Here is a 72,089-nt window from a genome sequence, read left to right on the forward strand (position 1 = left end):
AGGCAGTACACACTTTTACAGATTATACTCGTTGCAGGAGGGGTATATGACAAAATTATTTCCAGAATAGTGTAGAAGTAAAACATGAGACGAGAATATACCACTATTTTTTATTAAACATACAAACTGGGAACCCGGAGTTAGCATAAAAAAAAGAAAAACAACAACAGAAAAGGTATCGACGACGACGTCTCGTGTAGACGCGACGCGCCCACCTTCCGTGACGTTTTAAAAGTCGCTCATTTCGTCTAAGTTAAACATGTTTAGTTCCAACTGTGCCAGCCACGGGGCGTCTGGAAGAACACGTATTCGCCCCACAATTTCAAGCTAAGACGGCCTCACGTCTTTGGATCGTCTGGCTGTGATTCATCTTTTCTCGATACCCAATTTTCTTCTTCTTCTTTATCTCTCGCTCAATCTTTTCAGAGCTACGGATGACGCAACGGCAACGTGAATCCTCACTTTCACTTTCGTCACTTGCTGGGACGTTATCTTCTTCATTTCCAAATTACATCTTTTCTGTCTGTCTCATCCTTTTTCTCGACCCTGCGAAGAACGACGATTACCGCCTACGTAACAAACGCGCGGACTTACCGACCCCTTACCGAGAAACCATCTGCAAAATTCCCCGTTGGCGGAAACCGAAAGGTAAATAAACCGGCGCCATGATCATTCTTCTGACAAGTCAGAGCGCACGAGTAGTACAGCGAAAGTATCGTCATTCGCTGCGCCGTACATTCGAAAATCGGAATGTCTTATTGCAAAGGGGAATAAGTATCAATTGCTTCGTGCGACGCAGAATTGCAAAGTAAGGGGGTTGCGAAAAAGCTATCGAAGCGGAAACGAGGCTCTTGGTCGGTGACCACGGAGCCGACCAGCCCTGCTGTCCGTCGTGGCGTGGCAAGAATTCCAATTCCGCGACCATCGTGGAGAAATTCCGTCATACGATTACCGAGTGCCGTTACCGAAGAGATTGCCGGATCCAGCTGGTCGCAATCCGAAAATTTTCGCCGGGCGCTGCCGTAGTTAGGTCGCCCCTTTCACTGAGAGAGGGGTATTTTGGTCCATTTTGATCATGTGGAGAGCTATTTGGTCGAGTTTGGTCCAGTTTGGTACTGTTGAGTCCAGTTTGGTACTGTTGAGTCCCGTCCGATTTTGTTAGTCCTACCGTACCGTTTACCGTTACCGACAGGAACATAGTACCGCTAATCTCGATCGGAAGATATCTTTAGGTCGCCTCTTTCAAGCAGAAAGGTAATTATACCGGATCGTTCACATTTTCATTACTAACGTCATTCGTTAGAGGTGTTTCTTTCGTCTTGGTCTGGTCCTTCGCCCGCTTTTTTGTGCCTCCGTCGTGGCGTCGAGGCGTAGAGCCGTAGATATTGATGCCTACATCGAGACTGTACTACATATTACTTTATTCCCGTGTGACGTACAAAATTTTTTCGCCTCTTACTTTTCCAAGAAAAATTTTATTTGAACCAAAGGACACTAAATTATGTCAGGTATCAACATGCACATGTTTCCAACACAATTTATATTTAATCGGAGTTCTTATTTATCACAGGATTGTAAAGAATCATAAATCATAATAGTCGCTGGGTCATAGATATAAGGGAATAGTACCTAGTTTAATTAACGAGTTGTGTGTAAATTGTTTTTTTATATAATTGATTCAAAAAATTGAAATTCACGCATAGTTATCCGTGCTTGAAGTGGGTCATTTTTTTAAGTGTATTTTTTTTTTTGCATTGTTAGTAAGATCGAAACCATAGAAACCATACAAAACAGTGTGTGAAATGCGATTTCACGCACACGACTATTTCTGTGTTTCACTTCACGCACTGTTTTTTTATTAGTTACCTAGCAACATGGTCACTGCATTGAAACTTCAGAGTTCCTTCAAAAATTTGAATTTTTAATTTCAATTTTTTGAATCAATTATAGAAAAAATATTGTTTACATATATTTCGTGCGTGAAGATGTTTTTGTGCATTCAAAGGCTTATACTGCCTCGACCTTCGTCTCGGCGTAAAAGACCTTTTCATGCACAAAAAACACTCTCTTCACGCACTTAATATAAAAATAACTATTTTCTATAATTGATTAAAATTGATATTCACGCATAGTTATTTGTGAGTGAAGTGGATCATTTTCTTACGTGTATTTTTTTTACATTGTTAGTAAGATCGAAACCATAGAAACCATACATAACAGTGTGTGAAATGCGATTTCACGGACTTAAGGCTGGATTATAGTGAAACATAACAGAACCGGAGCCGGATCCGCTTTCCGTACCGTAAAGTTAAACTCTGTGCCAGGCAATGAAAGCTATTATAGTGGCCACAGACCGTGCCGCACCGTATTGTTACGGTAGGAAATTTCGCCAACATTTTGAACGCAACAGAACCGTAGCCGCATCCGCTTTCCGTACCGTAAAGCTAAACTCTGTGCCAGGCAATGAAAGCTATTATAGTGGCCGCAGATCCTGCCGCATCGTATTGTTACCGTACGAAAGTTCGCCAAAATTTATCTGTGAATACGAAAATGGCCTTGAGCTGTAACCAATAGCCAATCAGAATGCAGAATGTGAGAGTGGGGTGGCAGTGCCTATGGTACCGACAGCACAGCTCGACAGCACAGATTACTCATATAAGCAGATAGTGCACTTGACCAGCAATGCATTGATTGTAGCGGTTCAAGATACTAACCGCAGTAGCTTTCGTTTGGTTCGCGCGAATTTAAAATGTGAACCGATCGACGCGGAATACTAAAATTATAAATAAAGCAAATAAAACCAATATATGAGTTCTAATCAATTCTATTGATGTTATGTCCATAAAAATTATACAGAAAATAAAACCAGAATAAAATATTAACGTAATATATTTTTCAGAAAGAAAAAATAATGAAAAAAAGGAATACAATTCAAACAAATCAATTATTCTAAATAAAACAGTCAAAATGGAAACGGGCTAACCCATACAGACTTAATTGTGGCAAGAAATAAGTTTAAATTTTTTTGTAGTGAATTTAAACTACAGTTTTATTTATACCAATTAATTGTAAGTTATTATTAGGCTTTGGTTCTAAAGATATTATGTTATAGTCAATTATAATTATTATATTAAGTATATATTTCTATATTTTCTGGGTTAGGCTGTTTTATCTTTTACACTACCTCAAATAAATGCTTCACAAAGTCACAAATGCGATACATTCAATAACTTTCTGTTTTTAAGTGTTGGGCAATTTATGTTGCGGTTATAGGTAATATTTTAATGCATAATAAATTCTCATGTGGAGATACAGTTTTAGAGAATAATCTAAGGGAAAATTCTTTCGCATCATTATTTTTCATGGGTAAGAATGTGGTATTGTAGAAGCCCAATCGGTTCCGTTTCCTATTTATTAGGCGCGTTTTACATTGATGGGCTCTTCTTCTTTTTTGAAAAAGAAACGCTGCAGATGTTGCAGTCAGCAACCACAACATTGCCAGAACCATGTCTTGTTCATCATCCATAAAACTTCCCAACATTTTTATTTGCTTTGCTAAATCTGTCAATTATTTACTGGTATTAAATAGGTATTACATAAATTATATACAAAATTTCATTACCCGATTTATTACGGGTAGTATTTAACTGTTTACCAAATTTATTCATACAAAAAAATACTTTCGTTTCCCAAAAATACTAAATGCTCACCAAAATTAAGACCATACATAATCCTAGAGCGATAACCAGATATTGACATCCTGCTAGTTTCTTATATTATTTGCTACTAAAAATAACTTTTGTTGCCTAAAAATGCTATATGTTCACCAAATTGTATTCCATATTTAATTCTGAAATGATAACCAGATAATTTTAATTTTTGTTAGTGTCTTATATTTATGCAGTAAAAAAAAACTATTTGTCTCACAAAAATACTAAATGTTTACTATATTTTATACAATATTCAATTTCAAATGGATAGCCAGATGTAGACTTCTTTTTAGCCTCTCATACAGAGTGTCTCATAATTAAAGCATTCCGACTCCAAAGCGTTGCAGAGAGTATGCCGTGAAGCAAGCAAGAACTTGTTGAAAAAAGTTTTGAAAAATTCTTAAGATGATATAACCCTTCTAACTTTGTTCATTACAGCAACCGCATTCCTTACCTTATTATTTTCAGATCACAGCGTTGCTAAGATATGTACAAAAATATGCCTAGGTTGATACCAGTTTGAATTATCCGTATTCAAGGTTACAAAACATTAATCTAGCCCAATTGCCGTCTCTTTTTAAACAAAAATTGCAAAAATTAAAAAAATTTTTACTCCGCGATAACGCTACTTTTCTAAGACAATTTTTTGCATCATTATTTTCTCACGATAAATAAAAATAAACGGCAAACATTCCTAATTTCTATTTGAAGAAAATTTGATGCAAACTCTACAAAATTGTTGAAGATGATCTGCCTTTGGATGTATTAGAAACGGCACGAAGTGCAGTTTCTAGTCTTATCCCGGAAAAGCCTTCTAGACAATATGAATCTGCTTAGAAGAATTTCATGAATTGGTGTGGCTCTAAGAAATTAAAGAACGTGTCTGAAAGTGTGATACTGGCCTATTTGGAATATAATGCTAAGAAATTGCGAAATTGTGACCTCTTCTTTAACCAAAAATTGCTGAACATAAAAGTCTTTTTTGTTCTAGATTGTATAGTCCGGACAAAATAAATGTGAGTCCTGACTTTATTAAGTCAAATTATTTAACATGTTTAAATCAAAATGTAAAGAAAACAATATCAAAGATTTATGATGGGAAACAGATGGTTATCCACCACCAAACTTGCAGGTAGAATTTCGAAAACTCGCTGTATTTATATACAGGTGCCCCAAAACAAAGACCAGTCCATAGCTCCCTTATTTATCGGAGGATTTTAATTATCTATACACCAAATTAAATGGTTGTTAATAGGCTACAAAACGGCTTCATAAATTCATGTATAGCTCTAAGGGCTTCAAGACTAAACTGTCAACATATATTTTTTTTCAAATGGGATTACATATTTTTTTTAAGTAATTCTGATAGATATTTTAATTCTGAAAACAACAATGTATCACAAGTATAACTTCACATAAAAAAATAACACTAACTTTTGAAACAAATGACGAGCACCAAGCGAAAAGCTATCAAAATGCATTGCGTTACAATGTAATACTAATAACCAAATTAAGGTAGCTGGAAAAACAAATGACAAATAATAACATGTGGAATTGCGCAGATATGCCGCCAATGTTTAGCGCAAAATTCAACATAGACGTTTTTTTGTGTGAATTTTTGGTAGATATTTAAGTGTATACTTGTGATACGCTGTTGTTTTAAAAATAAAAATCTCTATCAGAATTACTAAAAAAAATATGTAATCCCATTTGAAAAAAAATATTTTGACAGTTTACCCTTGAAGCCCATGGGGCTATACTTGAATTTATTAGGCCATTTTGTAGCTTATTAACAACCATTTAATCTTGTATACAGATAATTAAAATCTTCTGATAAATAACGGAGTTATGGACTCGTCTTCTATTTTGGGGACACCTTGTATCTGCCCCTTTTCGAGAACGACCTATCATAAATCTGTATTATCGTTATCATGTTATTAAATAATTTTACTTAATAAAGTCAGGATTCACATTTATTTTGTCCGGACTATAAATCCAGTGAACAAAAAACAGTCACTTTGACAACCGATTTAGGTCATAAAATGTCAACATTTTTTATCAGTTTTCAAAAAAGTAGTTTTTTTGAGCAAGTGCTTAATATAAATGGATAGCGTGAATATTTATATTTGCAGTAAAGGCGCGTAACGTGAGCGTTCCACATTTGGTGAACATTTAGTAAAATCGGTAAACATATAGCATTTAGAATGCAAGCAACAGTAAAACAATACGAAACATTGCGATTTTGGTGACTCTGTTCTCATTTTCCAAAGTATCATTATTTGGTGTCCACTAAGAATTTTTAATGTTAATTTAATTTTTTGGACGACAGCGCTAGGGGTGTATAATTTAATTTGGTGAACATTATATTAATACTCATTTATGGGTATTAATCTCTCTGGCTTCTCAACAAAATACAAATTGGAATAACATAACCTACAATATTTAACATGAGATCTGTCAATACGTTAGGGGTACGGCAACGTTACGGGTCACTGTAATTAGCAACGCATTTTTGCGGCAACGTTGCGATTGCGGGGAAGGGCACGGTTCGGGATACGGAAGCGTTCCGGTCACTATAATCTAACCTTTTCTGTTTTTCACTTCACGCACTGTTTTTTATTAGTTACCTAGCAACATGGTCACTGCATTGAAACTTCAAACTCCCCTCAAAAATTTGAATTTTAAAATTTAGTTTTGTGAGATTCAAAATCAAAGAAATTCCTTTTCGAGAGGATTTTCCTTGCCATTCAATATGGAAACGCTGCTAGCATTCGGGGCACTTTTCCAGATTCCGCAATATTATCGGAAATTTTTGTATTATTATTATTATTATTATTTTAAATTGTTGCTGAGGCAAACCTATTTAGCAACTTAATGGGTGTGTAATTCTTTATATTGGACAATTATGTACTGATTTATTCCTACGTTTTGTCATATTGCTTCTTAAAAGCACAGACATTAGCGCTGTTAACGACTGTGTTTTCTAATTTGTTCCAGGTTTCAAATGCGCGGTTTGTTAGGAAATATTGTCCAGAAGATGTCTTAAATTTCTCTTTCTTAAGCTTGTATTGGTGTATTGGTGTATTATAAAACAAAAATGTTATGTAATTATGTTATTAAGATTAAACTGGTACCAAAAAAGACCCAATTTACACAAGAACTCGTCAAATAAACTACTATTATATTTCGTGCGTGAAGATGTTTTTTGTGGATTCAAAGGCTTATTACTAGACTTAGGCGAAAAATATTGAGCGCGTCAAGAATACCTCCCACCATCACGATCCAGTGTAGCGCGCTCGTATTATAAAACGATCCACGATTCACGTTCGCAAGGAAAAGATAGCGGTGCGGCGCTGTAGCGGACTGGTGGGTGGAGGGGCAAACTATTTTCCGCCTAACCCAGTAACCCTACTTATTACTTAAAAATGAACAATGAGTTACGCATTTCGATATTGTTTAGTGTTATCGTTGTTTATAATTTATTTTCTTTATTAAAATATACAATTTTTTTGTGAATATGCTATTTAAAAGTGATTGATGAATAATTACAATGTTTCCCTGTAATACAAAAGTTTCACTTCTAACGTGCGTCTTTACGACACATTCTGTTTTTTAATAGTCGTGGAGAAAAGTCCTTTTTTTCCCTACCGGTTAGAAATGTAGGCTGTCGATACCTCATTTGAGGTGAGAAAATTACTTTCTCGCTAAGGTAAGAAAGTTAATCATGAAATGTTTATGGTAAAACTGTACCAAAATACAAATGTCAAAAGTGTCAAAAGTGAAATAAGTTATTGATAAATGAAAGCCAATTCAATAAAGCAAGTTGGTAGATCAATCATATAATCTGGAAAATAAACAGATAAGCTAGGTAGGTAGATTACTTTACCCTGTTTATATCAAATTTTCGAACAAACGTCAAATCTTCAAATGCGATGACAAGTTAATTAAACAAAAATAACCCAGCCTACTATTCAATTCTCAAAATTTTCGTTTTAATCAGGAATATAACCATCTTTTTTGACTTTTTTCAACGAAGTTGTGCCGGTAGGGAAAAAAATAGTATTCAAACCTTGTTAAGAAAGTGCCCTTGCAGACCTTAGGCACTTACAAACCTCGCCTACGGCTCGGTTTATAATCTTTGCCTGCGATCTCCAAGAAAGCACTTTCTTACCTTGGTTTGAAATATACTATTTTCTAATTCAGTTACGAAAAGCAACCATTGTGATATGTCATTTTAGTTGTCAAACGTGCTTCATTTAATAACTAGTCAAAAAAGTGACATTATATTATCACTAGTGTTAAATAGTGACATTATATTATCACTAGTGTTAAAAAGTGACATTAGTACGTAGAGGGATATGGAGGGAGCACTGCCTATGCTGGCAATGTAAAGAAAGCGGCACGTCGCGAGACCTGTGCGGAGACCTTTTATGACGCCTTTTAAAATGACCGCCAGTATTTCGTGAAATTTCGTGGCGAGGGTCGTTGGGCATCAGATACTTCATAGGCGTCGGTGTCTCGAGTTGTCTCGAGAGTGTATAAACATGATCGTAAATAATATGGTAAAAGATGGTAAATAACGAAATATTTATGATATGATAATGTTATGGAATCAACATTTTAATTACTTCAGTTGCATTGCGATATAATGAAAATTCCTACAAAAATTGTCCCCAGAAAAAAAGTCGAAGGGACGCCACTGGAAAGATGAGTTATCTACGTTTACTTCGGATTCGCTCGGCTCATCCTGGAGACCTTTTATTAGGTCTACAGAAAAGCGCGGTCGTATCCACTTTTTTGAAGAGTGCTCCCTCCATATCCCTCTACGCATTAGTATTATTATCCCGGAAAATTATTGAAATAGCAGATTTAAACAGGATTTTAATTAGAATGTGTGGTTTTCGTAACTAAATTAGAAAAAATCTTGTATGAAACACGTAGCAAAATGGCTATTTTTTTGCACACGACATGTTGAACCACTCGTTAACACTCGTGGTGCAATGGTCATGTCTAGTGCAAAAAAGACGCTCATTTTGCAACTCCTTGCATAAATAGCTATTTCGTTGCTTCTGTCAGTTGTATTTTCTATCGAACTGAAATCTACTGAGTGCAAAGAATAAAGTCAATCTATTCTTCTATGAACTAATTTCGTACAAGCTTAGATTTTTGGCTTGGTTAATTATTTTCATGAAATTGAATAACTAGAGTATAATCTATTCACTTTGATTGTGACCACTCCCTAGTAACTTTTCAGTTGCTAGGTTATTGATAGGGAATTTTAGATAACACTAAATCCAGTCGCAGTTGGCAACTCTCGGAGGCGCCATTTTGACAGAAACGTCACGCTCACAGAAGACAGACACAGAACGGAGAACGACTTGCGCAAACGTTTTTCGACGTACACTGTGCGCATATTTATAAAATTGAGTTTTGGTACAAAATGTTAGAATTCAAAAAGAAAATGCCACGTCGTCTTCTCAAAGTTGGGACCAAACGGTTAATATCACAAAGACGAACATCACCAATAAAGTTAACTCTATTTGTGCTTTTTTGTTGTACATTTTGGCTAGTAAGTGTTGCAGTTTGATACCTTCTGCCTTTTCATCCCCTGTAGATCATTTTTTTGAACTTTCTGTCTGATTAGTTTTTATCTGAAAATATTTGTATTAATCAATGCTAATTGAAAGTTCTGATTATTACGTTTAGTAATCCCCAGGCATTTTTCGCGTTTGTCTTACTGCCAAATGATAATTTCCTTCGTTCTTCATTAATATCGAGAATTGCATGAGGTGATTTCGAAGTTTTTACGTTAAATAATCTGTACCTGGATATAACTCCACTTTTCAACAGACGTGATCACAGAATCAGACAGACGTTTTTAGTTTCTCCTACTGCAAATATTGATTTCCGTTATTAATATTGATAAATACATTAAAATCATTGCTTTACTACCACGTTCAAGTTTTGGCAATTCTGACATTTTCACATCATGTTCACACCACACAAATATTTAGTGTAAAACGTATGCAGCACAGCACACAGCTAAACAGCGCCTACTATGTTTTTCGTTGTGGTCACAATCAAAATGAATAGATATTACATAACTTGTTAAAAATGTAAAATATGTGAAGGATATTTTTGTGTCGTTTTTGGAATTCAAATTGAAGGTAAAGGAGCCAAATAAATAGTAGTTTATTTAACGAGTTTGTGTGTAAATTGGGCCTTTTTTGGCATGAGTGGACCAGTTTTAAACGCTAGTGAAACTAGCGTTTTAAAGGCCCACGAGTTGAATACAACGTTTTTTTGTTCGACGAGCTCCTTAAAGGATCCAAATCGCTTAAAGTCTTTAAAATTAGCTTGACGTTTCGTTCTAAAAAGTTGTGACATTTATCAAAATCCGTTCACATAGGAGAAAATTCTCAAATTCTGACAGTGTCGAACAAAAAATGTTTAATTTCTTACAAGGTTATGAGTGAAGTCGCAAACTATTTGTATTATCAGAAGATAACAAATACTCAACGTTAAGCAGTAGTTTAACCAAACTAATATCCTGGGGGGCTTTATTTGAAGTCATTCGCAAAGTTGCGTGTGCGCAAATCAGCAACATGCGAATGGTATTGTGAACGGTCGCTATACCATTCGCAAGTTGCTGATTTGCGCACACGCAACTTTGCTAATGACTTCAAATAAAGCCCCCCTGTTCTATTTAAGCACTGTATAATTAACATGACCCTATAAAATGTCCAAATTATTTTCAATAACACTTACATGCTACTTCAAGACGTTGAATCAATGCAGTTTTCGGAAGAAATTATTCTAAGCCGTTTGAATTCTAAGTGATTGTACTCTACGTTTGTGTAATCTATAACATTTATAAGATATGATATCTTGTGATATGAACGACACAGTTGTTATACTTTTGTGATACGATTATTACAAAATGGTTAAAGAATAAATATCTATTAGAGGTCGCCCAGCGGTCGAAATTCGACCGTTTTCATTAAATTTTTAAGTTTGAACGTTTCGAGTTATTTGAAAAATACGAACGATAGGAAAAATGAGATATAGTTTGGCTATACCATATTTAAAAAACAAAAACGCGTTTTTTGACATTTCCTTAGGTTCTTTTATTGCTATACTGGCCAGGTTTCGCCTAGGCTACACAGTTGATTGGCCTATCTTTTTCAAATTATATAAAATTGAAATAAAAATTTAATTCAAAAAATGGAAAATGTAAAACATGTTTCGTATTTTTTATAAACCTATATTTTTTATTGAAACAAAAAAACCGGGCGGTTAAAAAAATAAAATGTCCATTGAACTTAAAATAAAATTTCATCGTTTGCTAAATGCCCTTGGCAGTTAAAATCCATTCATTTTGTATTGAACTTTTCAAGGTCAAATAATTTAAATTTTGGCTCTGTAATTATGTTTTGTAAATAGTGACATGCATCTAACCAACGTAATGTGATTTAGCAATACTCAATTCAACGTTTACGGTGTTTACCTGCATGTCATTGTTTACAAAACATAATTACAGAGCCAAAAAATAAAATTATTTGACCATTAAAAGTTCAATACAAAATGAATGGACTTTATACTCGGAAGTATAAAATTTCAAACCATGCAATTTTTTCGAATGTTTGTTTTTGAGACGTATTTAATTATCATCGCAAATGCAGCTATATGTAATTGGAAATTGACTTCCTTGAAAATTAAATGGTAAAATAGTACCTGAATACGTTAAATTTTTACGTGGAATCAAAATTCTCTTATTGCGTTCGGTTCCAGTTAAATCTTTGAAATCAATAGCATTGCGATGCATAAACTTGATGTGTATTCTTGTTCCATAGACTAATGCTTCCTTTGCATTTAAGTTTCTGATCAGTAAAACGTGCAATTAACTTTCAATACTAACTTATGTGGTGGCAAACCACTGATAGTCAAAGAATTTTGTATTTCACTCCTAAGTGTTTTTTTATGAATAATCTAAATAAACTCCCTCTTGGAGTGGATTTCACTGCGGGGGTATTAAATCAATTACAAATCATCCACTCCGCATTCGCTCCAAATTCACTCCGCATTTACTCCGCTAATTTTTTACAGTGAATGAACGTAAACAATGAATGTTTTAATATATTTTGTAACACACAGGTGTCCCCGAAAAAGAAGATGAGTCCATAACTCCTTTATTTATCGGAGGATTTTAATTATTTATACACTACATTAAATCGCTCTAAATAGGCTACAAAAAGCCCTAATAAATTCACATATAGGTCCAAGGGCTTTAGGGCTAAACTGTCAAAATATTTTTTTTCAAATGCAAACACGTAATTTTTTTAACACTTCCGATAGAGATTTTTATTCTAAAAAGAACAGTGTATCACAAGTGTACACTTACCTACCCAAAATACAAAAAAAAAGTTAAAAAATGCTACTATCGTCGATGCTTAAACTACGCTCTGTACGTGCAATCTCAAATGTTATTACATATTTGTCATTTGTTTTTCCAATTAACTTAATTTCGGTAATTTATTACATTGTAACGCAATGAATTTTGATAGCTTCTCGCTTGGTGCTCGTCATTTGTTTCAAAATGTAGTGTTATTTAAAAAAAAAATTGTTACATGAGGTTACACATGTCATGTCTACATTGTTGTTTTCAGAATAAAAATCTCTATCAGAATTGCTAAAAAAAAAGTATGTGTCCGCATTTGAAAAAAATATTTTGACAGTTTAACCTTGAAGCACTTTGGGTTTTACGTGAATTTAGTACGCCATTTTGTAGCTTATTCACAACCATTTAATTTGGTGTATAGATAATTAAAATCCTCCGATAAATAAGGGAGCTGATTTGTCTCTTTTTTGGGGATGCCCTGTATGTTATACATACATTTTATCTTTCTGCACTCCTTCTCCACATAAACTTTAACTATGCCAAATCTCACACTCCTCCGTCCACGCAATTTGCTTAAAAAGGGGTACAAAGATTTTCCTTCACGTATTATACAGGGTCTCTATAAATGATTGTCGGGTGCAGCCAGCCATGGAAACTTGTCAAATTTTGAATGTGCCGCTTTGTTCGGCAAATAATAAATGTCACATTTTCAGGTTAGGTTGTTGGCTTTTAACCAGAGACAAGTTTCAACTGTGCTTTACTCCTGCTAACATTAATGTAATTATTATTTAATATCAACACCAACAGGGGAACAATTATTGCCCCCATCGTACCGCCACACAGTGTACAGGAATTGCAATTGGTATGAGAACAAATCCAAACAGATAAATATTGAGAACACCTTGTCCCCGTATGCCAGAATACAATACTGCCTTTTTGTCTGCTTTAGTGCTTTCACATTTCTTGTTTTATGCTAGTGATGAATACGACCTGACCTAGACTGAATTGCCGAATACGGTATTGACTCCCATTTTTTCTTCCAATATAAATAACAGTGTTTTTCATGACAAATAAGTCTTACTAGTTTTTCAATAAAATCAAATGTATTCAACAAAGTAATTTACAACACTAAATAACCATAACAAATAGGTATTTTTTTATAAAATAGATGGAAACTGTCCCCCATTAACTTCTAAACACTTGACAATTCTTCATTTATTTTCAAAAATATTTTGCAGCATTTCTTGGTTAAGGGTACAGCAACACTGCTATCCACAGTTGCACACACCAATTTTCAAAACATGTAAAGGAGTCTCTACAAATTGGTGTGGATTCTCAGCACTCCAAATTCTGAAATTGAGGTGATTTTGAATGTGAACACAATATTAAACACAACTTTGATAATCTGCAGGTTGGAGTTCTTGTACAACACTTATTTTATAAGGATGCAGTTGTACCCTATTTTTAATGATTTTGTGACAAGTGCTTCGTGGTACACCAGATTGTTGAGATAAATCTGTAGTCTTTTCCACCATTTGTTTCAAATCCTCGACTATTTCATCAGATACTGGTGGTCGTTCTGATGATTTACCCTTGCTATTTGTTCCGGTTGTTAAAAATTTGTTCACAATTCGCCCAATATGAGTTACCAAACAATAATCTTGAATGTTGTCCGGATATTTTGTTGGAATTCATTTTTACAAACAGATAATTCCCCATTAATAAAGTTTCCATTTCAAAAGTAAAAAACAACAACGAACGTGTTCTGTTCAACAGAATAAACCATTGTAAAGAAAGTAAAGCTAAAATAAAATATAAAACATAACCTCACAAATTTTGCCAGTCTGTTTACCTCTAAAAGCGGATGTAGGTACTTGCAATTTTTATTGAAAAATACAGATTTTTGGTGTTTATTAACTGTGATTAACTGCAATAAAACGAATATAAGGAACGAAAACTGGACTGACAAGCGCAAACAAAACGTCATTAATGTCAGAAGTGACCGTGAAAACGAACTAGAATTTGGCATCGGTTTCAAAAAAGCGGAACAGTAAAATTTTTTTCCAAAGCTGGCTTGACCAGACAATCATTTATAGAGACCCTGTAGATATTACGACTAAGGGCCGACCTCTTGTATTCGTAGATAGGGAATCTTCTAAACGGCACAAGCAAATTCAATACAGTTTTTTGCAAATGAAAGACAATACATACATAAATGTGGTACCTAACCTGCTTGTTTAAAAAAAATCCCATTGTATATGTATATGGTACTTTTGATTTTTATAATGTAAAAGAATTTAAAAAATTTGTTTCTTTTTAGGTAAACCACTACGTCACTTTATTATCGACAGCATGCTGCCAATAGTTATTTGGATCACAAGTACAGAAAATGATATTTTGCGAGTGTGAGTGATATTGTGTAGCCGAGGCGGTTTAGCCGAGGCGGTTTAGCCGAGGCGAAGCAACACGAGCACTCGCAAAACATTTTCTGGACGTGGAATCCACAAAAATTGTCATGCCGACAAATTTAAATCATTTTGTTTGTGTGTAAATTGGGCCTTTTTTGGCATGAGTGGGCCAGTTTTAAACGCAAGTGAAACGAGCGTTTTAAAGGCCCACGAGTGCCAAAAAAGGCCCAATTTACACACAAACGAGTTGAATACAACGTTTTTTTGTTCGACGAGCTCCTTAAAGGATCCAAATCGCTTAAAATCTTTAAAATTAGCTTGACGTTTCCTTCTAAATATTTGTGACATTTATCAAAATCCGTTCACACAGGAGAAAATTCTCAAATTCTGACAGTGTCGAACAAAAAATGTTTAATTTCTTACAAGGTTATGAGTGAAGTCGCAAACTATTTGTATTATCACAAGATAACAAATACTCAACGTTAGCAATAGTTTAACCAAACTAATATCCTGTTCTATTTAAGCACTGTATAATTAACATGACCCTATAAAATGTCCAAATTATGTTCAATAACACTTACATGCTACTTCAAGACGTTGAATCAATGCACTTTTCGGTAGAAATTATTCTAAGCCGTTTGAATTCTAAGTGATTGTACTCTAGGTTTGTGTAATCTATAACATATAAGATATGATATCTTTTCATATGAACGACACAGTTGTTATACTTTTGTGATACGATTATTACGATTATTACGATACGAGTGGGGTACCGCAGGGTTCAGTTCTTGGGCCGCTGTATTTCTAATGTTTATAAATGATCTTGTGAGCTGTCCTACTTTAAACTCTCTTTTGTACGCGGATGACTTAAAAAAATGTAATATTATTAATGCTTACACAGATTGTGACACTTTACAACTTAATATTGAAAGTATTGAAAATCGGTGCAAGAATAACAAGTTAGCTTTGAATATTAACAAATGTAAAGTCATGACATTCTCTCGTAAAGCTAACCCTGTCTTGTACAATTATAGCATAGATGGTCAGTTGTTAGAACGTTGTGAAAAAATTAAAGATCTTGGTGTGTATTTTGACTGTAAGTTGACATTTAATGCCCACATTGAATATCAAATCACAAATCATTGTTACAACCTTTTAGGATTTCTTACACGGAACACTGTTTCTTTTGATTCCAATGTTTTAAAAACTTTTTACAATGCTTTTATTCGTAGCAAGTTAGAGTATTGTTTCATTTTATGAAGTCCAACCTACCAACAATACATTCATATGCTTAAAGCTGTTCAGAGAAAATTTCTTAAAACATTGTATTATCGTCGTCATCATGAGTATTTGGCCCATGGATATTGTTATAATAATTTATTAAATGAGTTTGATTATACAGGGTGCGTCTACTAAAACTTTATATCCGAATATCTTTTTTAATTATAAATTAAGCTAAACAATATTTAGCAATATTATATATGCCAATGACCTCTTGACATGTGCTTAACAAAAGTTAACGAAACCTGCAAGGATACAGAGCTATTTGAAAAATAACCGCAGTAAATTTTTCTTTTTTTGGCTTTTTCTCAGATTACGGAGTATAACATATTCAGCTGTGGCCTCTGTATTTCCCTGTATTGTTTTTATTACACTTTTACTGATGACTACGCAATAAATTAGTGTTAAAAAGAACTAATTTTCCAGCTGTGTTCAAAACAGAGTTTATGCGTAAAAAGTTGTTACGAATTTGTTTCACAGATTACTAATTTTTCAGCAAATAATTTAGATACGTCAATTTGACGGGGCATTGTTATCTTATTTAAAATTCTTTTATTTCTGAACTATTCGGTAAAATACAATAAAAATTCAAATAGGTATGTATGTACAAACTCCGGTGTAGGTACGTCTGCATCCTAGGGATCAGTCTTCTCTGGAAAAATTTACTTAAGCTATTTTAAAGTAAGTTTTCAATAAAACGAATTTAAATGTTATTAATTTTATTTTTTAAACAATGAATCATGGAGTACCCGGTACCCTCCTAATTTTTTTGTTTTTATTTATAAAAGTGGCTATTATGGAAGTGGGTGCGTCAAGCTTAAAGAGGGGGTGAAGGTGAATAAATAATTTAAGCACATCCTAAATAATAACAATTAAAAGATCTGCAATAAATTCAACAATGTAACACAATTAGCAACAAAGAAAATTTAAAAAATATACTCAAAATAATTATAACTAAATGAGATGCTCAAAATTTATTTCGACCATTAACTTCCACACACCTTTCAGTTCTGGAATAAAAACTCCGTGAAGTTGCAGTTGCAGGATCGTTTCATATGGATGAAATTTCAAAGACTTTAAAGTTCTAATAATCGTGCTTTGTGAGACATTCAGTGTAGCCGCTACTGCTCTTGTGCTTGTGTGTGAATTTTCAGTTACCTAATCAACAACGGCATTTTGAAAGTTAATATTTTTGGGGAATGCATCCCTTACTCGTGGCAATTCTTTAACACTGCCAGTATCTTCAAACAGCTTTACAATTCATCTGATATTCATTTCGGAAAATTTATCATTTTCTTGACGGGCCTGAAGAATTCTTGCTGCGGCTCGATAGCACCTGTGACACTCTCCATACGTAAAAATAATATTAATTTTCTCTTGCTGTGAGAACAACATCTTGTATAAAAGATTATTTCAAAGATTTCACAAACTTTTTTACTTTGACGTTGTCAAATAATAAATTAATTGTTTTTTTTTTTGTAAATCAGTAAGCCGTGAAGTACTTTTTTACGTAAATACACACTGGTGAATGAAGTCTGAAAATTGTCTTTATTTAACATTAATTTATTGGTCAATAATAAGCACTAGGATGATTATTAGGCAGAAAATCTACACAGAAACATTTGATATGCATGTTAAAAGTTATAATGTTAGAAAATGCTGAAAATAAATTTTTTTCATTAATTTTTTTCTTGAATATTCCTCTTCTCTCCAGATCCTTGTTAATTTTTGTAGTGCCTATGAAAAGAGGGCAATGCAGCCTTTATTAAGACTAAATATCATTGAGCAGTCATTTAAAATAACGAAGATATTCAAATATAAAGTTTAAGCAGACGCACCTGTATATCGATAAATAATCGCCGTACACTAGGTCAAATTATTTTTGTTTGTAAAATTATAAACAATACTATATCTGATGAAAACTTACTTTCATCTTTGAACTTTAATGTTCCTAGACTAAACAGCAGGAGTACGCTAACATTTTACTTGGCATATGTCAATACTCGTCACTGTGCTAATGGACCCCTAGTTGAAATGTGCCGCAAAGTGAATACTTATTGCAGTAATGTTGACATTTTTTGTTCCACATTAAAACAAATAAAAGATAAGGTATTAGAAAATTTGGTCAGTTTTGGGCGTGAATGAGTAATTCCTTTCTTTAGTATTAGATTTTTGTTTTTTCTCTCTTATTTTTTTTTTGTTAATTTGTTATTATTGTATTCGACTGAGTTAATTATATTTTAGTTAAATAATGTTATCCTGTAATTAGTAGTGTGTACCTACTGTTGGATAATAAATTATTATTATTATTATTACAAAATGGTTAAAGAATAAATATCTATATTACGACTAAGAGCCAACCTCTTGTATTTGAAGATAGGGAATCTTCTAAACGGCACAAGCAAATTCATCATGCCATGACAATGAAGTGACACTTTAGCGTTATCAATGCAGCAGTGCAATGTCATATTTTACTTTACGGATGATTGAAGAAGAACAATATTTCAGGGCATCAAACATCACGTATGGGGCCTATACCGATCAAATAAGCTATTTTAACTTAATTTAGTATGTGTGGTTAACAGCTTACAGGGAGTCTATGAAATTGGTGGTGAAATACTGCTCTCAACGCCAGACTTGTTCTTGCTCCTCGAACACCCTAAGTATGCTCCTTTGGAACGGGTCCATGGAGCAGGTGACAAGTGGTCTTGATTTTTTTCGCTCAAGAATTATTTTCCTCTCATGCATCCGCGCCCCACCTACGATTACGATACAATGTTCATATCACATTTTGAAGCCAGTGAGAGAAGGAAAGGTCAATTTCAAAAAATTTGCTCTTTACTTTTGATCAACCACTGTTCCTTAAAGCCAGAGATATTGTTGAGGGTGGCCAACATTCCAAGTTAAGCTGCGTGGTTGTGAGGCTTGGAGGGTTCCATCTCCTCATGTCATTCATGGGTTGTATCGGTGCAATAATGGCAGGAAGTGCCTTGAAGGCGCTACGTACCTATGACTATTTATACAGATCATAGGCATGGACAAAATGCTGAATGGTCATGCTTATTCACGGGCTGTACGAGCACACATCTTGACTAATCTGATATTGGCTGGCATAATTTTGGATGAGGTGGACTTGACTGGGAAGGAAAGAGCCGAAACTGAGAATAAGCTACGTGAGAGTGAAAGGTCTCTCATCTTGTTTGTAAAGGAAAATAACTCTTACCAAAGCCTAAGAGCCACATTCAAAACTACATTGCATAATTTGGAAGGTAATGGTCCCACATCAAATCTGTAGGTCCAATATTTTCACACGTGTACTCCTGTAAAACTATTCATCCAGGCAAAGCGTCAGGGTATATACCTGTATACTATCAATAAAACGCTAACTTTTTTCATTCAGCTGGTCACTATTTCTACACAAAGAGTGCCCACTTATATTTGCAAGATATGGTGGCTCCATAACAGCGGATTGATCCAACTGAGTTTAAGAAATTTTACAATTCTGCCGATTCGATAAGTTTTGGTCCGACCTGTGGTCAGATTTGATTGCTGATGTGGTCTATGAAAAGCTACGGTGGATTGACACATGTGCGTGGAATCTTCAGCAGTGTACTAGCACGGTGGGCCGTAGGAATGGTGTTCATAGTAAACATACTCGTATATGCCAGTACATGTACCCGCTGGAGCTCAAATTAAAGCTCGCGGACGAATGCGAGAAAAATAATTCTTGAGCGATAAAAATTAAGAGTACTTGTCACCTGCTCTATGAACCCGTTCCAAAGGAGCATACTTGGAGTGTTCGATGATTTTCCATACAACCAAAACAAGTCTGGTGCTGACGGCAGTATTTTTCCACCAACTTCGCAGACTCCCTTTAAGTTGTTAACCACACATACTAAATTACGTTAATAGTTATTTAATAAACTAGTTTGTTAATGAAGGCGGTTAATAATCGAAACTGTTTAAAGCACGAACGAGTGTAGCGAGTGAGTGCCTTTAATAGTTGAGATTATTAATCGTCCATTAACAAACGAGTTGCTTTCGTTGCTAGGTGACGGCTGTTCATTGTTCACCTAGGTTAATAATGAAAATTATTATTAACCTTGGGAGAGAAATTCTACTTCTGGGGTCGGTTCGAGAGTCAATAATGAAGCCTTCTGAGTAGTGGAAAAGTAGTTTATTTGACGAGTTCTTGAGTAAAATGTGTTTTTTTGAGTGCCAAAAAAGCCCAATTGACACACGAACGACTTGAATACAACGTTTCGTTTTGACAAGTGGTGACATTTATCAAAATCACACATATTATTCACATATTATAGGAGAAAATTCTGACAGTGTCGAACAAAAAAGTTATTGTGCAGTATCTGCAGAAACAATTGCACCTGTCCCAAAAGATTGAAACAACAGAAAATTTGTTTATTATAAAAAATTTAACTTTCTTATTGAATATTTGAACAGCTAGAACTGTAACTTACAACAATAATAATAAAAATAATAAATAAACTTGATTTTGTCATTTTACTTTTGTTTACGTTTAGATATGAGAATTGCCTGATTTGGTTTTTGACAACTTGATCAGAAACCAACTCGCTAATTGAGAAAAAGCTTTAAACGTCTAAAATTTCTTAGTATTAAGTATCCAAATATTCTATTTATAAACAATCTCATTTATCGCTGTCACAAGTAATTATTAAGTCGCATCGATGTATTAAACAATTTTTTGAACATTTTGTTGATTATGATATTTTTTGATATAAATATCACAAAAATGATTGAAGGTGATGAAAAGATTAACAAACAACAAACAATAATTAATAACTTTTAGATTTCGCGGATTAACTGATTTTACACTTTGGCAGTAAGATACAAACAGGTGTGTCCTGAAATCTAGTGATATTTTATCTTAAAGTACCTACTTTAAATTTTGTTTACAACAATACCATAATTGCCGATATCGAAAAAATCATCTTGTGGTAAAATACCAATCCCGAATTATAAATTTAAATGATCGCTTGGTATAATAAATACATTTTAACAGTAATTAATTAATTAATTAATTAATTAATTAATTAATTAATATTCTTAATTCTTATTAGTGTAAGGGGGAAGTTTACGAGGTTATAGCAGTGAAGCTTCGTAATTTTACCACTATACTCCATTCTTTATCTTGGTGAGTGGTCGATGCGATCAAGCAAGGCATGGCTAGCTTTGTAAATTTACTTTTTCCACCAAATTTGTGTGTCGTGTAAATCAAATATTAACTGTCATCGCTGTCATTCAGATTCAGAATCTTCGTCAAGCATTCATGTCCAAATCTCACAATTTTATGTCGCGAAATGTAAATATATTAAGCCGTACACATCGATTCATATATTTAACCTTTCCCGATATGAAAATTTTCGGCGTCCGTCGTCGGTCAATCCGACCGAACATTATTCCCGTCCCGTCCCGTGCCGGGCAATATTGCAAAGAAGTTTGGGTGTGAGAAATTAACCGGATTCTTAAACCATAAACCGGACCAAATTTGACGGGAAAGTGTGTGGCCGGTCTAGAACATTTTGAAATTTCCAAGCAAGTTATTAAAATTTTAGAAAACGATGCGATATGAAGATGACACGTTTGAGGTTATGTCTCGGTGCATGTGAATCATGAGCAATTTAACTTGGAAAATAATAAATAGAAAGACTTTGCGGCGTCTCTGTAAGTACAATATTGTAATAAATATTTGTGATATTTGAATATTTTTCAACAACTACCAACGCACTTTTCCATTGGAACTTTCAAAAATCCCTAAATTCAACTTAACGGCTGAAAATTTCCCAAAGACCACTCACCAAGATAAAGAATGGAGTATATTTATTAACTTTAAAAAAACAACAATAATGTAGATAGATGTGTATGGGCCGATAGAACTTTTGCAGCACTTCACTTGAACCGGGAAAGACCGTTCTCAGTGCTTTCACAGTATCAGGGGAAGTTTGCTCGCTGTCGTCTTAGTTCTGATGTTTTCCTCCTGGGGAAGCATCTTTTATAAGGGCTGGAACTGCGCTTGAGCTATCCTGGGTGGATGGGGGTGGTACCATCAATCAGGCACGAGGTGGTACTCCGTGAGAGTGAGCATTGCATCGTGACACTAGCTCCAACGCAAAGAGTGCGGGGAGTTTTGGTACTACATCGTTACATTTAGTAGTTAATTTTTTTTTGGCCCGGTTGCATAAAGCGATGTGAAGTCGTTGTTAAAGTTAACATAATGTCAAGCGATCTGATTGGGGGATATTTAACATTTTATTTGAATCAGCCAACCAAATGGGCGGATTTCCGACTTGACGCGTTGTTAGCTGACACGATGTTAACTAAGCTTTATACAACCGGGCCTTGAACTATTTGATGTAAAGGGGGTTCCCGCTAATAAAGGTTATTATTAAAAAATTTAAAAAAAAAAAATTTGTTACACAGTCTAGGACTGGTTTACAAATCTATGAGGGGCATGATGACCAACTCAATAGACCGGGACCAATGGCTTAACGTGACTTCCGAATCACGAGACAGAATATAGCCTTTTTTTAATTATTTTTTTTTTTTTTTAATTTCGCTCTGGGTCGGAATCGAACCCGCGACCCTCGCGTCCCTGAGCCGAAACGGACTCCCTTAGGCTATATTCTGCCTATTATTAAATAGTAATAACTACAAGTTTAGAAACTAGTTTATTAACAAATTGTAATGTGTTTTGTTATGTATTAAACAATATGCATACAGCTCGGGCATCGTATACGCGCACGCCAGAAATCACGACTTCTAATTAAATAAAATTGTCGAAATTTTATATACAGGGTGGTCCCGATATAACCTGCCAAAAGAAATCCAGTAATAGGTGACGATGAGTAGAACTCATACACAAAAAAAGTTTCTAATAAAAGTCTTTTCGTTTTCGAGATAAAAATAATTGAAAATTTGGTCAAAATTTGCTGTACGCTAATGAGTTAATCGGTTTTAAAAAGGTAATTCTGGTTACTTGGCTGCAATTTCTTTAGCAACGGTACCTGCAACACCTATGACATTTGTCAAGTTTAATTTTAAATTTTCGAATCCTTCAAAAGGTTATGAAATTCACAAAACAAGAATACGCCGATTTGCATTTACTCTATGGCGAAACACGTGATAATTCAAGACCGGCAAGGCGACCATACGGCGAGCGTTTTCTTGAAGGAGTCCTTCCGTCCCGTTGTACTTTTGTGGAGCTACATCCGCATTTATGTGAGGTTGGTTCTGACTGATTCCAATACGATGGCGTCCCCGATCCTCCATTTAACCCCTCTGGATTTTAATTTTTGGGACCACACGAAAGATTTAGTATACGAAGTTGAAATAAATACAGGAGGCCAACTCCAGAAACGCGTAACAGACGCCGCGAACCAGATTTGTAAAAACCCAGAAATGCTGAATTCTGTTTATGAAAATTGGTACCAGCGTACTCAAATGTGCTTAAATGCCAACGGAAGGCACACAGAACATTTATTATAAAATAATTGTTCTAGTCTAGTTTACCTTTCATTAGTTAGTAGATATTCTCAGTTAGAGTTGAAAGTACGAATATGTAAAGTGTAATAGTTATTTACACAATTAGTGGGATAAAAGCAATATTACAGGATTCGAGTGTGAAGATTGCAGATGACGAGGGCGTTAGCCCGAGTTCATCTGTAATCACACGAGTTTCCTGTAATATGCTTTAGCCCACGTGTTATGTACAAAATTTTATCTAAGACCGCCCCGAATTAAAAAAAAAAAGGTAAATCTTATTTATTTCCGCCAGTCACATTACACCACTCAGTGGAATAATGACTTACTTATCCCACTGAGTGGGGTAATGAAGCTCACTTATCCCACTGAGTGGAGTAATGAAATGCGTCCGGTAATGAAGTTCCTTATTCCACTCAAATGAGTGGGATAAGTGTCATTTATCCCACGGGATTAGATAAATAAATTTATTCAATACATTATTTTGGCTATTTAACCACAATTAAGACGATACTCTTGTTACACAGTTCTTCCACAATTTTGCACACACTACCTCTACATTTATTTACACATTGAGGAACACCACTTTATTTATTACTCATTCATCTCAGTCTACAAAATCAGCTTTTGTACCTAAATAAGCTGGTGAATTAACGCACACAGTGTAGGTACAGCGTTTTAAATAAATGTCATTAATTTGATTTAGTTTGTCAGATTTGAGATTTGTCATAAACGATTCAGGTACCTATGTTGCTTAGATACTGTCATACTTACAAACACCAACAATTAATTCCTGAGTAGGTACGTATTTTTGTGGTCAGCAGCGTCGAATGGGTGTGGATAGGGGTTAATTTATCCCCATTATTTTGGACCTAACAAAATGGGGTTTTTTGGACTTGTTAGATCCTTCTAATGACCCAGAATTTTTTTGGCAGTTTATATCGGGACCACCCTGTATGTATGTACAAATTTTGACTTGGTTAGCTAAATAATTCGTTTTTTTTATTTAAACGCAGACCAGACGCGTGATTTACGGCCCAAATGCTATAATTTGCCAACAAAAGGACCATTCGCCAGTAGCCGGCCGTTTTGAGCCTTTTGCTTACAGCTTTGGCATAAAAATGACAGTTTCCATTGTCACCTAAATTTACGACAGCACAAGTAGCAGGTCATAAATAAAAATGATTTTCAAAGTTGAAATGTAAAATTGCGTTTAATTCAAAATCTAATTGGTGTTTTTTTCCGCTGATTTCGTAAATAATTATAGGAAGTGAATCTGGGTAGGTCAGTATAAAAATCCGAATTTGACTTTTTGGTAAAATTTACAATTTTTTTTTGAGCTTTGTAACTGAAAAATTATCATATATAATATACCAAGGGACAGATATATTGCCGGAAATTTTTTCGAGCAGTCCTGACAGACGAGTGTTTGCCGCAAGAAAATTACACGAGGGCTTCAGCCCGAGGGTAATTTTGAGCGACAAACACGAGTGTTGGACTGCAAGAAAAAATTTCTGGCGATATATATCTGTCCCGAGGTATATTCGGAAGAGAATCGCCCGAAAAAATTTTTCCCTAGGGCAATTATATCGGAAATTTTCCCTAGGGAAAATTTCCGCTTAATTAAATTGTGATTGGTTGCTATTCAAACAATTCGGAGTTGTGATTTGTCAATATAAATCATGTGACATTTGAGGGCGATTCTCAAAAAAATTATGAAATGTACCTAACCAATACCCAGGTAAGTGTGACAAATTTCGACAATTTTATTTAATTAGTAGTCGTGATTTCTCGCGATACCCGACCCTGTATAAAAATCAAATTAACACTAAAGCCATAATAATCTGTTTTCGAATTAAAGAAACACCACCTGTTGTATTATGTTGGCAAAAAATAAAATTGTATAAAATTTGGCATTAGTGAATTTAATTTTGTCCTGACTGACTAGGCTGCGTTTGCCATCTGTCATTTTCAAATGTCATTCGAGTACGCAAACTCGAGTTAACCCATAAATTTGAAATTTTAATTTAATAATATTTCTTAAAAGCGTCACGAAATCATACAGTTATTCGCTTTTGTATTTATTGGTTAGGTAGGTGATGATATTTCTCATTTCTACATAACCTCAATTTCATTTCACCCTAACATCAAATTTAGGGAATGTTGCCGGTCGAATCTTGGGTGTAAAGTGGTGGTGGTTCTTTGATTAAAAAACATATTACAGGTAAAATATATTTTTCTACTAGAGTTTGAAAAACATAACATAAAACGTAATATACTTGAATACTAATTTGAGTTAGGAAAAGTGAAATATTTCCTAATAAGGGCGGAAATAATATTTCAACACTAAAAGTTCAATTTTGATCGTTTCCTGAGATACGTAACTTGAAATCTGTCAAAAATAATCTCAAAATTTACAACTAATTAATGTTTTTTTAAAAGACTGCTTAAATTAACACGAAAAACGTTGGTCAATATTCGTGCACAGTTACTTTTCTGGTATTGGGCCTGTTTTGCATATTTTTCAATATGAAACTTTGTTTTTTTATAAACAAAATTGTTTCTCTATTCCTAGTAACGAAAACAGAACAATTTTGATTGTGCTTTTTAATTTAGAAATAATTAATAGAATACTCATATTAAAAATATCCAAATTTAACTTATTGTCCAAACTCCAGTAGAAAAAATCATGTGTGCAATACGCAGGAAATCAATTTTTTCCGTACACAGGGCTATCGCCTCGATAAAAAATCCCATACCTAATACGAAAAAAAAATACATTTTCTAGCTTATTGCACAAAGAGCTATTTTTTTATTCTGTATTTTTATCACATCTATTAACGTCAACATTTCCCATGTTAGCTTAAATAATGTCTAAATCTTGTATGAATTTCAAGAAAAAAATAAACTAATTTTCTAATAAAAAATTTCTGCCTTACTATAGGTACAAGATTATTACGAAGTAGTAGTTTAGAAGTTTTTCTAAATGCTAGGAGACGTATTTTCTAAGGTTTACTTATAAAATCTTCATTTATATGACCATAGTTCTATCTTCTGGTGAATATTAACTCTAGTCTCTTTTCTTCTTAAAGAAAGAGAAAATGTAAACTTTTTTACTAATTATTTCCTTCATGTGTTTAGCAACCAATTGCGTGACAAATATTGACCAATCAAAACGAGAAACAAAAAATAACCCGATAAAATTTCTCTAAAATGCACATGTGCAATAATCTGATAAAAAATGTCGGTACCTGATTTTTTTTTTTAATAAATTATTTTGAATAAAAAGGATTGGAAATAATGCGTTTGGTTTCATTCTATTCAGGAAATATTCAGCCGTATCCCCCTCGTGCAAAATTTTAATATTGGCAATTTTTTTGCTAATGTACTCAAACATCCATAAATTATTCGGTCAGAAGACCAATTATTATCAAATAAAAGCCCTCGACTTCAGTTCGTGCTCTTATTTGCTAATAGTTGGTCTTCTGACCTCATTTATGGATGTTTCCGTTCATTAGCAAAAAAATTTCCGATAAAAAATTTTGCACTTGGAATATAATGGCTCATATGCATAAACCATTAGGAAATGCTTTTACTTGTATTAGTAAGAGCTAGAAATACATGGACTCTATTAGATAGAAAAAGACCAATATATAGTATAAGCAAATGCTTATTCTTATTCATACTACCCAATATGTGAAAAAAATAAAAAGTAGATCTCGTGTTCAAAAATTAATATATTTTAAGACTTATCAACTTATTATGTCAGGACTATGGAACTGGTGTTCGTTAAAAAAGCACTAGACACGTTGAAAGTTACAATATTCTTGACATAGATATCTCATCACGATGTCGTCATAATCTTGAGGAAAAGAATAAAAAATAGCTGAAGGTATGTACAGTTGGCTTCAAAAAAAAACGGGAAATGAAATTTGACCTAATGTGAACTGAAAATTTAATTTGTCAATTTATGTCAATTTGTGTCCGTTTGACAGTAGTATTTCTGACACATAAGTGCAGTTTTTTAACCTAAATTCTAAAAGGCCGTTTCAAACTATAAAAATTTAATAAAATCTGACAGAACTTTTTCTGACAGTTCCCGTTTTTTTTGAAGCCAACCGTACTATCAACGAAATTTTGAATAAATCAGCTGTTCTACCAGAGCGACCTTCTTTAGCAGAATAATACCATTTTATGATACTTATTCGCTGCTCAGTATTGAAATTCATAATTTTAAATTGGCAGTGACATTGACAATAATTGTTAAACATAGTGACAATTGCACGAAATATTGAATTCGATGTTGCCATTTAATTAAATACATTTTCTTGATCCTCAATTTTTTTGTAAAAACAGCGACATCTCTTGGCAATATGGAGAAAAGTGACTTCAATTTTCGTAGCCACTTTGTATAAAGTCATCGCCACACAGACATCGCTCTCTATTTAGCAAGTGCAGTTGGTTGCAAAAAAAACCGGAAACTGTCAGAATAAAATTTACACATTTTCACATAGTTTTTTCTTACGAGAGATAGGTTAGAATTAACGTTAAAATTCAATGACATTTTTTAAAATTATTTGATAGGTATTGTCAAGTAGACAATTAATTGACAAATGGACAACACCAAACTTACATTAGGAAATTTTTCTTTTCCCGTTTTTTTTTGCAACCAACTGTACTGTGACTTCTTAAAAATTAACACAAACATAAATTATAAATTGATAAAAAAACTTACAGAATCGGACCCACGACCATTTGAGAAATGTTTCTCTAAAAGTACAACAATTCGTTTTCTTCCGTATATTGCTTTCTTCCTACATTCTCGAATAAACTTGGTCATTTTCAATAATAAATCGCTGCGAAGGTGTTGATTTTCGATTGCAAAATTCAAAGGGTATGCGCGATTGTTGACATCGATCTTATTCAGATCTAATCCACTTTCTAGGAATAATTTTACAGCAAAACAATTGCCATTGTAAACAGCGTAGTGAAGAAACGTTACATACTTAGCAGACATCAACTGATCCTCCGCTGTAGCATCGAACAGTATCTTCACCAAGTCATCTGATTCAGAACGTGTTACAGCATAATCTAGAGCAGTTTTTTGTATCTTATCTCGCTTGTTGGTGTCAACACCGTGACTTAACAACAACTTAATCACCTCAACATCAGGGGAGTGTCCTTTTTCGAAGACTGCATGTAACACAGTCTTTCCGAGATAACAAACAGCATTAATATCAGCACCGTGATCAAGTAGCACCTTTATACAATCGTAATTTCCCATGAAAACGACCTCGTGAAATACACTTATGTTTTGTTTATCTTTAGCGTTTACCTCCGCATTATTTTTTAGTAAAATTACCAAAGCATCGTAATGGCATTTGCTGCAACTAAGATGTAACGGAGTTTGTCCATTCTTAAGTCTGGCGTTCACATTTATCCCTTTATCTATCAAGACTTTTACTATTCTCATATTCACATTAGAATTTTGAAGAGCAAAATGTAGTGCGTTCTGTGCATCCTTATCAGTCGCATTAATATTTGCTCCTTTTTCCAGTAAGAATTTAACGATCACGTCGTCATCAAGTTCAGAAGCGAAATGCAAAGCGGTTCTCTTGCATATACATTGTTCATTTACATCTAAACCGCATTCTATTAACGTTGTCATCACTTTTATGCTTTCCTCTATTAAATTTTCTCCAAATTTGTTACTATTTTTATTGCTTTCAATGGCCACGTGCAACAGTGTCAAATCCCACATTCCAATTTTCGTCGATAGAGCTTTTGAGTCATTTCTGATGGTAGCACGCAATACATTTGGATAACCCATCTCTGACGAATAATATGCAAGTTTGGCAGTGTCATAGCGTTCGAATAATTTTTCAAGGCTTATCGAGTCTCCAAATCTTTCTAAAATTTTTTCTACAGCGAACAAGTTGCGGAGTCGAATAGCGTAGTCAAGACAGTCCCATCGCAAGACTTTGTCCTTTTGAAATACATCATATTGTGACAACATTTTGAATATTTCTCTGTACTGTCTAGAGACTCCTTTGATCTTATTTTCAGTATATTTCTTTTTGTAAGAGCAAGACAACCTGTCTCCTGTCTTCCTCACACAAGGATATTCAAAGCCATAAGCGCACAACAAGTGAAGTGGACTCCGACCACCTTCATCTTTCATTTCACACTTATCCAAATGCTTTAAAATTAAATCAGCATTTCTATAGATTACAGCCAAATGAAGTACACTATTTTCTGCCAACATAATATCGAATATAAACTTCAGATTTTGATTTTTTTTGGTAAACAAGTCATCTTGCAGCAGCGAAACTTTGTCCAGATTGTTCCTCAGCCACGCACACGCAAAATACTCTGCGTAAGATTGATGGTTGAAGATGACTTGATTGTCGTCGGTCACTCCACTAACTATTCCAAACGGATCGCCGGTTTTTAATTTTTCCAAAAAGTTTTGACCCTTTCCCAAATTGATCTTTAACTTGTCGAAAGTTGTGGTGTCCAGACAAGACTTCAGTGCTGGCAATTCGTATTGTTCCAAATACAGATCAAAGTCAAATCCGATCTGGTCCTCGTGTTCGTGCACTCCCACTTTTCGAAGTTGATGCACCTTCTTTCCTTGAAAAAATATTTTATACATTTTGGTCAACATAAAAATTTCTTGATCGGGTTTTCTCAATAAATTTTTATTGTCGCGAAAATTTTCTGTAACCATGAACAGTTGTAAAGGAATTCCTAACAAATATCGACTGTTAACGATATGCACACTTGCGTATATTTTATTGGAAATTTCAACAACTTCTTCCTTTTGGTACAAATCCTGAAGACGCTTTTGTATGTATTCCTTCTGCTGCTCTTCTGTCAGCTCTTCAATTTTTATGGGAAATATGTTTAGGCTTCGCGACACTGTTTGCTCCAAATTTTCACGTGAAGTAATCCACACGTGATGACCCAACGAAGAGATGTGCTTAATGAAATCCAAAGCGATCTGAAGACAGTCACTATCTATTTCGTCCAATCCGTCGAGAAAAAAATATATTCTTTTATTTTGTAAAAGCATCGAACGAATCTTAACCACCAATGGATCGTTCTCATCTTGAAGAAAATGGTGCAATATTTCATCGTGGACACATTTCTTCTTAAAGACTCTTTGGTGATTGATCAATCCAGTAACTAGAGGGACAGATGCTTCTCAAGCGAGACACTAGGATGCTCTTACCCATTCCGGGTGGTGAACAAATGACATTCAGAGGATGGTCGAGATATGTGAAAATTTCCATTTCATCGATACGTCCCCCTTCAGATTTCATCGTTTCCAATGAAAATATGTTTTTCTTACTTAAAACCGAAGTACAACTTTTGTCGTCGAAAACTTGGAATAAATGCACGTTCCTCTCGGTCTTTTCACAAATGTCAACGAATTGAACCTGCGGCCATTTATTACTCGTCAACAAAACATCACATTTCTTTCTCTCTTCCAAGTACTCGTCAAGCTCCATCACGTGCAAATCCAACTGTCGAATTGCTTTATTCCAAAGTTGAGAAACGTTACAAATGATTAGGAGCGAATGTGTTTTCTTACAAAACCTTGACATTTTCTTTATGTCTAAACTAATCGTAGAAACACTTCTGGGAATGTAAGTTTTATCAAACACCTCCTCCTGCTTTCTACCGATTTGAATCACTTCTTGTGTCATTTTAATTAGTTCTGTAGTTTCAATAGTTCTACCATTTTCTTGATCAAAGTTGAGTAATTGGTCCAAAAAAATTGGTGGTCGACCTTGAAGAGACACCTCAAAATGTTTAATGATATCTGTGTAGACACCTTCATTTGGTAAATCGGAAAGATCTTGGAAAATATTCCACCCCGGAAATTCTCCTTTTGTTGCGTTTCCCAATAATACCACTTTTTTCTTTTCAACTTTCTCGAGGAGTCTGATCGCGTTGTTAACTTGTTCTTGATGACATTCTTCCACTTTCACAATCAAGGGAACTTTGTTTAGATGCCACAATACTTTACTTCTATCCTTTGAAGGTAAATCCTCAATCCCCTTAGGACGCAATTCATATTTCAGCGATGTCAAACTGATTTCATGGTCACTTGCTGTCTCGTTCCAGATGTTAGCGACAACCTCTTCATTTGTATCGCTAACAATCGTCATGTCAAATTTCATTATTGCTTCTCGAAGAAAGTTTGATTTTTCGTTGCACTTTCTGTCCGATATCGTCTGTATAAAAGGCGTAAGTGCTAACTCAGCCAATTTTGCTACCACGTCATATTTAGTCAGGATAAAGTTACCAGACCACCACGTTTCCATGAACTGGATAAAACTTGAAGAGTAAGTAGCATCGTTAATTCCATACTCTTCTCCCAACATAGGGTTGATTAACGACTCTGCTCCTGTCGTGTTAGTTTGATGGGCAAAAAAATAAAAACGTTTCAAATAATCATCAAGACCTTCATCTAGCCTACTACTCTGATTTAATTCAAACTGAAAAACTCTTGCTCCCTCCTTCTTAGAGCTGATTATTTTTCTACTCATTAGCAGAAGTTTTTTAGTATCTAAGTCTTGCAGTTCCCTCACAACAACCTCTTCCTCTTTTTTGTCTTTATTTTTTTTGTTTTCAATTTGCAGAAAAAAATTTGAATTACTCTCGATGCTTGTCGGTAAATTCGTGTATAAAATAAGACTGACATTTTCAGTGTTTTCAAATTTTTGAATAGATTTTACATACTTCAGTAAGCTGAAGTCGCCATTTTTCGCCGCAAGCTTTTCGCTGGTAACATATTTCGTTTTCTTAGAATGTTTCAGTTGCAAGAGAAACGTGTGCGATTGTCCATCCACAAAAGTCACTTTTAGGGCCACATCGTCAAAGTCTCCACAATCGTCACTGTTGGTTTTCATCTCGAAATCTGCCACAATATCACTTGTGATGAATTTCAAAGCGAACAGAGCGCACATCAGTTTTTCATAGTCTTTGCCGAGATCTGTGCTTCCAGCTCTTTTTTTGTAAGTATCAAATCGGAGCTGACTTGAAGAATCAAAGGACTTCTTCTTAGTTGCAAACTGAAGATTAAATGAAAATGTCACAATTTTTAAATAAGTTGCATAATTATATCGAGCAATCCATTGAATTTGTTATTAAAATTGGCGCTCGAACTGAAGCCGCAGGTCTTTTAGAATCGATACACTTATTTGTGTATAGATTAATGTTACAAAATGCTATCAGTGGAGTCAAACGAAAGGCCCGTTTGTGCTTAGAACAAAATGGTGAACACTTTCAGCATCTGTTGTAACATTGTTTGATAAAATATACATTACCATTGTAATTTTTCTCTTAATCCCTCGAATCCTTAATTCGCCATTTTCTGTTTTACAGTTGTCATTAAATGTGACGTTTGCCGCGATAGTTCAAAATTAGACATGCGTTGACAGTTCCAGCGCCAACTCTAATAACAAATTCAATGGATCGCACGATATTTACAAAATTGAGGTGAACTGAATTCCTTTTTTTGATCTATTTATATTGTGCAGTTGCATGACTCTATAATTTCTGTAATTGCCTGTTGTTAATACCTAAGTAGAGCACTTAAGACTTCTTGTTACCTCTTCTCAGCTATACAGGGTGTTTTCGAAGTTGAGGCGTTCCTTTTAACATGTGATAATATGCGTTGTTCTAAAGAGTTTTAGCCAAAATCACCTTAGTAAAATGTGTACGACAATGAAGATACAATAAGTTAATTTTTTTGAAATTTTTGAAGCCGGTCCTGCTCAAATTTGCGCTGATTTGTTAGAAATTGGAATTGACAAAAAAAAAATCAAATAAGCATGGACGTTAATTAAAAATACTGTCAGAGTTTTATTTAATTAGTCGAAATGGCTTTATTATTAGGAAAATAATGAGCTCACAGATATGTTGCAAACGTATGGGCAATGTTATCACGTTATCAGAATGCAGCTGCGGCGCGGCGTCCAGAGAGTACTGCAGAGCGGTTTCCGAAAAGACACCATCCTGGGCCAGGTTAGTTATTAATCTAGTACAGCGGAGACATGGACAGGACTGGACTCAAAATATTTAGAAAACAATAAAAATATACAATCAATTATCTCCGTTAATACAAACATTTTACTAAGAAGATTTAGGCTAAAATTCTTAAGAGTAATGTGTAGTACCTCGTGTTATAAGGAACACCTCAACTTCGAAAACACCCTGTATAGTAAAATAACTTTTTTATTCGAAGGAACAATTACTTTATATTAGTTAATCCCATGGTGTTAAGTTCTTTGATTTTTGAAAAAGGGTCTATTCCTTAAGGAATTAATTAAAAATTGCACTCACATCCTTTAAAATACTCGCTCGTACCTCGCTCGTATTTTAAACTCATTCGTGCAATAAAAGATAACTTTTTACACTTATATCTTAAATAACTATTAAAAGAATAGTAATTTTTCTTTAAAATTAATTCTGCTAGTAAGGAAACGACATGACATTGCTGTCATCTCTTCATGATCATTTTGCTACCAAGGACTTTTAAGAACCACTTCAGAAAATAATACAAGTCATTTTATAAGACAAAAGGAATTCTTTAAATGTTAACGTTACAGGCACAATTCATTTAACTTAACTTATTTATCCAACTTCAACTTGTTTTCGCTATAACATAAAATTAAATATATCTTACTCCTTTCTGCTTTTCATGGTTAGCACTCTTCCTCCAAAAGTTTGGAGCCTTCTCAGTACGCTCGTAATTTGTACTGCTGCAGGGAGACCCTTGTTCCTTCATTTGTTTAGTACCTCTTTTCTGCAACTTATTTGATTTGTGCAACTTCCACTTCTTTTTCGCTCTCATCCAAATTTTAAAATAACATAATTTGAAACACATCTTACCGTAGACGTTTCTTTTTGTTTTTTATGAGTAGCACTGTTCCTCGAAAGGTTTGGCGCTTCCTCAGTATGCTTATAAGTTCTACTACTGCAAGGAGAATATTGTTCCTTCACTTGTCTGGCGCATCCTCTCTACAACGTAATTGATTGATACAACTTCAACTTCTTTTTCGCTCTCACCCAAATTTTAAGATAACATAAATTTAAACACATCTTACCGTGGAAGCTGCTTTTTGTTTTTCATTAGTAGCTCTCATCCTCCAAAAGTTTGGAGCTTCCTCAGTATGTTCATAATTTGTACTGCTGCAAGGAGAATCTTGTTCCTTCACTTGTTTGGTGTATCTTCTCTGCAACGTAATTTATTTGTGCACCTTCAACTTTGTTTCCGCTTTCACCCAAATTTTAAGATAACATAAACTTAAACATAATTATATTACCGTAGAAACTCCTTTCTGCTTCTTACGGGTAGGACTCTTCCCCCGAAAGTTTGGAGTTTCCTCAGTATGCTCATAATTTGTACTTGTGCAGGGAGAATCTTGTCCCTTGACTTGTTTAGTACACTTACTCTGCAACTTAATTTATTTGTGCACCTCCAACTTTGTTTTCGCTGTCACCCAAATTTAGAAGAGAATCGCCCTCAAATGTCACATGATTTATATTGACAAATCACAACTCCGAATTGTTTGAATAGCAACCAATCACAATTTAATTAAGGGCAATTATATCGGAAATTTTCCCTAGGGAAAAATTTTTTCGGGCGATTCTCTTCCGAATATACCTCGGGACAGATATATATCGCCGGAAATTTTTTCTTGCAGTCCAACACTCGTGTTTGTCGCTCAAAATTACCCTCGGGCTGAAGCCCTCGTGTAATTTTCTTGCGGCAAACACTCGTCTGTCAGGACTGCTCGAAAAAATTTCCGGCAATATATCTGTCCCTTGGTATATTATATATGAGAATCGCCCTCAAATGTCACATGATTTATATTGACAAATCACAACTCCGAATTATTTGAATAGCAAACAATCACAATTTAATTAAGCGGAAATTTTCCCTAGGGAAAATTTCCGATATAATTTACCTAGGGAAAAGTTTTTTCGGGCGATTCTCTTCCGAATATACCTCGGGACAGATACAGGGTGTCCCAAAAATGGCGTACTAACGGTGCACTACGGTGTAGAAGAGACTACCGCAAACGTCAGAAAAATGTTTAAAAAATTCTATTGGACTTATTTACTGATTTGGCGGTCCTTGAAAGTGGCACTTAACAGGAAAATTATTTTGAAATATATGTATTAAATTGTCATGACAGCTACCTCTAATCGTACATATTATCACAAAGTACAGGATTACTCACTATCAATAGCTAATCCAGCACAATAGTGAATTTAGAAGCTTTGGAAATCGAAAAAAATATTTTAAATCCACTACGGTAACATTGCAAGGTAATGATGTACGAGTACATCTTTGTTTACATTGTATTATCGTTAACAATAAAAATAATAATAATTAATTTTTTTGTCTAAAAATTTTTTTTCATATTTTTTTCGTGTACATTTAAACATCCTGGATACGGTAGTAAGTCGTTAGTACGACATTTTTGGAACACCTTGTATATATCGCCAGAAATTTTTTCTTCCAACACTCGTGTTTGTCGCTCAAAATTACCCTTAGGCTGGCGCCCTCGTGTAATTTTCTTGCAACAAACACTCGTGTGTTAGGACTGCTCGAAAAAATTTCCGGCGCAATATCTGTCCCTTGGTATACCTATTATATATGATAACAGAAATTTAAGTAAATCTTACCGTAGAAATTCCTTTCTGCTTTTCATGAGTAGCACCCTTCCTCGAAAAGTTTGGAGCTTCCTCAGTACGCTCACAAATTGTACTACTGCAGGGAGAATCTTGTCCCTTCACTTGTTTAGTACATTTACTCTGCAACTTGTCTTTGTTCTCACAGTTTTGCTCCACTTCGTTAAATTTTTTATTAGAGTTATCTTTATTGTTCATGTTTGTGGTTCCGTATTTTTAATAACTTTCTCCAATGCTCGTTTAGTGTGTTTTGATCTGAAAAAAAAAACTCTAAACCTAATCTAAAAATTCATTAATTTTTCAACTAATCAATGACAATTTTGTTATTTGTCTCTGTTCTCTTTGAACCAAAAAAATTGAGTACCACTTATTCGCATAATATAACAAAATTATATTAATTTTTATTATTATTATATTATTACCTAACGAGGTCGTAAAGTCGAGGCGTAGATATTGATAACTACATCGAGACTGTAATACTACTTTACTCCCGTGTGACGTACAAAATTTTATATGCTACTTTTAGAAATTATCCCGATAACAATACTGCGCCGTTTGGATTCCACTTTAGATACGTATAATCCATAATAAATAAGATATGATATCTTCTGACATGGATAAATCAGCTTTTATACTTTTGTAACTTTTTAATATCATTACTTAAAAGGGTTAAAGAACAAATATGTATATTAAATATATTTTGGGATGTGAAAATAGATTTTTTGTAATTTGCCTCCATTTTGATTCTCTAATAGACATATTAACGAACGCGACGTCATCATCTGCGATGTCATTATGGCCATTAATTCACGGAACATTTTACGAAAATGTTTAGGTTGGCAAAGCTTGATGGGGAATTATCTTGTCATGCACGTCAGTTTAAATTAGAAAATGCATCAAGAACAGGAAATGTCCACTGGAAAATTTGACCATATTTTTAGTAATTTCACGTACTTAAGGGGGCGTAATTTAAGATCATCAGCATATGCTGAATAACCAGTTTGTTGTGACCGTAACAAATCAGACGTATAAGCAAGGAATAATATTGGACCTAAAACTGAACCTTGGGGAACGCCGCTGGCAACATTCTTTTCTAAAGATAGATTACTACCAACACGAACCACAAATGTTCTCGCCGACAGAAACGCTTTTATCTATTCGACGCATCTACCCCTCACACTAAGAGCTTGCAATTTGTGGAGCAACAGGATGTTTCAAACGCCTTGCTAAAATGTAAGTATACCATATAAAGAGAGCCTTTTTGATCCAAGATCTTAGTCCAACTATTAAGTGAAGATACAAAATTAGTGATAACGGATCGATTAGGCAGGAATCCGTGCTGGTAAGTTGGAATATGACTGTTATCATGAAAATGCTGAAGCAATTACTATTCTTTCCGGTAACTTACAAACTAGGCAAGTCATGCTAATGGGGCGATAGTTACTGACATCGAGTTTGTCACCTTTTTTGAAAATTGGAGTAACTATAGCTTGTCGCCACAGCTTGGGAAGTCTACGACTGAGAAATGACGTCTGCAGTATTTTTGTTAATGGTTCCGAAATTTGGTCGCAGTTTGTTTTTAAAACTTTAGAAAGTAATTTATCTGGGACAGGAGCTACATTTTCAGACAAGTTGTGTCAGTTAATAAATTCTTTTATTTGAAACTACTGATATTAGGCAGCAATACAGTTGAGCCTGATGAGTAGGCAGATACATTTGACGATTCTGAAAAATTAGAGCACAAGACGTTATTGTCTTTGTTTCGAATGATAGGTATAGCTACTTTTGAGGAGGTATGTTTTCGAACGTACAAATAAAATTATTGAGGTTTTTTGAGAAGTTTAGCTTCGTATTTACTTCTTTCATTTCTTATTTCAAAGCTCAAATTGTTTGAAAATTTTCGGTGCACATTATAATAATTTTTATTCTTACTTTTTTTAACTTTATTCCAGAGTTTTTTTTTTAATTTACTTTGTTAAGCAGGTCGTTTGTAATCCAAGGATTCATAAATAAACGTTTTCTTACTACTGATTTTGTGTTTTTGGTAGTTAAACTGTTAACCGTATTTAGGAAAAGATTCCATTGTTCCTCGACGTCAGCTGAATTGTATAAAATCCTCCAGTCCGTTAAATCAAGACATTTAGAAAGCGATGTGTAGTCAGTAAAATAGTATAAAGTAGTATAAACAAAAGACGCAATATTACATTTAGAGTAAAGAATAACCTGCAAATCTATTTCAATTGTGCAATGATCAGATAAACCGATGGGATTAGAGATGTTGAGATTAGAGATAAGATTACAATCTGATATTAAGACAAGGTCTAAAAGAGAGGATTTTTGGTTATGCCTAAATCGTGTAAAGTCTGAAACAGCTTGATAAATATTGTTATTATTGAACATATCAGTAAAAAGAGAATCAGAAAAAGAGCTAGAGGAGTAACAGTCTGCTTTCCATTGGATACCGGGATAATTAAAATCTCCAACAATTATTATTAAATTTGAGAAGTTATTAAATTGATCTTCTACAACGTTGATTAATTTACGATCATTTTCAGTTGAGTTTGAAGAGGCGTTTAGTGGAGCTCTGTAAACGCATGCAATTACAAAAGAAAATAAATTACTAGAAAATTTAATCCAGAGTGCGTCATACGGTTCAACTGATATATCTAAAACAGTTATCTGAAACATATTTTTTATGAAATTTTCATTTACGTATACAGGCTGATTCACGTAGCCCGTTCATTAGAAACTTTTTGATTTCCCAAAATCACATTAATATGACAATATAATTCATGTATCACGTGATCATGAATGATCCAATGAAAACGCGTAAAGTCCTTAGTTGCATGGCTAATGATTAATCATCGATGATATTAAATTCGTGAAATTGGAGCAGAACATTTCACTCGTCCTTCGGACTCGTGAAATCTCCAGCTCAATTTCACTCATAATATCATCGATAATAATCATACCACTAGTTATATTATAGCCGAAAATTTGGTAGTTGACTATAATCGACTACTCCAAGTTCAAATGAAATATTTTCAAAATGGCGGCACTTCCGGAAATACCGGAAATCGATGCCATCTTTGTTTTTTTAAATAGAAAGGCCCCATTTTGACTTCACATTTCGATTCTACGTTAAATTTTAAAAATTTGAGTTTAGTACGTCTTTTTGTCAATACTTATCTGTCATCGTTTTTGACCTATGTCATCTTTTTTGCAAAAAAGTGAGTTTGCAGGGCTTCATTAAAATTTATAATTCCTGAACCATCAGAAATAAAGAATTTATTTTTACTTTACTGACTTGCCAAAGATTTGGCCGCTTTTTTGCGCTATCAACGACATTTTTTTAATGTTTCATACGCCTACTGCAATTTTTTAAAATTGATAATCAAAAAATGTCGAAAACTTTATGGCAACTACCGTTTCTGATACTAGATATAAATGTAAAATTTAATTTTAAGGCCACTTGGAGTAATCGATTATAGCATTGACTATAAAAACATTAAGACCTGCAACCCAGTGGCATAAAATGTCCACATAGGTTCTGAATCCGTAAAGAGAATTTGGAAGGGAACGCGCGCCCGTCCCCTCTCAATTTCCGTTCGGGCATGTTCGGATTATTGGCCAGCCGTGGAATATCATCAGTGCTAGTGGAGTAAAATCACATATCTAGCTCGCTTATTTCTGAGGGTAGGTGATTCCAAGGTATAACTAAATGAGACCTATACTATCTTGTAGAGGACATTTTGGGGTATAAGGAATGGTCATCTACAACTTTTTTTAATAGGACCGAACTTTGAAAACGGCCTTTATACGTAGTTGAGGTGTAGTCCGAAAAACTACGTTTCTCGTAACATTTAACGTTGTGTTAATTCAACCATTGAAGCTATAATTATGATTTTCTGTATATTTGTAGTAAAAAGTACAGCGCTTCCAATAGTAAATCGGAAATTTCGCAAATATCGATAGTTTTGAAAAAAATAATTAATAAATTTAGATTAATCAAAAATGCGCATCGTAAACTTCACTCTGCTGGGACCTATGTGAAATGTTGAAAATTTCGATACACATGCAGCGAGTCAAATGTAATTAAGATATTGTAAAAGTTAAAAAAAAAAGAATAAAGTCAGTAGCCCGTATACTTTTTGAGAAAATATTTTTTTTATTCGACGAACGAACGCGCCGGACGTCTCCTGGCAGGCAGATATAACCCGGCACGCGTATTTAGTCGTCTATCGATGTAGGGATTGTAGCAGTCTAATAGTATATTATACGCCAAGGTAGAGAAGACATTTTTTTAAGCCGAGGTAGTTTAATAAAGAATAAAGAAGCGAGGCTTAAAATTGTCTTCTCTAGCGTGGTGTATATACTATTTTTTTCACTACTAGATACGTTAAAACCCTTTCTGATAATAATTATTAATCAAATTATTTTGTCTGATGCGACGATCCGAGTTCTCATTTTTCAACGGTTGCTATGAAAATTGAAAATCGTCTGTCTACGTTAACCAATAAAATCAAAGAAAATCTTTCGTTGCTAAGTGACGGCTGTTCATTATTGACCTTGGTTAATAATGAAAATTATTATTAACCAAGGGAGAGAAATTCTACTTCTGGGGTCGGTTCGAGAGTCAATAATGACGCCTTCTGAGACTAGTAGTGAAAAAAAAAACAATAATTGTAAAATTTTGAGTAGGTAAATTTTTTGTATTTTTGCTAAAATTTAAATATTTTAAATGCTTTCTTCGTCATCTTCATTCTCATATACCTACCTAAACAAGAAAGTCAAGAAGCATTGTTGTGACATTTTTTGCAAGAACAATCGGCAACATTTTAAGCCTTCCTTCATGCACCTGCATTTATTATTTTGGCATCATTGGTCTGTGCAAAAAATGTTCATCAGTTTTCTAATGCCATTAGGTATGGGATCCATTGTAGGTAAAACAGGTTGTAAAATGCCCTTATTTAGATTGGGAAATTTTAAATTGTATTAAATTAACCCAACACTAGAAAACGCACTAGATTACATTAATTAGAGCATAAGTTCATGACAAAAATGTTATAAACTGCTAGAAGGATAAATTTCAAATTTTACATCCGTTGGCTACTTCTTGCTCTACGTAGAATTTAATGAATTTTATGTCAACCAATCTCGTTGGACAAACTATACATGACTACACAACGATATACGTAATTGATAAATGCATCTAAAATTTGAGTGAAGTATGTACGGTCGGTGGACAAATAAAACTGGGACACTTAAAATTTAATCTATGTAAATCAGACCATTGAATTGTCAATATATTTGTCAGTATCTACAGAATATGTCATACGAAAGTTAACCTATTTGTGACAAAGCCGTATTTAAACGATGCAAATTTGTAAATTTTGACTTATGTGATGGTCATTTTTGTCCCAGTTTTATTTGTCCACCGACTGTACTATGGCGGCCAAAAAATTTTGGCCGTCACTTTCTTGACATTCAAGTAAAGTGTAAATAAACCTTTAGGCATCGTAACCCCACTTTCAATTCTTGTCATTTTGACAATCAATTTAAACTGTTTGAAGCTCAGATATTCCAAAAATCCGACATGAATAAACAAAATTGGAGCAATCGTACATAGATAACCTGAGGTAAACGTTCTGTGTAGTAGAAATGACAAAATAATTTTGAGTTTTGAAATTTACCACCCAAAAAATAACGTTCATAATCAAGACAGTAATCATGATGACAATAAAGTACGGATTACAATTTTTTTTTTTTGAATTGACAGACAATGACGGCCAAAATTTTTTGGCCGGCATAGTACATAATAATAATAATTTTTTAATGTTAATACCTTAGCACATGTTGACCGAAAGCATCATCTGTTGGTGGCAATTTTTTAGCAGACATATTGGAGGTTGTAGTCAGCTTATACCTCAGTTGGTTTAATATGTTAATGGTCTCAGTTTTATTTTTTTAAAAAGCCAGTGCGATTTTAGTAGAAATTTTAACAGCCTCGGTCATAGACATCGAGTTTAACTTCCCTAACTCTTGAAATGTTTCTAGATTTTTCAGAAGGACATTGTATGCTGTTTTTTTTGCCGATTTTAAAACGTTAAAAAATGCATCGCTGGTAGCTACGTCCACTGATAGAATGCATTTTTTTAAATATCCTTAGATAACAAAATCCCCAAACCATAACATTAAAATATTAAGAGAGTATCATAGATTGTGTTGGTAATATCTTGAAGCATTCGCGCCACTGATTCTCATTGGTTGTTATAAAACACACGCGAAATAGTTATTTATTTAACGAGTTCGTGTGTAATTTGGGCTTTTTTTGGTATGAGTGGGCCAGTCCACGAGTGCCAAAAAAGCGCAAATTACACAAGAACGAGTTGAATACAACGTTTTTTTGTTCGACGAGCCCCCGCAAAGGCTCCAAATGGTTGAAAATCTTTAAAATTAGCTTGACGGTTCGTTTTGACAAGTTGTCAAATTCATCAAAATTCGTTCACACAGGAGAAAATTCTCAAATTCTGACAGTGTCGAACAAAAAAATAAATTATATGACGTTTCAAATTTGAAATTGTCAGTGCTGTCAAGTGATTTAAGCATTTAGATTTGCGATTTTTCATCTTTAGAGCTTTGTTTTGCGTTCCTCTGGTTTTAAAAGTTATTAGTTTTGATCGTGTTGCTGTTTTGATCTCCTCCGTTGCGATTTTTGTTGATTTCTTTGAATTTGTGAAGTGAGTGCGTGCCTCAAGAATCTAGCATAATGAACACTTTAAGTGACATTACAAACATCGAAAATGATACAGAGGTAATTTTTGTTCATGCATTAAATATTAAATAATCTCTTGTTTGTTTTAGCCATTTCCGAAAAAAGTTGGATATTTTCATTTCTGTAGCCAGCTTTTTTCGGAAATTCGAAAATGTATTGTGCGTTGCATTTTTAAATCCATCGGGCACATTATCACTCTTGAAATACCCTGTATTAATAAAACCTAATATATTACTATTGGGGACAAAATACTTTGGTCGTCATTCTTCTGTCACTTCAAAACAAATTAATGTAAACCAAGCATTAACGTTAAGTCAATAGTGATGACAATTTCAAATTATTGACTTTTCTCTTGTCAAAAATATGGCACCTTCCACCCATTCACAAATTTAGAATCATCTCCCTTGTTTCTGGGGGATTGTCCATGGGCCAAATTGCCTTGTGGAAACATTTTCAATTTTTCCTCCTAGGAATATCTCCTTCAGTTGTCCATTTTTCGGTATTTAACATTTTGCAATGATGAGTTCGACAGTGACAGTGGTTGACAATAGTAAAAAATAAGGTTAACGGTCCTAATGCTTGCTTTACAACTTTATGTCAGTCAACTGACTTTGACGACCAAAATAATTTGTCCCCAATAGTACCCCTGCTATACTGAAGTTTTCTTTCATCTTTCCTAAGTGCAAACATACAGAATAATAACAAAACATCACGGTATACGGTATACGGGCTACTGACTTTATTCTTGTTTTAAAAACTTTTACAATACCTTAGTTATATTTGACTCGCTGCATGTGTATCGAAATTTTCAACATTTCACATAGGTCCCAGCAGAGTGAAGTTTACGATGCGCATTTTTGATTAATCTAAATTTATTAATTTTTTTTTTCAAAACTATCGATATTTGCGAAATTTTCGATTCACTATTGGAAGCGCTGTACTTTTTACTACAAATATACAGAAAATTATAATTATAGCTTCAATAGTTGAATTAACACAGCGTTAAATGTTACGAGAAACGTAGTTTCTCGGATTACACCTCAACTACGTATAAAGGCCGTTTTCAAAGTTCGGTCCTATTAAAAAAAGTTGTAGATGACCATTCCTTATACCCCAAAATGTCCTCTACAAGATAGTATAGGTCTCATTTAGTTATACCTTGGAGTCACTAAAAGTCATAATTTCAGTCCGATTTTACTCCAATATGCGTCTTGTAATAATTTCCTTACAATTTCTGTGAAAAGTGGCAGCCAGGAATTTGTATTTAGTGCTTGTTGAAAAAAAAACTGATGATTTTGGGATTTCAGTCTATGATAATATCTAATTACTTCACGTAAAAATTTCTAGAATAAAATAAGAAACAAATCGAATTGTAATGTATTTTTATTTAATAATATTTCGAGTATCTGTAGAACATCGTAAAATGAAGCTTCCATTTCACTGTAGAATTATTGAGACGACAAAATTCGAAGTTTATTTTTCGAATTATTATAATGTAATTTTTGAATTATATTTTTATGGAATCTGTTAATCATAATTTTCGAATTTTCCGGGCAACTTTTCTATTTTTTTTTTCTTTTTAAACCACCCCTGTATTAAAGCGAACAAAAGAAAAAAATAAATATTCAAATTGGTCAAGCCGTTTTTGAGTTTTAGCGAGACTAACGAACGGCGATTCATTTTTATATTATAGAATATTTGAGCGCCGAGCACATTACTAGAAATGCATCGTACGACGGTAGAAAGACAAATGAAAACGAATTCACGAGCGGAGCCGACAAAAACCAGGCGGATTTGCGTTGGTGTCGCCATCCCAGTGCCAGGCGGATTTTCGGGCGTATTTTGTTCCCATAAGGTTGCAAGTCTTAATGTTTTTATAGTCAATGATTATAGTCAACTACCAATTTTCATATTAATATGATTTGGGGAAATCAGAAAGTTTCTAATGAACGGGCTACGTGAATCAGCCTGTACACATACGCCTCCTCCTCTGCCATTTATTCTATCTTTTCGAAAAAGTTTGTAGTTGTTTAATACAATCATATTATTACTTATACAGGGTGTCCCCCAAAAAAAAAGACGAGTCCATAGCTCCCTTATTTATCGGAGGATTTTAATTATCTATACACCAAATTAAATGGTTGTTAATAGGCTACAAAACAGCTTAATAAATTCAAGTATAGCTCCAAGGACTTTAAGACTAAACTGTCAAATTTTTTTTTTCAAATGGGATTACATACTTTTTTTTAGTAATTCTGATAGAAATTTTAATTCTGAAAACAACAATGTATCAGAAGTATAACTTCACATAAAAAAAATAACAATAACTTTTGAAACAAATGACGAGCACCAAGCGAAAAGCTATCAAAATGCATTGCGTTACAATGTAATAATCAAATTAAGGTAGCTGGAAAAGCAAATGACAAATAATAATATGTGGGATTGCGCAGATATGCCGCCAATGTTTAGCGCAAAATGGAACATAGACGATAGTAGCGTTTTTTTACATTTTTTTTTCTGAATTTTTGGTATTTAAGTGTATACTTGTGATGCATTGTTGTTTTTAGAATAAAAATCTCTAACAGAACTACTAAAAAAAAAAAATGTAGTTCCATTTGAAAAAAAATATTTTGACAGTTTACCCTTGAAGCCCATGGGGCTATACTTGAATTTATTAGGCCATTTTGTAGCCTATCAACAACCATTTAATTTGGTGTACAGATAAATAACGGAGTTATGGACTCGTCTTCTTTTTTGGGGACACCTGTATCAGAATTAAGCCATGTTTCAGTCAAAGCAATTATATTAGGTTTAGAGTTAGCTATTTCCATTGAAAAATCATTAAACTTAGCCATGAGAGAAGCGATATTATAGTCTATTTTTTCCTGGTAGGCGCGTGCGTGCGCATTTAGAAAATCCTGCAACGGAATGCGACTTTCCTATTGGCTACTTTATTTTTCTACTTACACTAGAGAAATGTGCAATATTGCAGTGTTCTGTACTGTCAATCAGGTCCAAGCTGCCATTTTTGTTTCATCGTGTCTTAATTTTCCTTTCGTGTTTTGTGTGTGTTTTTTTGTTTATTTTGTGTTGGGTCCATTTATTTATTAAAAAAAAACAGTTCTTAGAGGTTAAGAAGTTCTTATATGTCAACAAGATGTGTCAATTTCGATCACCAAATAAACGGCGTAAGTTGGATTTATGCTAACAGCAAGTAACAGTTTTTTATTAATGCGTATTTATAGCAAATTTCTCACAAGCCGAGAAAGAAATGATCGTTAAAGTATTTCGTGGGATGTCCAAGGATTTTGCCGAGTTAACCAAGACGGCTCAAATGGAAAAAACTGCAGATTATACTGGTATTGTTTTCTGATTATTTTTTTTTGTTGTATCACAGCTTAATTACTTTGTGTTCAAGGTTGTGGATTTAGAACCATTCAACGATACTTGGCGGAAGAAAAGAAGTGTGGGCAATTACAGGCACCGAAAAAACCAGATAGGAAATGTATGATTCAATTGGATGAACATCAAAAATATCTCATTCGAAAAACAGTGCACTCATTTTTCTCTGCAAACAGAATTCCTTCAATTGATACTGTGTAAATTAAGCCTTTTCCTTTTCTCTTGCAAGATACATGGTCATTATAAATGATTGTAGTCGAAGCAGGCCATGTCCATGTTATGAAATTTTTGCCGCTTTCATGTGAACTGTCAATTTTTGTCGATGTCACTGTAATTATTTTTAGGTGATGATTATTTTATTTTATTTTATTTTATTTGAAATTAACGATTGAATCCAAAAGTATGGAGTTGTTTTGTACCCAATTTAACTCCTGTATGTATTAAATAAAAATAAAAAATGTACATTTAATATTTGTTATCAATTTTTCCACGAGTTTATTCATAAACTTTTTTGTTTACATTTTACAAATTATACAAAAATTAAATCATGAACATGAGTTTTAATATGCAACCACAAATACTGATCCCCCTAGATAATATGCAACCAAAAATACTAACAATTCCTGCATCCTGCTAAAAATCTTAGCTATGTGATTCTACCTTTCGGAGATGCGCACGCACGCGCCTACCAGGAAAAAATAGACTATAGTATACATTATTTTACAAGTAAAAGGTTTGCCAGTGATTTTTTTTTCTCTACTACTTTTGGTGTCTTATTCATGTATATACCGGGTGTCCCATCACTAGTGTCCCGTAGGAAAATGACTTTAAAACTAAATTATATTTATATGAAGGTATTATAGATGCATAAATACTGTTCACCGCCACAAAAATTGGGTATTACTTTTTTGTTAAAATTAATTACCTAGGTGCAGCAGGCAAAAAACTATCACTTTAAAAATTAAATTTTGTTCGCTGCAGTTCAAATTTAGTATACTTTATGAAAAAATGATAGAGAAATAAAATCCGTGATTAGAATTTAATTAAAATGTTTTGATGTAAAGATATTTGGTTTATTTAATTTGGAGTGTTTTACTTTATGAAAATTTATGGCAGACAAAGTTAAGTTTGTGGTTATTACTCCTGTCCACAATTTACGAAGATTTATGAGGGGTTGCCGGCCGTAACACAGGCAGCTATACCGCTGGAACCCTCTGAATGATGTCTACCTGATATGGATGACATTTCAACAAATTGATGTCATTTAAAAAATAAAACAAATACGTACCACGAATTCTTTAATGAGTAGTTGTTTTGAATATGTAATTGATAATAATAATAGTACATAAAAAAGTAACAACTATAACAGGCAGAATATAGCCTAAGGGAGTCCATTTCGGCTCAGGGACGCGAGGGTCGCGGGTTCGATTCCGACCCAGGGCGAGAAAAAAAAAAGGCTATATTCTATCTCGTGATTCGGAAGTCACGTTAAGCCATTGGTCCCGGTCTATTGAGTTGGTCATCACGCCCCTCATAGATTTGTAAACCAGTCCTAGACTGTGTAACAACATTTAACAAATGTTCAAAATGATGCCCAGCTTGCTCTAAGCACGCTTCAAGCCTTTCTTCGAATGAATCTTGAACTGTAGCAGCTTGATTCGATTCGTTTATCGAGCGAAACGCTTGTATAATTCGTTGTCTCATGTCTTCAGGTGTTGTTGGAGTTGTCCTGTACACAATATCTTTCACTCTGCCCCACGTGAAAAAATCCATAGGTGTTAAATCGGGAGAACGAGGCGGCCACGTTACAGGACCTCCTCGCCCAATCCACCGATTAGGATATTTCTCATCCACAACTGCACGTGCAACCAGTGCAAAATGTGGCGGAGCTCCATCTTGCTGAAACCACATGTTTGCTATTTGATTCAGTGGTACATTTTCTAATAAGTCATCCAACTCATTTTCCAGGAAATTTGCGTAGATTTCCCCTGTCAAATTTTGATGGAAAAAGAACGGTCCTATCAATCTATTATTTATAATGCCACCCCAAACATTTAATGACCAGCGATTTTGTATTTTTTGTTCAAGCATCCAATGCGGGTTCACAGGCGACCAATAATGCATATTGTGCCTATTCACATGACCGTTACTTTTAAATGACGATTCGTCCGTGAATAAAACATTTTTGAAAAACATTCTATCCTCGCGTAATCTTCCTTGGGCCCATTCGCAAAACGCAACTCTGTTTTCAAAATCATCCCCGTGGAGTTCTTGATGCAATTCAAGATGGTACGGATGATACTTATGTTGTTGCAAGATCCTTCCCACAGATGATTTGCTGATGCCAGTTTCGCTGCTGATTCCTCGTATGCCAATATGATTATTCTTATCAGCGTAATTTAACACAAATGCCTTGTTTAATTCGTTGGTGATGGGTTTGTTGACGACATCCTTGGTTTTCGGTTTCAAACTTCCTGTTTCTTTGAGTCCTTCCACAAGACGTTTAAAAATCTTTTTTTGAGGATGATTTCGCAATGGAAATCTTTCCGCGTAAAGTCTTTCGGCAACGACTGCATTTTGGTGAGCTTCCCCGTAGATGAGGATCATATCCACTTTTTCCTCCAATGAATAATTAAAAGGCATTTCGGAAAAGACACTTATTTTATAACTGAACCAAAACTACACTTTTTTCTTCACGAAGTTAACTCTTCGATATCCAAAAAAATACTGTGCATTTGAAGTGAAAAAATAATTACAGGAAAACTTGCAGGTAATGACTAATAAGTGACAAGCTAATTACCTCTAGTTGTTTACTAACCCTTATGTCATGTAGCAATAAGGTTGAAAATACCTTAAGCAAATTCTGGACACCATCTGGCCAGACTGGGGGCCTAGGTACCTGCACTTCGGCTTAAGCCGCCCTCAAAAATATTGGTACTATAAATTGGGGACAAGACAACCACAAACTTAACTTTGTCTGCCATAAATTTTCATAAAGTAAAACACTCCAAATTAAATAAACCAAATATCTTTACATCAAAACCTTTTAATTAAATTCTAATCACGGATTTTATTTCTCTATCATTTTTTCATAAAGTATACTAAATTTGAACTGCAACGAACAAAATTTAATTTTTAAAGTGATAGTTTTTTGCCTGCTGCACCTAGGTAATTAATTTTAACAAAAAAGTAATACCTAATATTTGTGGCGGTAAACAGTATTTATGCATCTATAATACCTTCATATAAATATAATTTAGTTTTAAAGTCATTTTCCTACGGGACACAAGTGATGGGACACCCGGTACAGGGTCTTTCACAACTCGCGCCTTAGGGAAAATGAGGAAACGCGAGACGGCATTAAGATTTGTAATTGCAAAGAAAATAAAATCTAGCATGAAATGTATTCAAAAAAAGACAAAGACAAGTTAACCAATTAAAGTCACTAGATATATACAGGGTGTCCCAAAAATGGCGTACTAACGGTGCACTACGGTGTAGAAGAGACTACCGTAAACGTCAGAAAAATGTTAAAAAAATTCTATTGGACTTATTTGCTGATTTGGCAGTCTTTGAAAGTGGCATTTAACAGGTAAATTATTTCAAATTTTTTTTATTTAATTGTCATGACAGCTACTTCTAATCGTACATATTATCACAAAGTACAAGATTACTCACTACCAATATCTAATCCTGCATAATAGAGAATTTAGAAGCTTTGGAAATCGAAAAAATTATTTTAAATCCACTACGGTAACATTGCATGGTAATATTGTACGAGTACATCTTTGTTTACATTGTATTACCATTAATAATAATAATAATAAAAATTTATTTTTTTGTCTGAAAAATTTTTTCCATATTTTTTTCGTGTACATTTAAACATCCTGGATACGGTAGTAAGTAGTTAGTACGCCATTTTTGGGAAACCCTGTATATACGGGGTGATCAAGAAGGACTGTTTAATTTAGTAACACTGGATCGTATTTTAAATCGTATAACAGGAGTAAATTCCGGTTGTTGGTGGCTTGTCGTTGTTAATGCTATACCTATATCAGATATTTGTCAAATAAACCAACAAAACATATCCAGTTGTATGTTATAAATAACCGAATTACAAAATTTTCTCAATTGTACTGCCAACTTAAACAGTCCTTCTTGATCACCCGGTATATATATATCTAGTGACTTTATAACCAATCAGAAACAAGCGCCCTCAAGGTGTGTGTCGTACTTTTACGTTACTAGGCTTTAATAAGAAAGCAAATCTTCTTTAAACGTTTTGAGTTTTTTGAAAAATAACTGTCAAATTAAATTTAATAGAGTGAAGTCAAAAAGTTTTAATGTGCCCATAATCATGTATTCAGCCGCTGATTATCTCGAAATGATTATAATTTTTGGAGAATGTGGACGTAACGCCACGGAGGCCGCGAGGGTATTTTCCGGACAGAAATCACCCTGATCACAAGGTAATACTGCGAGCGATTGCAAGGACGCACGAGACAAGTGAAGTTCTATCAAATCGAAAAGAGTCTGGTGGTCCTCCCATGACTGCGCGTATGAAGAAGCAATTCTAAATACTGTTGAAGAAGATGGTACCAGAAGCCTTGACGAAATTGCTCGCCCATTGGGTATTTCTAGTGTTCGGTATACCGAGTTTTGAAAAATAACCGAAAACATCCGTATCGTTACATTCGTGTACAACATCTGCTCCATTTGATTTTAGTTTTAGTACTTTCAATATTCATTGCCCAAATTTAAGTATATTGGAACAACTGAAAACTTTATTAAATAAACTGACTTCTTATATGTATCTATCCACGTATCTATATACTTCTTAAATAAAGATGGATTGCTAATTACCCCCCTAGGCCTGTATGGGTCCGCCATGATAGTGAATTTTTGCCTCGCCGTTTGATAAGTTGGCAAGAAACTACTATCTGCGACATGTTCACACGTGTGTTCCCCACACGAATTTAGTCGAAAGTGACGTAGACTAGGCAACTTTGTAACCAAACAGACGTAATACGGGTGGTATAGTGTCTGTGGTTTTATTCAGACCAGTGGAACTGGAACGACCCGTGCTTACACGAGTAATTCATTATTATCTGAGTATCTGACATCTCTGCTCTTCTTCTTTCCTGTGACAAACGGCTTCTTTCTCTATGTGTCTCTATTTCACTATCACTTTGCTGATAATTCTTCTACGCTCATTTTGGATCTCTTTCTTCTTGGTTTCCTTGTTTCTGCCTACGTCTTTGTCGTTCTCTATTTGCTACTCTTTGTCGCTCAAGTTTGTCAAAATTATCCAATATTGTAATATTTTTCTTATAAAATTAATGACAGGATTTACTGTTAAAAGGGACGTCTACTATGGTAACACTATTTCGTGGGTGCCGCCATGTTATGACGCGAAACGTACATCTATTTGCACTATACAGGGTTATTATAAATGATTGTAGTCCAAGTAGACGTAAAAACAATGTAAAATGTATTGTTGCCGCTCCATAAAAAAAAATCAAAATGATGTGAATAAGTGAGTATACAATATTTTTAGAATTGGTTGCAAAACAACTCAATATTTTCGGATTCAATCGTTAATTTAAAAAAAAAAAAATAAAATTCTAATCACCGCACTTTTCACCTAAAAAATGACAGTGACAGCGACAAAAATTGACAGTTCACATGAAAGCGGTAAAAATGTCATAACATGGGCATGGCCTGCTTCGACTACAATCATTTATAATAACCCTGTAGTACCGTGCGATCCAAAACTCTTTCTATCAAGTGGGTCATGGACAGTGGAAACGAATGCCGTTGGGCTGCAGCATATTTGGCGCATATTTAAATGAAAATTAAAAATATGTTTTTTTGTTCGACACTGTCAGAATTTGAGAATTTCCTCCTATGTGAACGGATTTTGATAAAAGTCACCACTTGTCAAAAAGAAACGTCAAGCTAATTTTAAAGATTTTAAGCGATTTGGAGCCTTTAAGGAGCTCGTCGAACAAAAAAACGTTGTATTCAACTCGTTCGTGTGTCAATTGGGCTTTTTTGGCACTCGTGGGCCTTTAAAACGCTCGTTTCACTCGCGTTTTAAACTGGCCCACTCGTGCCAAAAAATCCCAATTTACACAAGAACTCGTCAAATAAACTACTATACTTAACTATCCCACCTCCACCCGGCGGCACGGCAATTTTGCCGGAGTACATACACTATTACGGATATTACTATCAAGTAATAGTGCAGTGCTTATCAACATAACTACCGGCGTCTCGCCTCCGCATTTTGACTTTGTTGTGTATTATGTTCTGTGTCAATGTTGAGGAACTTCCTCACGATGTGACATGAGTATAATAATATACCTTTTTGAATTTCAACTACCAATGTGTTATCTAAATCCAGAATTTTTAAATTTTTAAAAAGAGATTACGTTGCTGAAATTACAAGTGGTAAAATCGAAATTTTTTCTAAACACCAAAGATTTCTCATAGCAACGGAGAGCTCTAAATATTTATTAATTTTTGTGTTATATGTCTGTGTTATATTATGTGAATTTGGAACAGCTATATCTAAAAGATATGCTTGCTTTTGTTGTTTATTTAAAATTATAATGCCTGGTCTGTTATGTTTAATATGAATGTCAGTTAAAATTGTTCTATCAAAATATAACTTGTAACTGTCATTTTCCAAACAACTTTCTGGTGTATAACTATAATGTGGTTGTGTATTCTTTAATAAATTGAATTTAACAGCTAAATTCATGTGTATAATTTTAGCGAATATATCGTGACGTTTTTTATATTCGCTTTGAGCCAAAACGGTGCAAGAAGAAATGATGTGTTCAATTGTTTCCCCTTCAGTTCCGCAAATCCTACATTTATCAATTATCGATTGTAAACCGCATATGTGTTTTTTATAATTTCTTGTATTTATAACACGATCTTGTATTGCAAATATAAAACCCTCCGTCTCAGGGTGAATATTTGATTTTTTAAGCCATGCATGAGAGGTCTGAATATTAACTTCTGGTTGTTCCAGTTCTTTAAAGTATCTCCCATGTAAAGACTTCTGTTTTATATTTGCTATAGTGTCAGGTATATTTGGCTTAACAATATCTGAAATTATATTATCACATAAATTTAAAGGTGTGTAGCCTTTATCGGCTGAAACCAAAGCATTAAAAAAGGTGTTATCACGAGCTCTATTGAGGAAATAATTTTTTAGTGAAGCAATTTGATTTTTTAGCAGTATTTCTAGATTTGAAAAACCCCTACCACCATTTTCGCGTGGTAAATTAAATCTTTCAATAGCAGATTTAGGATGGTGTTTACTAAATTTGGTAAAAAGAACTCTAGCTTTAATGTTTATGTTCTGTAAATTAGTTTTGGACCATTCTATAACACCGAAAGAATAGGTCAGTAATGGAACAGCATATGTATTAACTGCTTTAATTAAATTATTACCGTTTAATTTTGATTTTAAAATAGATTTAATTCTTGAATAAAATTGCTTTTCTAAATTTTCTTTTATAATTGAATGTTGAATATGATTTGATTGATTAATACCTAAATATTTATAAAATTCTCCTTTATTTAAATTTTTAATGATTTCTCTTTCTTGAGTTATATATTCTAAATGTTCGTAATGACCGCGACATACTGATTGCATTTTACACTTATCAATACCAAAACTCATCCCAATATCATTTGAGAAATTTTCTGTTATTGTTACTAAAGATAAAATGTGATTCTTTTTTGATGCATAAAGTTTTATGTCATCCATATAAAGAAGGTGATTTAATTTGGATAGTGTGGTATTATTAAGTCTAATATTGAAACCATATCCAGTGCTATTTAATAGATTAGACAAAGGATTAATGGCTAGACAAAACCATAAAGGACTTAAAGAATCTCCTTGATAAATTCCCCGTTTAATTTGAATAGGCTCGGATTTTAATTTAGTATTGTTTATTGATAAATTTAAAGTAGTTCTCCAAAATGTCATGACATGTGATAAAAAGTTAATCAAATCCAAATTAATTTTATAAATTTTAAGAATTTTAATTAACCATGAATGTGGTACTGAATCATAGGCTTTTTTGTAGTCTATGAATGCGGTATAAATATTTCTATTATTTTTTCTAGCTTGTTCCATTATTACCGTATCTATTATGAGTTGTTCTTTACAACCAAAACACTCTTTAACACAACCTTTTTGTTCTTCATTAAGTATATTTAATTTTTGACGATGGTCGTAAATTATTACTTTAATGCAAGATGTCATAATTTTATAAATTGTAGGTAGACATGTGATTGGCCTATATTTTGATGGATTTTTAGTATCGGAATCTTTTGGTTTCAGATATGTTATACCATGGGCCAAAAACTCTGGAAATGTGTTAGGTTCCCTAATAAATCCGTTAAAGTGATCAAGTAAGCATTTATGAATACAAGTAAATTTTTTTAACCAAAAGTTATGAATTTGGTCACCTCCAGGGGATTTCCAATTATGTGAACTATTAATATTTTTAACTAAAATTTCAAGGCTAATTTGAATATGATGTCGATTATTACTATCTGGTAGATCATTTTCTAAATGAGGAATCCATTCTGCCTCATTATTAAATTGAACTTCATTTGACCATACGTTTGACCAGAATTCTTTAATTTCGTTTATATTTGGTGTACCATTATTAGTTTGAGTTTTATTATCTGTTAAATTTTTGTAAAACAACTTCTCATTATTTCTAAATAGTTTGTTTTCAAATTTCCGTTGTTTATTATTTTTATATCTTTTAAGTCGTTTAGAATAAATATTTAACTTCTGTAATAAAGTGTCTTTGATTTCTATTAATGTTTTATTATATTCATTATATTTTAAACAATGTATTCGGTTGTTATTTAAAATGGATTGAATACAATTATTTAGATGATTAGAATTTATACCTTTTAAATATTGAGTTATTCTACCTAAATCTCGTCTGATATTATTAATACGTTTATTTAGTCTCTGTTCCCATTTTGGTAATTCTTTCGCTTTTATATTATTTGTCTGGCCAATTTCTTTTGATCTATTTAATCTGATAATTGTTAAAGCTCCACTATATATAATACTGTGTAATTTTTTAAAACTTGTGGTGTTATTTACAAATTTAGGTAAAATGAATTGATTTAAAATTTCAATCATTGCAAAGAATTTTTTGGAGCTTTGTTGTTTAGGTAATAGTGGTCTATTAAATGGTTCTCTATGTTCAAATTCGTTCAGAGTTCTATTAAATTCATCTTCAATTTGTTCTTTAAAATTTTGATGGTAGTAAAAATTTTGATTAATAACATGTATATCATTATAACTCAAGTCTAAATTATGTATGTCTGTTTGTATGGTGTTTGGTGAATCGAGAATTGGACAGAAAGAGTCATTATGATTAGATAAACTTTGTAAACTTTGCGGTTCAACAGAATTTTGGAGTAAATTATTAGAAACTTCATTATTGTCAGAATAATTAATTGACAATTCTAACTTTACATCATTTTTGATCTTTTCTAAAATTGCCGAAGGAATATAGTTTTTCTTCATAATGGCTCTCCTCTGGTCAGCTAAATTTTGAATAGTAATAGGAAACTGGGGGTACTTACTTTGGAACGCTTTAAATAAATCAAGCCTGTAAGTACTCACAACATCCTGTAGTTTCGTGATCCGAAAATATTCCCGTATAATGAAAATTCATTTCCATAGTCCATTTTTTGCGTTTTCTAACTTCTGTAGCACCATTGGATTGCAGGGAAGCACTTGCAACAACATTTGGCGCGTTTTTATTAGAGAGCGAATTTATTGACATTTAGACAGTTGTCACGGCACTCTATTATTAGTCTGTCCGTATCCTTTGATATTTTTAATTTCACATTTTTTTAAATTTTATGATGTAGTTATAATAATGTCATGGCTCACTTGATAGAAAGACTTTTGGATCGCTCGGTATTAAAGATTTATCTGTTTTCACATAAATATCAATGGACAACTTTATAGTTGGGTCGTTTTTTTATATTACAAAGTTACCAAAATCAAAACCTACTTGATAAAAGTTAAATAAAGGATGCTAATATTTAATGGGCATTTTCCAATATAATAAAAAATATAATATATATAAATATAATTAAAAAAAACTCAAAAAGCGCGCCATGGTTGCGGCAAGATTGTGCCTATCATGGCGGACCCTTGTGAGGGTCATTTTCACTCGTGGTTTTCACTGCATGAGATTAGCAGTCCATCTTTATTTAAAAAGTTCGTGGCTGAATCACACATCCTATGATAAAATGTTATTCACTTATTACATTTGCGACAAAAAAATTCTTAAGTTCGCATAAATCGCTCTTTGCAAATGCAGCGAATCGCGTTCTCCTTTCTGTGTATTTTTATTTTCCAATGTCGTTTTTTAAACTTTGCATTTTGCTTTCATATTCTTGCTTGAGAAGTTTGTGTTCATATTCAATTATTCATAGTTCAATTTCCATATTTCCATTTCTTGTCTTCTTTAATAATTTCTTTTTGGTCCTCGGTCAAAGTATCTAGAGGATCTGCCTGAGAATAAATACATTATATGATTTGTAGAATTTACCTTTATCTTCCTTGCTCACTTTTAATTGACACGAATCACGAACAGCTGATTGTAATTGGTGATAGATGTGACAGATTGTACACAGAACCATATTAATCAAACCAATAACTTTCTTTAATTATTATGGAATCCATAGATTTTACACCTAAAAATTATTTTGTATCTATCGGTTTTTATATTCTAAAAATGTATCTTTTCTCTTTCTGAATGATAAATACGTCTAGAAAATTTAGATGTGTCAAATAATTTTTATTATAACATAATACCGGGTGACTATAAATGAATGTGAGTTTTTTCTTGTCAAAAATTTAGAATTGTCTCCCGCGTTTCTGAGGGATTGTCCATCAGCCAAACCGCCTTGTGGAAACCTTTTAAATTTTTCCTCGGAATTTCTCATTCAGTGGTCCATTTTTCGGTATTTAACATTTTGCAATGATGAGTCTGACAGTGACAATGGTTGACAGTAGTAAAAAATAAGATTAACCATCCTAATGCTTGATTTACAACTTTATACCACTCAAATGATATTGACGACCAAAGTAATTTGTCCCCAATAGTACTTAAGTTGATTAATTATCTTATAAACTTTCGTACAATTCGTTTATCTTTCAATGGCACAATCGGAAAGAACAGCACAAGACAAGACCTAACCTAACATTTTATTTTCCCCATGTCAATCGTCGAATGTAGCGGGCGTTCAAATGAAATCCTGGGCTGGGAAGGCGTTGGACCCCGTCAATTGTTTTGCTTTTTTGTTGTTGCATGTTGACAGCTAATCTGAAATTTATAAACAAAAAAATCGTTCTGTTTTTTGTTCTTTGCAATGTTTTACATTAAAAATAGAATAACTAACGATTCCTATTCTCGAAGCAAATATCTAAGAGAATCCTTTGCTGAAAAACAAGCATGTTCAATTAGGTGCCGATTAAACATAAACAAATGTCATTCGTGTCAAACGGCGGGAAATTCAAACATTACAGTCATTACACTGTCCCAAATGGTTTACTTTAGGCAAATTTCGGCGGTTTAATCACGTATAACGATTATCATATGGTTAATGGTTAAAGCATTTTGGCGTTTCTGACAGATAACTATGACGTCACATTTAACAAAACCATTCAACTAGCTTTTAAAGCTGGTTATTAGGGCTGGTTATTTATCTGTCTCTTTCTAATGTGCATTCAGTCCTTGTCGCTTCGGGTTTTCAAAGCGATAGTTAGTCGCTTATTGTCACTACGTACAAGGTCCTATTGGTCAATATTTTAAATTTGAGAAGCAATGATTGGCTCAGTATTCAATGTATTATATTTTCACATACCTACCTATTATATCTCAAGTGCAAATTTTTTTATCGGAAAATGTTTTGCTAATGAACGAAAATATCCATAAATGAGGTCAGAAGACCAATTATTATCAAATAAGAGCACGGGACGAAGTCGAGGGCTTTTATTTGATAATAATTAGTCTTCTGACCGAATAATTTATGGATGTTTGAGTTCATTAGCAAAGAATTTGCCGATATTAAAATTTTGCACGAGGGGTATACGGCTGATTATTTCCTGAATAGAATGAAAACAAACGCATTATTTCCAATCCTTTTTATTCAAAATAATTAAAAAAAAAAAAAATCAGGTACCGACATTTTTTATCCGATTATTGCACAGTGTGCATTTTAGAGAAATTTTACCGGGTTATTTTTTGTTTTCTCGTTTTGATTGGTCAATATTTGTCACGCAATTGGTTGCTAGACACATGAAGGAAATAATCACGTAAAAAATTTGCGGGCGAAGCCGCGGGTAAAAACTAGTGTAAAAATATTGTTTGGGGCCTAATGGGGGCTCCAGGGGTTGTTCGGAACCAGATGGGGCTCCTGGGTTTGCTCAGCCTAATGGAGGCTTCACTGTTTTGATTGTAGGCGCGCGTGAACTGACACACCGTATCGTTTTGTGTAAAACGTTTATTTACATTTATGTACAATTGTTTGGACCGTACGACCGTACGCGAGATGTTGGATAAATGACTTATTGACTTGTGACTGTGACTGTTCTACCCTGAGTCCATCTCGGTACTGTCGTCTCAAATGTCTCTCATTCACCCACGCAGGGGTGGTTCTCGTTCTGAAAGGAGGGGGGTGGCTCTACGCCCCGACAAATATCGGGCGTTCAAATGAAATCCTGGGCTGAGTAAGCGTCGGAAAAATTAAACCGTTCAGAACAGTGTAAAGTTTGAATTTCCCGCCGTTTGAAACGAATGACATTTGTTTATATTTAATTGGGACATAATTGAACATGTTTGTTTTCACCAAAGGGTGCCGTTAGATATTTGCTTCGTGAATAGGAATCGTTACGTTTATTCTATTTTTAATGTAAAACATTGCAAAGAAAGAAAAAAGAAAGATCTTTTTGGTCCTAAATTTTAGGTTAGCTGTCAATATGCTCCGATTAATCTACACTTTAAAAACACACAACAATTGACGGTTTCCAACGCCCTCCCAGCCCAGGAATTCATTTGAACGCGCGATATAATTAACAAATTTTTTTGTTCGACACTGTCAGAATTTGAGAATTTTCTCCTACGTGAATGGATTTTGATAAATGTCACAGCTTGTCAAAACGAAACGTCAAGCTAATTTTAAAGGTTTTAAGCGATTTGGAGCCTTTAAGGGGTTCGTCGAACAAAAAAACGTTGTATTCAACTCGTTCGTGTGTAAATTGGGCCTTTTTTGGCACTCGTGGGCCTTTAAAACGCTCGTTTCACTCGCGTTTTAAAATGGTCCACGCGTGCCAAAAAATGCCCAATTTACACACAATCTCGTCAAATAAACTACTATTAACAGAAATTTAATATTAATAACTACACATACACAAACTAATTTATTAACAAATTATGTAATTGTATTGAACAATATAAACATTAAATTAAAGCAGTAATAAACTGTTTTGGAATAATTCTCCTTCGTTCAGGATGTGTTCCATGTTTAACTGTTTTAATGATATTTGTGATCTTCATGCTATGCCACTTCCGAGTATACTGGTTGTTATATTGTGTAATTTGGATCGATTGCATCGGCTTGCTTGATATACATTAGACATGGTTTTTATTCAGTGTTATCTCCCGACATGGGACAGCAGTAATAACTGTAGCTGACTGTTGCTGAATTCTGTTCATGTTTTGTTTTGTTTCTGTTTTTTTTGTTTTTCCTGTTTTAGTCAACTTTTATTTGGACAGTAGTCTGTTAGATGACTTATTCAATAATAATAAGGAAAGAAACATCATCTGTTGCATTATGTTAGCAAAAATAAAATTGTACTAAATTTGGAATTAGTGAATTTAATTTTTTCTGGTTGACTAGATTGCACCTACCATCTGTCATTCTCAAATGTCATCGGAGCCACGCAAGTTCGAGTTTACCTACGCATAATACATATTTGTAAATTAAATTTAACAATTTCTCTTAAGAACGTCACGAAATCATTGTGTTATTCGCATTTGTGTTTGTTGGTTGGCTAGGTGGATGACATTCCTCATTTCCACATAACCTCAATTTCATCTCAGTTTAATTTCAAATTTACACAATGTTGCCAGTCGCATCTTAGGTCAGAGCTTAGGTGAATGAATCGAAATAGGCTTGAAACGGTACCTAGAAAATGTAAACTTATTTACTTGTAAAAAATTATTGTATCAGCACAATGTAGAAGCGCAAGACATGAAAGTTACAACATTCTTGACATAGATATCTCATCACAATATCGTCATACTCTTGAGGAAAAGAATAAAAAATAGCTGAAGGTATTATCAATGAAATTTTAATTAAATCAATCTGCAAACTTTATTCAAAAAGTATTTGTTAAAAATATTATTCAAACAGAAAATTAACAGCTTGACTTATTTTTAACAGTGGAATAATTTTTGTGCAGATCTGATCGATTTCATGATTAAAACAAACTGGACATTATACCAATTATACGTATGTATAGTCGTCCAAAAATCCTAAGGTTATATGGCACTTATATTCAATAATGAGAAGATTATTATTTGACACTTCTTAGTGAGAAAGTCACAGTTCAAACCTACCTAAAAATGTGTTTTTCTAATAAATCTATACCTGATCACTAATAATTAGGACTAATCAACAACAATGAAAATAAACCTTAAAATTGGATTGTCCTCCTGAATACCCCAGGCCAAAGATGGACCTATTTGGTTATCGGCTTCCTTTTTTAAGGTATTTAGTACCTTAACAATAGGGCAATAGGCAATCTAACTTTGGGATTCTTGAACGACTTTAAATACATATACCATTACACAGACATCGCTTTCTACAGGGTTATTCTAAATGATTGTAGTCGAAGCAGACTATGCCCATGTTATTAAATTTTTGCCTCTTTCATTTGAACTGTCAATTTTTGTCGCTGCCACTGTCATTTGTTAGGTGAAAAGTGCGGTGATGAGATTTTTTTTTTTTTAATTGATTGAATCCAAAAATATTGAGTTGTTTTGCAACCAATTCTAAAAATGTTGAGTTGTTTTGCACCCAATTTAACTCCTCTGTGGGAACGGTATGTACTCACTTATTCACATCATTTTGATGTTTTTTATATGGAGCGGCAACCATAAATTTTTTACGCCTACTTGGACTACAATCATTTATAATAATATTAATAATCCTGTATTTTGTAAGTACTGTAACTTTTAAAGAAAAAAACAAAAACAAAAAATGCAAATTGGTAAATAACACTTACACGATCGAAGGAATAGCCTTTTGAGAAATATTCCTCTAAAAGTTCAACAATTCGCTTTCTTCCGAAATTTCTTTTTTTCTTACAATCCCGTATAAACTCAGTCATTTTCAATAACAGATCTCTGCAAAGGTGTTGATTTTCGACTGCAAAGTACAAAGGATATTCTTCGTTGTTGACATCCATTTTATCCAGATCTAGTCCAATGTTTAGAAATTCTTCTACAGCAAAACAATTGCCCTCGTATATAGAGTAATGAAGAAACGTTACATTAGTTACGTTAGTAGACATCAACTGATCGTGTGCTCTAACATCTAGTGGCAAATTCAGAACTCGATGAGATCTAATAGATCTTGCAGCATAATCTAGAGCAGTTTTTTGGTTTTCATCTCGTTTATTGGCGTCACAATCGTGATTTAACAACAACTGAATCAACTCAACATCAGGGGAGAGTCCTCTTGCGAAAGCTGCATGTAAAGCAGTGGTACCGAAATCATCAACAGCATTAATTTCAGCACCGTGATCAAGAAGTACTTTTATACAATCGTAATTTCCCTTGAAAATGGCATCGTGAAGTGCACAATTTTTAGCGTTTGTACTAGTACCATTTTCTAGTAAAATTATCAAGGCATCGTAATGTCCCTTTCTGCAACAAAGACGTAATGGAGTATCTCCATCGTAATCTTTGGGTTCCGCATCTATCCCTTTATCTATCAAGAGTTTTACTATGCTCGTCTTTACTTTAGCATTTCTGAGAGCATAATGTAGTGCGTTCCGTCCAACGTAATCAATCAAATTGACATTTGCTCCTCGTTCCAGTAAGAGTTTAACGATCACATCGTCATCAAGTGCAGAAGCAAAATGCAACGCGGTTCTCTTGCATATACATTGTTCATTTACATCTAAACCGCATTCTATTAACGTTGTCATCACTTTTATGCTTTCCTCCATTAAAGTTTGTCCGAATTTATCCATTTTAATTTTAATAATGGCCGCGTGCAACAATGTCAAATTGCATGTTCCAATTTTCACAGATAGAGCTTTTGAGTCTTTTGTAATGGCAGTACGTAATAGATTTGCATAACCCATCTGTGCCGAATAATACGCAAGTGTGATAATGCCATAGTGTTTGAATAATTGTTCAAGGCTGATCGAGTCTCCAAATCTTTCTAAAAGTTTATCTACAGCAAACAAGTTGTGATGTCGAATGGCGTAGTCAAGACAGTTCCACTGAAAAACGTTGTCGTTTTGAAATACATCACAATGTGACAACATTTTGAATATTTCTCTGTACTGTGTACTCGGTACCTCTTGGATGATTTCTTCAGTACAATGGTAATTAGTTGTGTGCCAGAAAGAGAAACAGTCAACATGTCTGCACAGAAGAGGATGTTCGACGCCATAAGCGCACAACAAGTGAAGTGGACTTCGACCACCATCATCTTTCACTTCAGTTTTGTCCAAATGGTTTAAAATTAAATCAGTATTTCTATAGATTACAGCCAAGTGAAGTGCACTATTTTCCTCTAACATGATATCGAATAGGACCTTCAGGTTTTGATTTTTTTTGGTAAACAAGTCATCTTGCAGCAGCGAAACCTTGTCCAGATTGTTCTTCAGCCACGCACACGCAAAATACTCTGCGTAAGTCTGGTGGGTGAAGATGACTTGATTATCGTCGGTCACTCCACTGACTATTCCCAACGGATCTCCGGTTTTTAATTTTTCCAAGAAGATTTGACTCTTTCCCAAATTTATCTCTAACTTGTCGAAGGTCGTGGTGTCAAGACAAGACTTCAGTGCTGGCAGTTCGTATTGTTCCAGATACAGATCAAAATCAAATCCGATCTGGTCCTCGTGTTCGTGCACTCTCACTTTTCGAAGTTGATGCTTCTTCTTTCCTTGGAAAAATATTTTATACATTTTCGTCAACACAAAAATTTCTTGATCGGGTTCTCTCCATAAATCTTTATTGTTGCGAAAATTTTCTGTAACCATGAACAACTGTAAAGGGACTCCTAACAAGTGTCGACTGTTAACGATATCCACGCTTTCGTATATTTTATTGGTAATTTGGTCAACTTCATCTTCTTGGTAGATATTCTGTAGACGTTTTTGAATGTATGTCTTCTGCTGCTCTTCTGTCAGCTCTTCAATTTTTATGGGAAATATGTTTAGCTCTTCCAACAGTGTTTGCTCCAGATTTTCACGTGAAGTAATCCACACGCGATGGCCTAACGAAAAGATGTATTTAATAAACTCCAAAGCGAGCGGAATACAGTCACTATCTATTTCGTCCAATCCGTCGAGAAAAAAATATATCCTTTTATTTTGTAAAAGCATCGAACGAATCTTAACCACTAATGGATCTTCCACGTCTTGAAGAAACTGGTGCAGTATTTCTTCGGGCACACATTTCTTCTTAAAGACTCTTTGGTGATTGATCAAATTTACACAGACACTCCAGTAACTGGATGGACAGATGCTGGTCAAGCGAGACATCAGCGTGCTCTTACCCATTCCGGGTGGTGAGCAAATGACATTCAGAGGATGGTCGAGATATGTGAAAATTTCCATTTCATCGACACGTACTCTTTCAGATTTCATCGTTTCCAACAAAAATCTCTTTTCCTTGCTTAGAACTGAAGTACAACTTTTGTCATTGAAAACTTGGAGCAAATGCACGTTCCTTTTGGTTTTTTCACAAATGTTATTGAACTCAACTTGAGGCCATTCATTACTCGTTAGCAAAACATCAAATTTGCTTAATTTCCTTTTCTCTTCCAGTTCCAAGTACTGGTCAAGCTCCATCACGTGCAAATCCAACTGTCGAATTTCTTCATTCCAAGCTTGAGAAACGTCACAAATGATTAGGAGAGAACCTGTTTTCTTACAAAACTCTGGCATTTTCATTATGTCTAAAGTAATCGTAGAAACGCTTCTAGGAATGTAATTTTCAAACGCTTCCTCCTGCTTTCTACCGATTTGAATAACTTCTTGTGTCATTTTAATAAGTTCTGTAGTTTCAAAAGTTTTACAATTTTCATGAGCAAAGTTGAGTAACTGGTCCAAAAAAATTGATTGTCGACCTTGAAGAGACATGGCAAAATGTTTAACGATATCTGTGTAGACACCTTCATTTTGTATATCCGAAAGATCTTGGAAAATATTCCATCCTGGAAACTCTCCTCTCGCTGCGTTTATCAATAATATCACTTTTTTCTTTTCAACTTTCTCGAGGAGTCTGACAGCGTGTTTAACTTGTTCTTTATGACAATCTTCCGCTTTCACGATCAAGGGAACTTTGTTTAAATGCCACAAAACTTTACTTCTTTCCTTTGGAGATAAATCCTTAATCCCCTTAGGACGCAATCTATATTTGAGCGATGCCAAACTGATTTCATCATCACTTGCAGTCTCATTCCAGATGTTAGCGATAACCTCTTCATTCGTATCTCTAACAATCGTCATGTCAAATTTCATAATTGCTTCTCGAAGAAGTTTTGATTTTTCGTTACACTTTCTGTCTGATATCGTTTGTATAAAAGGCGTGAGCATCAACTCAGCCAATTTTGTTACCACGTCGTATTTAGTCAGGATAAAGTTACCAGACCACCACGTTTCCATGAACTGGATAAAACTAGAAGAGCAAGCAGCATCGTTAATTCCACACTCTTCTCTCAACATAGCGTTGATTAACAACTGTGCTCCTGTCGTGTTGGTTTGATGGGTAAAGAAATAAAAACTTTTCAAAGGATCATCACGACGTTTAAGTAATCCATTACTCTGATTTAATTCAAACTTAAAAACTTTTGTTCCCTCCTTCTTAGACCTGATTTTATTTCTGTTCATTAGAAGTTTCTTAGGATCCAAGCCCCGCAGTTCCTTCACAACGACCTCTTCAATTATATTGTCTTTATTTTGAAGACAAATTTTTGAATTATTTTTGACACTTGTCGGCGCATTTGTGTATAAAATAAAACTAACATTTTCAGCGTTTCCAAATGTTCGAATAGATTTTATATACTTCAGTAAGCTGAAGTCGCCATTTTTCGCCGCAAGCTTTTCGGTGGTAACATCTTTGGTATTTTTAGAATGTTTCAGTTGCAAGAGAAACATTTGCGATTCTCCATCCACAAAAGTCACTTTTAGGGCTACGTCGTCGAAGTCTCCACAATCGTCACTGTTGGTTTTCATCTCGAAATCAGCCACAATATCACTTGTGCTGAATTTCAAAGCGAATAGAGCACACATCAGTTTTTCATAGTCTTTGCCGAGATCTGTGCTTTCAGCTCTTTTTTTGTAAGTATCAAAGCGGAGCTGACTTGAAGAATCAAAGGACTTCTCAGTCGCAAACTGAAGTTTAAATAAAAATCACATAATTTTTAACTACGTTACATAATTAGGTACATTTACAAAATTTAACTGAACTGAATTCCAAATTGTGTAAAATAAAAGTAAGATTATGATCGGAATAAAATGTTAAAGCATGTTTGGTCACAAATTCTTTGAATGGTAGTTACTACACGTAATTAATATTTGTCAAAATATATCGCTACATAAAACATGTTTCCTTGTTTCATTTACTATTTCTTCCATGTCTTTCAAAGATCTAGTAGTTAAATTATACAAACATATATTTTACCTTAGAAACTTCTTTCTGCTTTCCACGTGTAGCACTCCTCTTCCTCTGTAAGTTTCGAGCTCCCTCATCATGCTCATAATTTGTAATACTCCAGGAGGAATGTTGTAGTTTCACTCGTTTAATATATTTTTCCTGCAAGTTAATTTGTTTCTGAACTCACTACCTTCAAAATGACATTTCGCGACCGCAACAGTCAACTGCGAACATCGATTTCGCGCACTAGTGCTTCAAAATCGTCCAAAAAGCACTCGCCTTTTTGAGCATTCTGAAAATAATTTGACTTGGTCTGGTTTACAAAACGCCAGTTCTCCAATTTGGATGTTGAAAATTTTGAAAGAGTGAAAAAAAAATCGCTATTAATTCGATTGACACTTTGGCAAGCGCGTGGACAAGCGCCATCTATGCACAAAGGGTACACGACAAATCAGACATAATGTTCGTTTTAAAAAATATTGTACAAACTTCGATGCGAGAAGACGTGTTCGGCACGTTCGCGGCAATGAAGCACTCGCTGCTTCGTCGCTGGTGCCTCAAATAATGCACTCATGCGCGAAGAATGTGTTCTCGATTTGTAAATAACTACATATATTGAACCTTCAACTTGTTTTCACCCAACTTTTAAGATAATATAAATGAAAAAAAAATCTTACCATAGAAACTTCTTTATGCTTTTCATGAGTAGCACTCCTGCTCTGTAAGTTTCGAGCTTCTTCAATATGCTCATAACTTGTAACACTCCAAGGGGTGTGTTGTCGCTTCACTCGTTTAGTACATTTTTTCTGCAACTTAATTTATTTGTGCATCTTCAACTTCGCTTTCACTAACATTTTAAGATAAGGTAAATGTAAAAAAAATACCATAGAAACTCCTTTCTGATTTTCATGAGTAGCACTCTTTCTCCGGAAGTTTCGAGCTTCCTCATTATGCTCATAACTTGTAACACTCCAAGGGGTGTGTTGTCGCTTCACTCGTTTAGTACATTTTTTCTGCAACTTAATTTATTTGTGCATCTTCAACTTCGCTTTCACTAACATTTTAAGATAAGGTAAATGTAAAAAAAATACCATCGAAACTCCTTTCTGATTTTCATGAGTAGCACTCTTTCTCCGGAAGTTTCGAGCTTCCTCATTATGCTCATAATTTGTAATACTCCAGGAGAAATGTTGCCGCTTAACTCGTTTAGTACATTTTTGCTGAAACTTAATTTGTTCATCCACTTTCAACTTCTCTTTGTTGTCACAGTATTGCTCCATTTCGTTAGAAATTTTGTTACGGTCATCTCTATTGTCCATGTTTGCGGTTCCGTATTTTTAATAACTTTCTGCAAATGCTCATTTTATGTGTTTTTTATCTGCAATCCCGATGAGTATCTATCTAAAATACAAATAATTTATTAATTGTTCAACTAAAGAATTACAATTTGTTCATTATGTATCATACAGGGTGTTTTCAAAGTTGAGGCGTTCCTTTTAACATGTGGTAGTATGCGTTGTTCTAAAGAGTTTTAGCCAAATCACCTCAGTAAAGAATGTACGGCAATGAAGATAGGTACAATAAGTCAGAGTTGTCATCTAATTAGTCGGAATGGCTTTATCATTACGAAAATAATGAGCTCACAGATATGTTGCTAATGTATGGGCAATGTTATCACGTTATCAGAATGCAGCTGCGGCATCCAGAGAGTACGCAGAGCGATTTCCAGAAAGACACCATCCTGGGCTACGTCAGTTATTAATCTAGTACAGCGGAGAAATAGACAGGACCGGACTCAAAATTTTAGAAAACAATAAAAATTTACGATCAATTATCTCCGTTAATACAAACATTTTGCTAGGAAGATTTAGGCAACAATTCTTAAGAATAATGTATAGTACCTCGTGTTACAAGGAACGCCTCAACTTCGAAAACACCCTGTATATAAAATTATTAATCGGTAAGAGTTATGTAGTTATTTACCTATAAAGAGAGTAAAAGAATTACACTCGAGGCGTAGATATTGGTAACCACATCGACACTGTAATACTACTTTTCTCCCGAGTGACGTACAAAATCTTACATATCACTTTATGAGATTCGATCAATGCATATTTCGGTAGAAATAAACCTGATAGCGATAATGAGCCGTTTGAGTTCAAAATAAATGTGAATAATCCATAATAAATATGATATGATATCTTTTGATATGATCGATGCAGTTGATATATATTTTTATTACGATTATTTCCAATGGGTTAAAAACAAAGTAGGTGGTAGCTAGAAAGACAGGAATCACAGTGAAGATGGCATCTTGTCAGTTTCCAGACTGTCTGAGCTCGGCAACATTTAGCAAACTGTCTAACTAAAACATGTCAACCAATCTGCGAAATGCCTAATGTGGACATTCTGCAGATTACCTAGTCATTTCGCGGATTAACTGATTTTACATGTTGACAGTAAGATAGAAACAATGGACCGTATGATGAAAGTTAAAGAACGTCGTTAAATTGTTTTGCCTCTGTCTAACATAGTGCTTGGCATATACTCTCACTTTGTCTAATTAATTATTTAGCTAATGAAAGGCTTAACGAATGGGAAATCATACGGCCCAATGTATTTAGGAACTGTCACCTAGTGAAATTTTATTTTAACGCAATTTACATTCTGTTTTCAACAATACCATAATTTTTATACTGTCTAGATAACATGAGGTTATAAAATGTTCTAAATGTAAATCATTAGCATCGGTACAATGATAAATACTTCGCTCTGCATGACAACTCAAAGAATATAAAATGATCAAAACCGTAACGAAGGTTATCCTCACTTTCAGCAATATGGAGCTTCTCTATATTATCTTGCTGGTGCTAGACAATTTTTTGATACAAGATTTCCTTGTGGTGCCTTCTGGCAGAACAAAACGGGGACGCAGATAGCGCACCTAGAGGGTGACAACAAAATCAAGGAAATGGTGTCCGATGAGAGACATGAGTGAGCCTTCGGGCAAGATACTAGGGTTGCAACAAACGCAATGAACAGGGAAAAGAGGTTATTGAAGTGAAACTTTTTATGGGAGGGTTTTGAATTTCTGATCGGCAACCTTTTTGTGTGACGAAAAGTGGTGGGGGTAAACACTGTCGGGTCGAGTGGGAGCAGTGTCTCGCACAACGGTTGCGCCAATATTTCCATCTCACTTAAATGTAAGTTAATCTGTTTGACACGATACAAACATCCCTTAAAATTGTGTATACTTCTGTCTTTGTCACACTCACGGCATTTATCAATAATATCCTCTCTTTTAATTTGGAGGCTTAAAAATGAACAATGAGTTACGCATTTCGATATTGTTTAGTGTTATCGTTGTTTATAATTTATTTTCTTCATAAAAATATACAATTTTGTTGTGAATATGCTATTTAAAAGTGATTGATGAATAATTACAATGTTTCCCTGTAATATAAAAGTTTCACTTCTATCGTGCGTTTTTACGACACACTTTTTTTTTATTTATAGGTAATCCCCGTTGGTTTTTAGGAGTGTAGTGTTGGATGTAGAAGTTATTGTGCAGTAAATACTGCATTCTAAATAGAATGTCTGCTGAAACAATTGCACCTGCTGCAGAAGATTGAAACTAAAGAAAAAATTTTTCTTATAAAAAATTAAACTTGCTTATTGAACATTTGAATAGGTGGAACTGTAACTTACAACAATAATAATAAATAAACTTGGTTTTGTCATTTTAATTTTGTTTACGTTTAGATATCAGGATTGCCTGATCTGGTTTTTAACAACTTGATCAGAAACGAACTTGCTAATTGAGAAATAGCGTTAAATATCTATAATTTCTTAGCATTAAGAACCCAAATATTCTATTTACAAACAGTCTCATTTGTCACTGTCACGAGTACCTAATTAATTATTAAATCGCATCGATGTAGATATCTTTTTTTTTAATGATATCTTTTGATATAAATATCACAAAGATGATTGAAGTGATTAAAGATGATGAAAACATTACCAAATTATTAATATCTGTGAGATTTCGCGGATTAACTGATTTTACACTTTGACAGTAAGATACAAACAGGTGTAATCTGGTGAGATTTTATCTCAAAGCACTTTAAATTATGTTTACAACAATTCCATAATTGTGTTACTGTTTACATAACATGAGGTTATTAAATATTCAAAATGTAAATAGTTATAAAGACTAAAGACATTTTCAATAATATGGAGCTCCTCCACATCATGCTGCTGTTACTGGACAATTTTTCGTCACTCCATTTCCTGGTTAATAGAATGGCAGAAGCGACACAATTGAATGGCCTTCAACACCACCTGATTTAAATCCTATAGCTTATTTCCTATGGGGACACTTTCTTATTTGTCATTGTCACAAGTAATTACTCGAAACCAATTACAGAAAACTACAAGATTTGAATGGGAGAACTGTATTTAACAAAAATGGATAACACATGTTTATTACATTATTTCTCTTCTCCGTCAGCATGATGGTTTTATGATCATCAACAATCTCTGTCCTCATAAATTTACCTTCGCCAGAAGCAAATTTCGGATCAATCTTCTTAAGTGACCGCTGGATTTTTCCTCATTGATTCGAAACTGAGATGGTGACTCAACACAGCGACTTGCTCACCACTGAAAAGTAGATCCAAAAATCTTGACACTCCTCTAATAACTTTGCTCAGGTCTCTCTTCACATCTTCGTACTTAAAGAGAAAAATTGATCCTCATTCACCAGAATGACGACGCGTGTTTCCAATAAGGTCCAAATAGAACTGTCCTTCTGAACAGAATTATTTAAATTAAACGCAATCAGCGTGGTTATCTTTTCCTGTCAAATATAGTTCCGAAATTCGTTGAAGTGTTCTCTGAAGAATTCATTCAATTTAAGATAACCAAAGCCAAAAACAACAAAATTTTGGGGAGAGTAAGGTAGACGCTCAGTGGGTAATTAGATACTTACATTCACCGTCATTTGGCGCCAGTTTTAAAATGTTTAGAGGCAAAATTGCGGCATCGCCTAACTATCGTTCTAATAAACTCACTGCGTTCGGCAGCCAATTTACCAGCCGCAGCACATAAAACTTCATTTTTGCTCCTCATAACATAATATACTATTATCTACTTACTTTGCGTTACAAATGGGCTCACTATTATATCGAAAACAGTTTAATAATGAATCATATTATTAAACTATCTTTGGTAACTTTTAGCTTTTGTTATATTGGCAACATCAGCTGTTTGACGTCAGGCGTCAAGGCAACGAATGAAGCTACGAGGTAAATTTAGTAAATATAACCATACATTTTTGTGAAAAATGTCTGTTGCCAACCTACGCGAAAGTCCCTAGTCTACTATGAAAGCTTGAGCAGCCGAAATTTCAGGGATTAGTATAAAATACAGTGTGGAATAAAATGATTTACATCTAGTTACCTTTGGAATTTTTGCTCATGTAAATTTTCCTGTACCGCTCTACTTTTTTTTTGAAGTGCCGAACTATTAGTTCTGTCAATAAATGTCATCAATCGAATTGACAATTGTTACAATTTACAAAATTGAATTAACAAACGTTGGTGGCCACTTTCAACACTAGCTGTGATTTGCTTTTGTTAGCACCTTTTTAATTTCAATCTCAACTTTGCATTCATATCATCCCTTCGCAATAAATCACATTTGGAATTTGGATATATATTTTGAGGTTAGGCTTTCTTTTTTTTGTAGAGCGGCATTTCGTATTTTTAGAAGGGTAATGCAAAGGTAACTAGATGTAAATCACTGTCGTATATTACACTGACTCGTTTAATAAGACGTATTATCACACTCACACACACTCATGTGATAATAAAGCGTCTTATTAAACTCGGCTCAGGCACGCGAGGGTCG

At 34.1% G+C, this 72,089-nt stretch overlaps 1 protein-coding gene and 1 long non-coding RNA gene across 4 annotated transcripts; one reads left to right on the top strand and one right to left on the bottom strand.

Moving 5' to 3' along the window:
• Positions 1 to 45,672: 45,672 nt before the first annotated feature.
• Positions 45,673 to 46,538, top strand: LOC138137297 (uncharacterized). Its single transcript, XR_011161682.1, has 3 exons — positions 45,673 to 45,989; positions 46,047 to 46,160; positions 46,220 to 46,538. It is a non-coding gene; the product is annotated as an uncharacterized lncRNA (long non-coding RNA).
• Positions 46,539 to 60,009: 13,471 nt separating this feature from the next.
• LOC138136375 (uncharacterized) lies at positions 60,010 to 67,574 on the bottom strand. 3 transcript variants are annotated; one of them, XM_069055547.1, is made up of 6 exons: positions 67,271 to 67,574; positions 67,064 to 67,192; positions 66,857 to 66,991; positions 66,207 to 66,338; positions 61,565 to 65,917; positions 60,010 to 60,462 (listed from the first exon to the last, which is right to left on the bottom strand). In XM_069055547.1, exons 1-6 carry the CDS (start codon positions 67,496 to 67,498, stop codon positions 60,427 to 60,429), a joined length of 5,013 nt encoding a protein of 1,670 aa, XP_068911648.1. In that variant the 5' UTR covers positions 67,499 to 67,574; the 3' UTR covers positions 60,010 to 60,426. The 3 variants fall into 3 exon arrangements, with proteins under 3 accessions (XP_068911648.1, XP_068911649.1, XP_068911647.1); XM_069055548.1 differs by having other exon boundaries at positions 66,857 to 66,985; positions 67,064 to 67,198; XM_069055546.1 differs by having other exon boundaries at positions 67,064 to 67,198.
• Between the last annotated feature and the right edge of the window lie 4,515 nt (positions 67,575 to 72,089).

Source organism: Tenebrio molitor, chromosome 8 (genome assembly GCF_963966145.1).
Source record: "Tenebrio molitor chromosome 8, icTenMoli1.1, whole genome shotgun sequence".
Taxonomy (NCBI): Eukaryota; Metazoa; Arthropoda; class Insecta; order Coleoptera; family Tenebrionidae; genus Tenebrio; species Tenebrio molitor.

Coding starts and splice junctions, on each gene's coding strand:
- LOC138136375 (XM_069055546.1), bottom strand. CDS start 67,498: ATGGACAATAGAGATGACCGTAACAAAATTTCTAACGAAATGGAGCAA. Junction 67,199..67,270: donor ATCAGAAAGGAGTTTCGATG/GTATTTTTTTTA, acceptor AAATAAATTAAG/TTGCAGAAAAAATGTACTAA. Junction 66,339..66,856: donor AGCATAAAGAAGTTTCTATG/GTAAGATTTTTT, acceptor ATTAACTTGCAG/GAAAAATATATTAAACGAGT.